We start from the raw sequence: 70,575 nt of genomic DNA, 5'->3' as shown, positions 1-70,575 counted from the left end.
AGATGAGGGCATGGTAGACATTTTGTTTTATTTTAGTTCACCATCAGCACCTCAAGTTCTTCTTACTTGGCGGAAATGCCCCATTCTATGCAGTATTTGCAGTACTGCTAAGACGAAGGAAGCTGAAGCAGGGAGAATATCAGTGGCTAGAACACGGCATATGATCCAGGCTTGGCCACCTGGCCACCCTCTCTGAACTTCGAATCTTCAGGGAATGACACGAGACCTACTGACAAGTTTAGAATTATTCAGAGCAACAGAGACAGTAGGTGTCCAACCACAGTGGGTCTCTCATAGGGGTTGGGAGTAGGGGGGTCCCTACCATAGTAATGGTGGCCATTCCAGATTGTTCCTGAGGCACGAACTTGGTTGTGGTGCCTGCTGCCTGGCCTTCCTAGGTTACAACCCATCTTCCATATCCAACTCTCCAGCCTTCCTGTCAACTCTGTATCCTTCCAGTAAATTCTCTTTTTTCTTGAACTTCTCACAATTTTTGGTGTTTGCATCACAGTACTCTGACAGAAATACTGGTTTGTTGTTTTTGAAGTCACCTGTTGTTTTTGTCACCTGAAAATGGTTGACAAGGAAAACGATCTAAGAAGCTTAGTCTGACCGCCTAGAGTAGAATGAGCCAGAGTTGCATGTGTTCTTGTTTCTAAGCCCCGACCTGGACCACGAGAACACCAAGGCAAGAGGGACTCACAGACTCACTTCGATGCAGTCATCAAAGATGCCAATTGGAACAAATAGCAGAGCCTCCAGACCAACGCTTCCTCTCCAGCTGCTTTTGCTCTGCCACTCCTACCATACTTTCTGGGGATTGCATTGCTGCCCAAATTCCCTGCTCTCCTCCTCATAGTGCGTCAACAGTTCCACGCCACCCTAGCCCTCCAGGACTCCTCATACACATCACTGCAAACCTCCCCTTTCCCCAGCAACCAGCTCCAGCTCCCTCCAGCTGGACTGAAAGACTCAGATGTGAAGCAAGGCCATTCAGCCTCATTCTGTGGGGACAGGCCGTTTCTCCATGCAGGCCCAACAACCCCTTCTTGCCAGCCCAGGTGCTGAGTCCATCCTGAGAGCTCACACATCTAGGAAGGAGAAGGATCAGACCATACCAATGCCACCTCTCCCATAACCTCCTCATCTCTTGGGGTGACATCATCTTCCTGTATTCTTCCCCCGTCAAGCCAGATTTCCCCTTGAGATTTGGCATCCTCCCTTTCGCTTTAAAGATTCTTGCTACATTCTTACTGTTAGTCATCTTCTGTTACTTCCCTTTTGTTTCAAAGGAAGAAGCCATTCTTTTTTGTAAAGCTAACTCTTCTGTCATCTTTCCCGCCTCCTCCAGACTCTTTGTAAACACTCTACAAATACAAATAAGCCTTGGTCCCTGTACTCCTGAGGTCACAGCCTAACAGAGAAGCAAAAGTATAAGTAAATAATTATAACAGAAAAAATTATAACAGAATTGCGTGCCCTGTAACTGAGACACATACAGGGTAATGAAGAAGCAGAAAGCAAGATGGAGTGGGATGCAGGTTTCACAGAAGAGAGGTACATTCGAGGTCTGTTCTGGAGGACAAGGAGAAGTTCACCAGGTAGACAGACAGCATGGCCTTCCTGGCATTCCTGTGTGGGACTGATAAAGAATTCAATGTGACTAGAACACTGGATTGGACATTAGGCTAGAAAATTAGAGAATAAAAGGACCTAGAATTTATTGAGCAACTACCATATGCTAGGAACATGCAAGGCTATGATATATCTATCTCATTTAGACCTAAAGTAACCCTGTGAGGTATGTATAGTATTATCTCCATTTTACAGAGAAACTCAGGATATTGGGGGACTATTGAAAGATTTAATGTTTGGACCAAAGGAGTACTATGGATTTGTATTTTATTAGAGTAACTCTAGGGATGCCTGGGTGGCTTAGTCAGTTTAGCGTCTGCCTTCAGCTCAGGTAATGATTCCAGGGTCCTGGGGATCGAGCCCCATGTCAGGCTCAGGGGAGTCTGTTTCTCCCTCTCCCTCAGCCCCTCTCCCTACTTGTGTTCTCTCTCTCTCTCTGAAAAATAAATAAAAAAATTTTTTTTAAAAAGGGTAACTCTCAATCCTATCATTATCAGTGAGGAATAAAAAATAATCTAAGCAGCCTTCCTCCTACCCCCGTGGAGTTGAGATATCACTGAGATATCATTGGACAGGGCAGGTACCATTCATTTATTCAACAAATCTCTTTTGAGCACCTGCTACATGGCAAGATAATATAGGTGCTGAGAATTCAGCTTGAACAAGGCAGGCAAGGTATGGATGCTGCACCTGTTTGGCAGGGCAGGCTTTAGGTACAGTATTTGGAATGTTCCAGATAATGTGGGATGAATGAACGTTATACCCTTAGTCATGCCTTTAATGTTTAGCAAGGTTCAAGGCACAGTGCATTGTCAGAAAAGAAAAAATTCTGTTTAGCAAACAAGCACATTTGTGGAAAAAAATAATTCTTTAGTTTCCTTACATTTCCTGTCTAGATACCTATAAATCCACCTGGGATTAGCAACTGTCCTCACTTTGTTTCTCTCTGCCCCTCCCTCCCTTCTTCTTGGTTTTTATTCCTCTCTTCCCTACCCTCAGAGTCCCTATTCTTTTTCTTCTTGGCTCTGGCCCAAGAGTCCAAGCAACCAATTCCATCTTTGATTTAGTTGCGGGTTTGTTTTTTGTTTTTTGTTATTTTTGAGGGAATAGAGGTGGCTCTAAGAAGTCCTTTAGGTTCAACATATAGAGAATAAGGAAATAAAGGGGCAAATGGCCCTCCCCAATCCCACTTTGAGTGAAACACCTAAAAGACAGCTCTTTCTCGGCTAGTGTTGATCACCTTTCACAATGTAAATCACATGTCTTATTCTAGCACAGCCTATCTCTTCCCCCCATCTCACCAAAGAAATTCTTCTACTACTTTCACTTTGGCTTATGGCTCTACTCCCGGAAAAGAGTGAGAGGGAGGAAAAAAACAAAACAAAACCATTTTGTCATAAATAAATGGATGGATAGTTATACTGACAGAATGAAGAATTTGCCTCAGAACAGAGCACTGTGATGGGAGCAGAAGAAAAAGTCAGGGGGACTACAAAGCAGCCTCCCAAAGACCGACTGGTTTGGAAAGAAACAGAAATGAAGTAGGTTTAGCTGGTGGCTGAGATCAGAGAGCATGATCTCCCAAGTTCCTCTATTCTGAAGAAGCAGAGGATTCTATACCCATCTACCAGTGACCAGTGAGAAACCTGATTGGTTCTCTTCTAGAATGATCATTGTTCTTTGTTTACAAGGCTTGAGCTCGGCCATCTCCGTCCCTGGGAAAAGCCTACAGCTGTCTCCCCGACTGTGATGTTGCAGAGAGACCACCAGGGGGCAAACCGAGACTACTGAGCTCTGGCCACATCTCTTCACCTAGTTTCCATGGAGCCAAACTCCGAACGTCAGAGCAGGAATCTGGCTTTAGAAATTATCCAAGGCTTCTGATCAAATAAATTCGTTTACAGAGAAGAAAACCAAAGTCTAAAGAAGAGAAATAATGGGGGCGCCTGGGTGGCTCAGTCGTTGAGCGTCTGCCTTCGGCTCAGGTCATGATCACGGGATCCTGGGATCGAGCCCCGCATCGGGTTCCCTGCTCGGCGGGAAGCCTGCTTCTCCCTCTCCCACTCCCCCTGCTTGTGTTCCCTCTCTCGCTGTGTCTCTCTCTGTCAAATAAATAAATAAAATCTTTAAAAAAAAAAAAAAAGAGAAGAGAAATAATGTGTCAAGGCCACATAGTGAGCTCATGGTAAAACAGGAACCAGAAACCAAGTCCGGTCCTATACGTGTTCTACCGCACAAAGCTTTCTCCTGTCTCATACTTAATTCTAGGATACACTGGTTTTTAATGATATTTTTTCCTATGAGAAGGACTTGTATCTCCAATTATATTGTAAGCACTCAGGGCCAGGGACTGTGTTTTGGACCAGCCTTGTACATCTCCTCCTCCAGCACCTAGCACATGGCTCTGCAGGTAGCCTACACCCGCAGATGGGTTTCAACAAATACTGTGAAGCTCCTATGTGACAGGCCCAGCAATGATTCCTGAGAATACAGAGAGGAAAATGTACTGTCCCTGCCCTCAAGGAGCTCTCTACCTAAGGGAGAAGGCAGCTATGTCAACACACAACAATAATTCAGGACACAAGTTTTTAACAGTGGTGCAGGCAAAGCGACAGGGAAGCACAGAAGAGAGACTGACTATCTGGATGGGATGCAAAATTGGGTCCTAAAGCAAGAAAGAGAACTCATCAAAAAAGGAATGGAAGTTCCAAATAGAAGGAACAGCAGAATAAGCCAACACATAGAGATGTGAAGACATGGCGTGCTAAGCAAAGATGATTGTTTCTGAGTAGCAGGAGCAGAATACGTGCAAGAAGTTAGAAGAAGAAGGAGGAATAGGAAATAAAACTAGAAAGGTAGTTTGAGGCTAGCTGTAACATTGATGTATTCATTCATTCATTTATTCATTCATTCATTCGATAAACAGAACCCCATGTGCCACGCAGCACTGTTGCTGATAATGATGGTGGTGGTATGATGATAATGAGGTAATAATAATGATGATAAAAATACTTATGTGGTTAAATTCCAAGGACTCAGAGTCTTAAATCTAGGGTTCACTCCTCACATGAATCAGATAATCGAGGTTAGTATTCTATCCTCCATTTATTTTCATTTATTTAAAAAAACATTCGGGGCAACTCACCTGGCTGGCTTGGTGGGTGGAGCATGTGACTCAATCTCGGGGTCATGAGTTCAAGCCCCACGTTGGGTGTAGAGCTTACTTTAAATAAATAAATAAATAAATAAATAAATAAATAAATAAATATTTTTAAAATTCAGTAAGACTCTACTATGTGTGGGCACTGTCCGAGGAGCTAGGAATTATAACAGTGATCAGGAATTAAAGTCCAGGCTATCACAGAGCTTTCATATGAGCTCATGGAGGAGGCAGACACACAAGTGAAGAAATACATTTCAGATAATGATAAACGACACAAAGGAAACAAAACAAGGCAGTAGAATAGAAAATGACTGGTAGGGGCCATCAGTAGATAGGCTGGACTGGGGAAACCTCACTGGTTTTTGAGCTGAATGAAGTGTCAGTCAGGGAAAAAGCTGAGGGAAGAGCATTCTGAGCAGGAGAAACTTCAAGGGGAAAGACCCTTCAGGGGTCCAGGCAGCCTGGTGCATCCCAGGAAGCAGAAGAAGGCCAGTGTGCTAGAGCATAGGATGCACGGGGGCAATGGCCTGAGGTCAGAGGGTAGGCAGAGGCCAGCTCATGGCAGGATTTACAAAATGTGAAGCGTTTGGGTTTTAATCTAAAAGCAATGGGGAGGTCTTAAGCAAGGAAATGACATTACTTGATTTACATGTTTAAAAGAGAACTCTGAAAAACTAATTAAAGAAAACTGTATATTGCTGGGGAAAAAACAGAGATAACTGGTGGTTCCTCATTCCCGTCTTTGGGCGGACACAAGGCCTGCCACCTTCTGGCTACGGGAGCCAAGTTAGATGGCGTCGTTCTCTGGCACTCTAGTTACATCATCACAGACCCAGGGAGAGAAGTCTCTGAGGACAGACTGCTTTGCAAATGTCCCCCCGAGCATGGAGGAGGCAGGAGCATAAGTCCCATTCTCCTTTGTGCTTGGTTACTGATGGCACATAACCAGAGAGGATGCTTCTGGTTGGCAGCAGAGCTTAGGATCTGGACGAAGGATGTTCCCCCTCCGTGGCTTCCAAAGACACTTGTCCGCACTCAGTTTCCCTCATGAGGGCCCTGTGAAATTAAGGGCTATGTCTTCCCCCCATCCTGCTTTCCCAATGCCTCTTGCCATCAGAATCTCTGTTTGCAGGAGGTTCTGGGAAGAGAGGGCCCACTGAGGTAAAAAAAAAAGACTTCAAAATGTTCACAAAACCACATTAAAAGCCCCTACAAATAAATACAGGTGAGCCTCACATTCATTCTACAAACATTTATTTAGGCCAACTATATGCACAATATCTGGAGATCCAAAGGAATGTGTCCTAAAGTAATAACAGGTCTTAAGTAAATATTTGTTATATGGATAAGTAACTCCAACCTTGCTGAAGAGTGGGAGTGGAGCGGGGATTGTTCAATTTACAAGTAAATTAACTTTGACAGTTCCTTTAAACAAGACTTTCCTCCCAATGTACCTAAACTGGACCGGGCTTCAAAGACTCAATCTGTTCACACCTTTCAGGGCATCATCAAGTAAAGGCAATGTCCTCCAGCTAGCTCTAAGGGCTCAGGGGAGCTGAGTGTTAAATTTTCAGGAATTTTGCAAGCTGGTTGTTAAACATGATCATTCTGAACATTAAATTAAATAAACTCACATATAAACTATATTCAAAACATTCGAACTCTTCAACTCCTAACTATATGACTACATTTTACTATCAATATTCTTGAAATTATTTACATCTATTGGACCTGGTAATGAAAATACTACATAATGGTCCCTATCGTCAACTCCACATTCAGTGATGTCACATCAATAGCTTGAAATGGGCCAAGATGGGAGTATCTACACCATGGAAATTGGCAACTGCTATAAACCAGGGCTTTTTTCCCCTGGAAAGCTGGTTATTACACATTTATGAGCACACCACTGATGTAGAGTCTCTATTATGTAGTCTTACATTCACTCTTGGATGAATCTGCTTTTAGAATCTTACTTACAGAATTAGTGTCTTTCCTTGACGCTAATCTCTCTAATCCTTATCACTATGCTAATTTTACATAATCAAGCAGCCGATGGCCCAGGAGGAGGCCTTAGCCCACAAATAACATGTCACAAGAGGACTATTTGAAGGAAAAAGGATGTTCTTCAACAAACCTTTATTTAGTAGCTACTATGTGCAAAGCTGTGTGAGGGCTAGGGAAGACAGTAGTCTGTGTTCTCGAGGAACTCACTTTAGAGGATGTGACCTGAAGCTGTTGACGACAATATGGTAAGTGGTAAGTGCTCTAATGGAGATACAGAAGCATGGAGGAGAGGGCTAACTCAGACACCACGGAAGAGACTTCAGTGAGAACTTGGCCCGCAAGCACCAGCATCTGTCTTGTTCTCCGCTGTGTCCCTAGCACCTAGCACAGTGCCTGGCACAGGGTTGGACATGAAGGAGGTAACGATTTTGATCCTGGGGAAAATAAGGCTGCCAGAGAAGAGTGGGTAGAGGGAGGGCATTAGTAAAGCACAGCACTGCAGAACATGGGGTGGGGCGGGGGGTGGGGTGCTGGCCAAAGAGCTCAGCACATTTGAAGAAAGAGAAAGTTTAATGTGGTGTGAAGTTCCCGGGGCTGGAACCAGTAAGGATACGAGTATGGAAGAGGGGTTCTCTGTCTCAAATCTCTGCAGAGCTCTCAAGAGATAAAAAGAGTTGGCTTGTTCTGCATAGCCCTGCGGGGGAGAGCTAGGAGCGATGTGGGGAGTCACAGGGAATCAGATATCAGTTAAAGAACTTTCTAACAGAGCTGTCCAATAATGCAATGGGCTGGCTGCCTTGGAAGGCAACAAGCAAGTACCCTAAGAGGGAAGAAACAGGTACCAAACTTGGTACAACAAATTGCTATGGGTAGATACCTTTTTTTTTTTTCTGATTAGATTTTGGAAGAATCTATCAAGTCTCCTTTCTTAAAGGACAACCATCTTAATGCACAACCATCTTCAACACAATTCTACAGAAGACGCAGAGATTTCCCTCAACGGCTTGTTTCTTATGTCAATCACTGACTAAAACCAATGGCAATAGGCATGCTGAAGGCTCCCCCATAAAAGAGTAATATCTTTTTAAATCACAGGTCTCCACTCATTCATGAAGCAATTATTTCTTTGTGTGTCAGGGCCTTGCTAAGTGCTGGAAGTACAGATATAAATGGTAAAAGGACCCTGCTTCCCACAGTACTGAGTAGAAACGCAAAGAAATATTTACTCCAAAATGCAAATACATATTTATGCTCCAGTAGCTATAATACAAAGTGCTCTAGGAAACACAAAGACAAAAAAATTGCTTTGATTGGGGGGGACTCGGGGAAGGCCTCAGAGAGGAAGTCACTCAGCGCTGACTTTTGAAAAGTTAAAAGGAATTCACTAGCTAGAGGAGGAAGAAGATAGTGCAGGCAGAAGGAAAACACATACAAACATATGAAGGTGTGAAAATGCACAGACGGTTTCGGGAAGTGAGTGGTGGAGTGTAGGGTAGATGGTATTGGTAGGTAGGAGTCAAAATGTGCATAGTCTTGAATCCAATGCTACCAATTTTGGATTTTATTCTGTAAATGATAGGAAGCCTATCATTTTTGTCCTGTTATTTATTTAATAAACTTTTCACTTTGGAAAGATTTTTTTTCCATTTTGGAAAGCTTTTAGATTGATAGAAAAGTAACAAAGAGAGTACAGAGTTCTTATCTAAGAAACATATATCCTCCACCCTGCTTTCCCCAATGCTAACATCTTACGTAGCCAAGGAACCTCTGTCCAGACGAAGAAACCAAGTTTGGTACATAACTATAAACTAAAGTATAGACTTGGTTCACCAGTTTTTCCACTAATGTCCTTTTACTGTCCCAGAATCTGGTCCAGGATACCACATTGCATTTAATGTTATTTATGTATTTATTTATTTATTTACTTCCAATAATGGATTTTTTTTAAAGATTTATTTATTTGAGAGAGAGATAGAGTACGTGCTTGCACACAAGAGCACGAGTAGGGGTGGGGGCAGAGGGAGAAGGAGAGAAGCAGCCTCCCCACTGAGCAGGGAGCCTGACATGGGGCTCAATCTCAAGACCCTGGGATCATGACCTGAGCCGGAACTAAGAGTCAATTGCCTAACTGACTGAGCCACCCAGGCGCCCCTCCAATAATGGATTTTAAGGAAAAAGTGATGTGATCAGATTTGTCAGTAGAAACAATAAGCAGAATTCTTAGGGCACATGTGAGGAAAATACATTGGAGGGGCCCAGATTAGGGGTGGAAGCCTTGCTGAGAAGCTGTTGGCAAAGTCCAGGTAAGGGATGACAATGGTCCCAACTCTGGGAGCAGTGAGGATGGAGAGGAGGATAGAGGTGTGTTTGGGTTTCATGGTACAGACCTTTCCTGAAGTAGAACGGGCAGGATATAGGACAGGCCAATCTTCATTCACCTCATCCATCTAAGACATGAATATATGTGTACAGCAGACTTTAAACAAAGATGGAAAAAGAAAATATCTCTGTCCCAGATCCTTGGGATGAGATTATTTCTGCAATTAAGCACTACATTTAATTCTGAGCTCCCTGAAAGCAAGGCAAAAAGGGAAGCATGATGACATACAAAGCTCTCATTATCTGTTAAAATCCAGTATACTCAAGGAAGAGAAAGAGACTGGCCAGATTGGAGTGGGAGATATTAAGTCTGAAGGGCACCTTGGGGTAGATTATGCTTGTCCCTGATTCTGAGAGCTCTGGGGAAGCTCCATCTCTGGGGATCACTGGTTCTTCCCAGTGCTCTCTGTTCTGGAGGGGATAGCCTGGCAGCACATGGGAATGGGGAGCCCAGCCTTATTGTAAGAAGGTATCTTTACAGTCGGCCAGCCAGAAGTGTGAGAAGCTGGAAATGATTCTCTACCAGAGTGGCATGTAGCTCAGTATCCCATCTTACCTCTTACCCTTCTCAGTCTTCTCCCCTCCCCTGCTCACTGGACTTCCCAGGAGTTCTGCAAGAGAAGCAGGGCAGGAAGTTGAGGTCCAAAGCCAGATGGATAAACTTGACCAAAATGGCCCAGCAAGTTAGGGAGAGAGCCATGGAGAAGGACCCTGCCCTTTTGATTTCAGAGCCTGGGTGTTTCTTGTCCAGAAAGCTCAGGGGTCCTACTAATTCATGCACTCATTCAACACAAGGTATGGGGCACTAACCATGGCTTTCCGGGCTGTACCCACAGGGAGTTCACCTTCTGGTGGGAAAGTTGAGACTTTGACAACCAGCTCTCACTGAAGAGGACTGAACTTGGCCATCACTCTCAGGGAGGTGCAGGCCTTACTTGCAGAGACCAAGGAGAGATCACGTCGTGCTTCAGGAGTGGGAGGGGGAAAAGCAGAGGAAGACTTCCAGAGGAAGGGCCAAGAATCCCGCTGGACTGGATTTCAACCTAGGCACGGAGCGTGTGGGTAGGAAGGGGAAGGTCATTCCAGCTGCCTGGAATTATGACCCCTTCTTTTTGAGATGTGAGTACTTTGACGTTCGTTATCCCATTTCATCTTCGGAAAAAATGTGGAACGTATTAGGATCCCCATTTTTAGATTTTGAGGAGGCGTGTCCAAGACCACAAACGGAATTAAGAATGGCAAGTGTCCTGATTTCATCCAGAGTGATGTGCACGCACCGCCCTAAGCGCCTTGCGGTTTCCCTCTCCCACCCCGACATCTCATCCTTCCCCACCCGAAAGTCCCACCTGAAGCCTAACTGGGTTGCGTCCTCCTGCGCTCTGGGCGCCGCGGAGAGTCAGGGGTTAAAGCCCGTGGTCCGGGTGGCCCCTTCCCCCTCCCCAGCCCTCTCGCCTCCTCTCGGCGCCGCGCCTGGAGCGTGCGTCCCGGAGACCCGCACGAGAGAGGAGGGGGAAAGTGGGCCTGTTTCTCGGGTGGCCAATCCACCGAGCCCGCGGTGCCCCAGAGGAGGCGCCAGCGCTAGGCCAGCGCCAGGCCGGGGCTGCCTGCTTCCCGCGGCAAAGTACAAATGCTCCCGAGCGCGGCGCCTGGCGCCCTTGGCGTGCACAGCCGGCCCGCGCTCAGCCAGCCCCCGCGGCCGCCGCGCCGCCGCCGCCGCCGCCGCCGCCGCCGCGGGTACCGCCGCTCCGCCGCGCCCCAGGACCCCGCAGCCCTACCCCGAGCCCACCGAGCAGGGGGCGCCGGCCGCTTCTAGCCCGCGCGCCCGGAACAGCCCGCCGGTCCCGGGCTCCTCGGCCAACGCTGCGCGCTCTGCAGACCCCTGTCCTCCCCGTCTTTCTCCTCCTCCCCTCCCTCTCACCTTCTCCTTTGCTTTTACTGCTTTCCCTTCCTGCCGCACCTTCTTCCATCTCTCCATCTCTCTCTCCTTTTCCCTTGTTCTCTTTCCACCTTCCGCTTATTCCCACCTTGGACCTCCCTTTCTGTCCTCACCACCTACTCCACCCTTCTCTGACTCTCCACTGTAGAGGCAGCCCTCCCTGGGTCTGCGGGTTGCTTTGTGCCCCTGTGCCTCAGTGTCCTCATCTCACTTTCTCCCGACGCCCCTCCCGGCTCAGCGCCCCGCGGCCTGGCCCTGGGAGAAGGAAGGATGTTTCCCGAGGTAAGGGTCCTCTCCTCCTTGCTGGGACTCGCGCTGCTCTGGTTCCCCTTGGACTCCCACGCTCGAGCCCGTAAGTAGGGGTGCTGGTGGGGCTGGGTAGGCAGAGGAGGGATTCATTCGAGCCCCTGGGATGTGCGGGTGGCGGGGAGCAGGGGCAAGTGCCAGGACTCGGGACCTCAAACTGTTCTGACAGCCATCGGGCAGCACCTGTGTAGGGAGAGTGGAGACTTCTCTGTGGACCAGTATGGGCTGATGAGTGTGGGATACTGCGGGAAACTTGGGGAAACTTGGTAAAACTCAGAGCCAAGGGGGCTGCTGCCACGGACCTGAGGATGCCGGGGACTGAGGGCGGTGGGAAAGAGGGCAGGACACTGTGCGTGTGTGTTGGCTGCTGGTGGTGCTTAACGTTCTCAGGAGAGAGCCGGGCATGTCTGGCTGCAAGGGTGTGATGAAAGTGATGAAGATGTAGACCACTGCATTCAAAGGGAGCCCATGGAAAGACAGAAGAGCTAACTAGACAAACCTCATTCTGTTACCCCTTGTGATCCTCACAACACTCCCATGAGGTGGGTATTGTCATTTGCATTTTACAGATGAGAAAACAGGTTGACAGAAGAAACTTGATTAAGTTTACAGAGCTAGTAAGCCATCCAAAGCCCGAGCCCTCCAATTCCAAATCCTATGCTTTTTCCCCCTGCCCCACGGCATCTGAAGGAACCCTGATTTGGAGTTGTAAGACTCTGGGAGGCAGCAAGGGCACAGGGAGATAGACCAGTCTTCACTATCCCAGATCTTTTGAATACCAGCAGGTGAGGGCACCGCTCTAAGCCTCAGTTCCCTAATCTATAAAATGGGAGTCAAAATCCCAGGGCTGTTGTGAGAATTAAATTGGAGAAAATATGTCAAGCAACTAGCACCAGCAACTAGCTGGTACATGGTAGCGTCAGTAAAAATATCAGTCTCCCAAGTCATCCTTCTCCACTTAGACGCAGTGTAACCTCAAACAGTTTATATAATCTCTTTGAACCTCAGTTTCCCCCTACCCCTGCAAGAGGCTGGTGGACCCCCTCCCCATCCCCAATCTCTTGGAATGCTGTGAGGATGGAAAACAAAACCAAAGATTCACTTAATGAGAAGGAAGGAGCTTAGTTCTAACCTTAAAATACCTGATAAAGGACCCGAGGACAAGGAGGAGCAGGGGTCTGCTCCACGTTACACAGCACAGGGACTGGGATGAAGACCCCAGTTTCCCAAGTCCCAGCCTAGCGCTCTGTCCTCTCCACAGCTCAGCTCCCCCTTTCTTTTGCTGCCTCTCTTTTGCACGTGACTTTCTGGAGCTGGTGGGGCTGGATTCTGTTTCATTCTTGTCTCTGCTTGTGAGGGCAGGCTGCATGTCTGGTCGTCTCTGGGCTGCCGGCAGCATGAGACTCACAGAAGTCCTTAGTAATAGGTAATGGAAAGACCTCAGCGTTGGGTTCAAGTCCTGCTTCTGGCCCTCAGCAGCTGTGTGACTTATCATACGTCACAACTTCTCTGAGCCTCAATTTCTTGATCTGAGACACAGACGCACCTGGAACCCAAAGGGTTCTTGGGAGGATTCAAGGAGGTGACTGTGTTAAATTAGCCAGCACAATGCCTAGTACTCAGTAAATGTCTCCTCCCCTTCCTTGGGCCCCGGAGGTTTCCTCCTAACACTCACCTGTTGTTTCTTAAAAGGGACTTACCACAGAATGCTCTCCATGCCTGCCTCCCTTCCTCTTGGCACAGCATTCTTAGCCCCCAAGGCTTTTCTCCAAGCATCACTGCCCTGGATACATCTCTGACAGATAAACCAGAATCAGATCATTGTGCAGGATTGCTGATGTCCTACCCACACCCCTCCTGTCAACCTCCTGTATCTTGCCAGCCCTTCATCACCTTGCTGGGTCACACTTCTTCCAGCAAACTTTCCTTGGCCACCCACGCCCCTTCCATCTCCTTCCTCTGCGCCTCCACTGGCCTTCAGGCCCCTACCTCTCACTGGGTCCTGCCAGAATTCTATCTCCCCTACAGCCTGGAGTTTAGCTCCACACATGCAAGAAAACTACTCAGAGCAGACTTGAATTAAGGTGAGGTGGACTGGCATTCAGAGGGGTATGTTCAGATTCTGGGATGTCAGAGCTGAAAGAGCCTTTGAAAATCATCTGCTTCTACCTGCAATTTTCCTATCCTTATAGTTAAACTGAAGCCCAGGAAGTGGGAGAGACTTGCCCAAGTTCACACCGCAGATTTATTAAAGAAAAGAATACACAGATGTGTCATTTATTGATTATGTGCATTGGGACAAATCACTTCCCTTCTCTGAGCTTCACTTCGTCTAGTGCTGACTATCTATGAATCTAGGAACAATCCTATTCTATAGGCATTTGCCAGGGTCCTATTTGGGGTCTCTTAGGAGGTCTTTGTCTTAGTTCAAGTAAGATTCACCAGGAGATGTCTTATGCACGACAGGCCTCAGGCGCTTTCAGAAGTGATGCCAACAGATGGGAATTCTCAGGTCTGCGTCATGTCAGACTCCTGAGGTGGCTCAGCCCTGCAGAATGCCAAAGGCCTGTGAGCACGCATGGCGGTTTGCTCCTCACGGTGCAAGACTATTCAAACAAAGGTTATTCTGTCCTTGGCTCTGCTTCCAGCCACAGATTGAGTTCAACCTGGACGGAGTCTCAACCCTGGCCAGGTGGAACCACAGACATGCATGATGTTAGTCAGTTTGGTCACCCATCCCTCTGTGGAATGAGAACCTGTGTAATGTCTTGACTCCCTCTCCAGTGCTCTGCCCCTAGGTCAGTGCCTCTCTATTGTGCTCTTCCCTTACTAATTGCTACCCCCACCCCCACCTCCCCTTAAGGTATCTGGCATGCTTCTGCTTTCTCTTCCCTCCCGCTGTCCAATCCTGCTTTCAGGAGACAGTTATCAAGTAAAAACATCAATCTCTCTATCCTCACTCCAAGGGTAATGCGTATGGTAGGAATTGGAGCTTCTGTCCCCAGGTGACAGGATCCCAGACTGCAGAAGTAGAGAGGGGGCAGAAAGGGAGCTCCCGTCGGATGACGTGGCTCGGAGGACAAATTGGAGTCAGAAGGTTCTGACTTCAGCCTGGCTCTGCTAATTCCAGCCGTGACACCAGACAAGTTGCCCTTCTCTGCCCCTCAGTTTTCCCAGCTATAAAGAGAGATGGTTGACCCAAACAGGTCATCACTGAGGACCATTCTGGCTTTAACATCCTGTGATTCTAAGACTCTAAGATCCAGAGACGCTTGATTCTGAGTCTGCTCTGGACTTTGGAAAAAGGAAGTTGGGGGAGTTTAGATCTACAGCCTGGTCGTCCTGCCCTCAGACACCAGGAGAGCGTACCTAGAAGGCCTAGAACAGTGGGTGTGGAGGGAGACCCACCAGTAGGGACCCTGCCCTGCTGTTCAGCTTAGCTGCATCCCCATCTACCCGTCCAGATGTACATGGGGGAAGGGGGCACCCGAGCGAAGGCTTGACAATCTGGCTCCAGGCAGGCCCCTCCCTGGGTGGGTTAGGCGGTTCTGCACCTCCTCCCTCCCACCAGTAGAGGTCTCTGTCTCACTCACTCGCCAGCAGGCGGAGCCCCGCGACAGCTGCACAGGGTTCCAGCTGTTGCACCTGTTCCAGGACTGGCCTCTCAAGTTCCCCCAGCCACTAGCCATGGCGCCGGTCTCTGGGGGAGGGATCCTGGGTCCCTTGGACTCCAAAAGAGAAGGACTGGTGTGAGTGCGGTGCCCCTGGGAGGTGCAGCGCCGAGATCATTTCAGGCAAGCCCTGGACAAGATTGCATCTCGAACCAGAGAAGGCCGTCCGTCCCAGTCTTCTTCTGATACCCGTTCTTATAGCCCGATTCTTCCTTATGGCTCACCTGGATCTTTCTGTTTGCACTTTAAAGCCTCTTCTTCTGGCCCTGCCCCCTTAGGGGAGGGATGAGCCTATAAGCAGCCCCCCAGATCCGAAGACTGCCACTGGAGTTTGTGCTGGCATATATCAATGATCTTAGGCGAGTCCTGATCCCTCTTCTAGGACTCAGTTTCCACATCTGTAAAATAAGGGATTGGATGTCATCTCTCAGGCCCTAACTTTCTAAGATACCGTGAATCTAAGTGTATGTGTCCAAGGCAGAAGAGAATGTAAATAGTCTCATCTCTGCCCCCCTGACGCTTGCCGGTAACAGAGCTGCCCTTCCTGGTTTGACAGTGCTCTCCTTTGAGGTCCTTCTGTGCCCCTGAACATCTGTCATGTGCCAGAGAAGAAGAGTCAGGTTCAGAGAAGTGAGGGCCTTTTCCCTAGGTCACCCAGCTTCGCCCCTGAGGACCTGAGGTTTTCACTTCTGATTCCCTCCCCCATTGGGTGCCAGCGCCCAGAGCAGAGCTTATGTCTGGGATGGAAGCAGGTTTGTTTTTGTGAGCGGGAACCATAAATAAATAAAGTATGGCTGTGTGGGCGCCAGGGAAAAGATGGGAACGTTCTCACATTCCCGCACAGCTGGCTCGCTCAGGTCCTTGCAGGCTGGGGACAGGCTAGCCACAGTCCCGGCCCTCTCTCCTCACACCCCACACCCTCTGGTCCCCTCCAGCTTCCCCTGCAGCCCAGAAGCTTCTTTCTGGTTGTCTTTTCTGCTTCCTCTTGGAAGAATTCCCAATCACATTACCCACTCCTAACTATCCCCTAGGAGGCCTTTATCATAGCATGAGAGTTTCAAGGCAGACTGTGGGATGGCCTTGGATGGGGCAGATTAGAAATTCTTACCTACATGTGAAGATCATGGAATTGTTCATCCTCTTACCTGCCCAGGCCCCTGACCTTTTTGTACATGGTGGTGTGTGGTTTGGGAGTTCAGATGGCAGATGGTGAGAGCTGGAAAGGGGAGGTCAAAGGTTAATTCCTGGTAGGTGGCAAGGCCAAAGTGCTAAGAGGGATTTGGCTACCTTATCACATGATGAAGTATTCTTTTTGTGAAAGAGGTTTCCAGGATTAAGGACCATCAATCACCTCCTCTTCCAGAACCTCCCCTCTCCATTGACTCCGTTCTTTCATGGTGCATTCATTAATCCAGCGCCCAACTCTGTGTAGGATCCGGGCAGAGCACTCGGAGATACACAGATTAATGAAATATGGTCTCTGCTCTCAAGAAGCTCACAGTTTAGTAAGGAAGAAGAATGCACTTAATCAGTACTTCTAATCCAGTGACGGGAGTTGTCGGAGAGGGCTGAACCCAGTTCTGCGGGAGCGCCAAGGAAGGACTGGCCGCTGGCCTGGGAGGGTGGGGCGGCTTCACGGAAAGAGTGGCCTCTGGACAAGCTTTTGAAGAACCAGGCTGAGCGGCCAAACACGAGACGGAGAACTACATTCCAAGTGGAGGAAACAGCACAGGAAGGCGCGCAAGTGTGAAAGAGCCCGGTGGGGTGGTGGAAGAGAGATATTCAGCAAGAGGAGGGGAGGGCCACCGCTGCGAGCACGGCTGGAAAAGCAGGCAAGAGCCGGCTCACGACAGGCTGGGGTGACGTGCCCTCAGTTCAAATTAGATCAACTAAGTCCAGTCACTTTCAGTCAGTATCAAGCTAGGGAAGCGCTTTGGCTGCGGCCTATCCAAGTGGACGCTTCAGGCAAGCAGGGGAGCTAGCCCCCAGCCCGTGCCAGCCACCTGCAGTGAGTGGCCTCACACGAACCACGGTCACCGCCACCCCTGTGCCTTTGCGGGTAGCTCCCGCTGGCTGCCTGACAGGCCCTTCCCCTCTGTCTGCACCTTGTTAACTCCTTCAACGGCCAGGTCCTGCATCTTCTCGGGGAAGCCTTCCCTAAAGCTTCTGTGCTTCCACTACCATAAAACTTGTCACACTGTATGCACAGCTGACCCTTAAGGTTAGGGGCACCAACCCCCGCACAGTCAAAAATCTGCATAGAACTTTTGACTCCCCCCAAAACTTAACGGATAGCCCACTGTTGACTTGAAGCCTTACTGGTAACATACACAGCCGATGAATCCATCTCTTGTATGTTATATGTATTATACAGTATAATCTTGCAATCAAGGAAGCAAGAGAAAACGTTATTAAGAAAATCATAAGGAAGAGAAAATACACATAGAGTACTGTACTGTAAAAAATCCACTAATAAGTGGACCTGCACCGTTCAGGCCGACGTTGTTCAAGGTCAGCTGTATTTTATCTATCCATCTTCTGCATTAGGCTGGGAGCTCCTCAAAGATGGGGACTGTGTCTTGCTTAGTCACGGCCCAGGCCCACCAATGTGCGTAAGACCTGATACACGAAAGCTCAATAGCTGAGTGAACAGCAGGAGGTAATATTGCTATTCCTAATGATACTAAGAAATCATAAGTAATGATAATAACAGTCCCTGCTTGGCGGGTCAGGTGCCCCACGTCCACCTGTGGTTTAGGCCTAAAGCCGCAATCCCATCCTGGACTGCTTCTTTTCCCTCCCCACCCATATCCAGCCTGCCCTACAGCCCACAGCCCACCCACCGTATTTCCCAAGTATTCCCCAAATCTGCACTTGAGCCCGTGGGCACTGCTTCTATCTTGGTCCGGGCTGGCAAGCTCTCAAAACCAGCCAATACAACAGCCTCCCCTGGCCTCTCTGCCTCCAGTTTTGCCCTCCAACCCCTCCGATCAGTGATGGTGGTAAAATGCAAACCTGACCACAGGCATGCCCCAGTTTAAAGGTTTAAAACTTTTCCATGGCTTTCTTTTGCCCTCTGGGCTCTCGAGGCCCCTCATGAGCCTCTTCCTCGCTCTCTGGCCTGATCTCCAGCCTCTCGCCCATCCTGACCAGTTTGATCTCTGTATCCCAGCCTTGAGGTCTGTGTAAGCAGAGAGGGTGTTGGGGAGTCTGGCTTGTGAGTGTGGCTAGGAGAGTGTGGGGAGCCACAGGAAACAGGGTTGGTAAGGTTGTAAATGAGGGAGGTTTGACCTCAGTGGCAGGTACCATGAAGTTCATGCCCTAATGGGTGCCTGGGGGCTGTGCATAGAATTATGGGAGTAAAAGGAATACCATGAGAAACAGACTGTTAGGGAAGTTTGGGGTCAGCACCCAGATCTGCTTTTTGTTTTATAGCCAACTATTTAATTGAGCATCTAATATGTGCCAGGCACTGGGCATATTACATATATTATCTGATTTAATTCTACAATAACCCCGAGAGGTAGAGATTATTACTAATCCCATTTAACAGCTATGGAAACTGAGGCCTAGAGTGATTAAGTAACTTGTCTAAACTCAGGCTGCCGATAAAAGCCAAATCCGGGGCACCTGGGTGGTCAGTTGGTTAAGTGTCTTACTCTTGATTTCGACTTGGGTCATGATCTCCGGGTTGTGCTCTCAGGGCTGTGAGACAGAGCCCGTTGTTGGGCTCCCCACTGGGCAGGGAGCTCTGTCTCCCTCTCCCTCTGCCCCTCCCCCCGCAAAAAAGCCAAATCCAATTTGAGCCCCCACCTATCTGATTCCAAAGCCAGGGTCTTTGGACTATGTACACACCACCACTGAGTGAGGGGTTTTGAGGGGTATGAGACCTGTCCAACTTTAATTTTTCTCTATCTCAAGCCTGGAAGAGGGCCAATTATCCTTTTCAAATGAAAACTTCCTCCACTACTGTCTTTTTCCTGGATTTAATATCACTGCTAGGGGCCATTAACTCCTAAAGATCCCTGAGAGAAGGCCCAGTGCCCCCCTGAGTTGGGCAGAGGGAGGATGGGATGATGCATGGTGGTGGGTGGAGAGGGAAACAGGGCAGGACCAAGGCTAGGACAGGTATGGGAAGGCCACAGAAGACCAAAAGGAATAGATGGGAAAGGAGGGGATGTGAGAGACAGACTTTGCCTCCTTCTTCGTGCCACCCAGGATCAGCCCCACTGGCTCCCTGAACCTTATCCTAGCCCACGTCGGAGCCCCTGAGAACCTGGGTGTATGAGACCATCAATACATCCTAAATCATGGAGGCTTGAAATGATCAGATCTTAGAGCCACAAAATTGTACAGTTCTAGAAGCTTTCATGTTCTCATGAAATGTAGGCTCTTGGAAGCACAGAATTCTCAAATCTTGAATCTTAGAAACTTAGAGTCTTGGAGTCTTAGAATTGTGAAATCATGGATTCATAAGCACTATCTGTGCAGAAACCTTTGGAGATCAAAGTTCACCTTCGCCCTTATTTTGCAGAGGAGAAACTGAGGCTCAGAGAAGGAAGAGTCTTCCTCATTGTCACACAGTGAATTCGTGGCATAAGGAGCTACAGCTCCTTCCACCAGCCATTAGCAAGGATAGGGGCTGATGCCAGGACTGCAGGGATGGAGGCGGCTGCGGCCTGGCCCTTCCTCCCTCTGCCTGGCGTTGGCATGGCCTTGGACCCTCACTTCCCTGGTGTAAGGGGGAGCCCCAGGCAATGCCACCCTTCCTTGTGCCTCTCACCTTGGAGGGCGTGGTAGGCTGGGGTTGTGGCCGCAGGAGGCCTCCTGGGGTCGCGGGACCAGCCTGCCAGGCCCCCATGTTCTCAGCGGCTGCCAGGTCTGTTGGTGGGGCGGCCTGGGCATGGGCTGAGACATTTTCTCTGTCTCCATGCTCTGAGCAGGCAGTGAGGGGGAGGGGTGCCAACTGGCACGGGAGCCAGGCTGCGGGGCCGCCCCAAGGAAGGTGGGAGAGGGTTTCTTCAGCAACAAGGCAGAGACCTAAGGCCGCCCGGTAGTGTCGCAATCGACCCTTCCCTGGTGGGGGGAGGGGACTGAGGAAGAAAGACATTATTCAGTCCTTAGAGAGTTGGGCTGGCTCTGACAAGCACCCCAGCTGGGGCTGTGTCCCGCCCTCTCAGCCAGCAGAGGCCGAGAGATAAACACAGCTCATTTGATACGGGCCAGCCAGGGGGCCTTGCTGGGAAAGGGATCTGCTGTCCGATTCCCCCGCCTCTACTTTGGGGAGCTGGGGAGGGGGCGGGGAGGGAGCTCAGCCGTGTGCTCCTAGGGTCCCCAGGAAGCACAGACTCTGGAGGCCCGAGAGGCTGAGCAGGAGCAGTGCAAAGAGCCAGGGGCAGGCCAGTTTCAGCTTCTTACAGGGGAAAGTTTCTAAAGGTTAGGACTGGCCCTGAGCTCCTCTCCTTTGGAGGCGTGTGTCGGACGGTACCCCAGCCCACCCCCCAACACTGAGAGGGAATTCCTGCCCTGCTGTCCTGCTAGTGTGCTGCTTTCAATTCTCTGCGATTCTATGAGTTCAAACGTCAAAGAGAAAGACCTAGAAAGCAGGCAGGAGGAAGTGTGAAAGGCGACCTCTAGATTCTAGAGGTCTAGGGGACTAGGAGAGAAAATAGGGAATAGGGTATGGTGGCCGCTGAGGCAGAGAGTGGAGCCCCTAGGCCCTGGGATCGGGCACAAAGCCATGGAGAAGGGAGGTGAACTGCAAGGAGCTATGCCCGGGAGTGGAGTCCTGGGTTCCACTCGCTAGGTGGATGGCCTAGGCAAGTCACTCAGGCGCTGGATCCTCGGTTTTTCCATCTCCTTTTCTCTTAATGATGGTAACGATCCCAATAACCCAGCTTAGAGGGACTGGATCACCTATTCAAGATGACCCATCCTGCAGGGTCATTGTTACCACAATTATCATAATAATAGCATTCAACAAGTGTCGGGAACTGGGCTAAGTAAGTAAGCATTTGACAAGCATTATCCAATTTAATGCTCAAAACAATAATGTCAATGGGGTAATTAAGTAATTTATGTAAAGAGAAGATAGTAAATGTTGGCTCCGTTTTCCATAGCTCAATCTCATTTAATTCCATAAACCTTTGTGGACACTTAGCTTGTGCTGGGCACCTCATTTCCACCCTAGAAGAGCTCAGCTTGTTCTTTAGGTAATGTAGAGTTTTCCTGTAAGAATGACAGCATCCCTTCTGGCTTGTAAAAATCACCCACTACCTGTGAGGAGCAAGGGTGGCAGGGATAGGGCCAGAGGCGGGAGGATGGGGCGCGGGGCTGGAAGCCCGACCCGGAGCCCTGAGCCAGGGCTAGGTGGTGGTCCAGTAAGAGGGGAGGGGGAGAGCAGGCTGGGTGGCTGATGGGGTGTGAGAAGTGAGAGAGAGGTGGTTTCAGGAAAGCAGGCTTGCAGGAGAGGTATCTAACCTAATGAAACAAACTTTCCTCATTCTTGAAGCATTCCTTTGCATATTGACAACTGAAACGCAGGTCACAAAAATAGCCAATTGACCTGCAGTCATAGTAGTAGCATTGACTATATTAAGGATATTTAAAAGTCAGCTTTCTAAGAACCTTTCCCTAGGCAGCCCTTGTTTTCCCAATTTAAACCCTTTCATCACAGCTCCCTGAGAAAGTAGGCTGTGAAAAGCAGGGGAGGAGCTCTGAGTGGCTTTATTGAAAAGGTGGGTCACAGGATCCAGAGAGAAGGTGTGCGTGTGTGCGTGCGTGCGTGTGCGTGTGCGTGTGCGTGTGTGTGTGGAGAGAGAGAGAGGGTCAGCAGTGGGAAGGATGTGTGTGTGTGTGTGTGTGTGTGTGTGTTTGCAGAGATGTAGGAAATAAATAAGCAACATGTGACCAAAAGAGAGGAAGCCGGTGTGATTATGAGGGTAGAAGGAGCACTGAACTGAGAGTCAGGAGACGTGGGCTACCATCCCTGCTGGGTGACAGACTTCCTATGTGACCTAAAGGTGTAATTTATCCTCCGGGGCCTCAGATTGTTCATCTAATAACATTTATACCACAATTTCAATCTGTAAGCACTTTCACTGTTTGATCTTCCTAACTGTCCTATGAGAGAAGTGTTAAGGTTCAGAAAGGGGCAGTGACATGCCCAATGTCACACAGCAAGTGTGTAGTCAAGCTGACGGACTCAGATATTCCGGGCCCCTGCCTGGGAGAGCACATCTGGTGGGTTCTCTTTCGCCTATCTGGTCCAGATGACATCCTTCCTAGAGCCAGAGAGAAGGAGGCACGAAGCAGGATCTTTGGGCTGGAGCCTCCTGGGACTGACAAAGCGCTGGTTGGTCTGCCAGGTCCAGACTTGTTCTGCCTTTTCCATGGGAAGAGATATGCGCCCGGTGAAAGCTGGCATCCCTACCTGGAACCACAGGGCCTGATGTACTGCCTGCGCTGTACCTGCTCAGAAGTAAGTTCCTCTGGCCCCTTGGCCACCTGTGACAGGTAGGGCACCCCAGAGGGAGGGTGGGGCCGCGCCTCTTCACCAGTGAGTACTCAATGCGCGGGGGCTCCTGTGCACCTGCCAGAGATAAGGCACACCGCGGGGCAGTGGCTGGACCGGGCTGGGGAGCTGGGCCCTCCATCTTTCAGCCGGCCTTCCTTCCACCTTTGCTGCTGCTGGCCTCGCCTATGTCCCAGGACAAGAGCCTCTCTGTCCTGACCTCCCATTCCTTCCTTTCCTTGGGCCCTTTCCTCCAGCCACCTCTCTTGCCGCCCGGCCTTAGGATGTGTTCTCCCAACGCCACTGGCTCAAATATTGGTTCTTTAAGGCTTCACCCGAATGCAACCCCCTACCCCCAATAGCCTTATTTGATGCCTCACCTGCAAGGGTGTCTTCTTCTGGGATGCCACATAAGTTTCTCTGTCCCTTCCTCCTGATCACTGTTGGCCAAGGATGACAGTTTTCTGTGCCTGTCCATTACTGCCCCTCCTAGATGGAGCCCCTGAGAGCAGATCTTCCTGGGCGCTCACTCAGGCCCAGTTTGGTGTCCTGCCAGAGGCTGACCTACCAGAGGGGCAGAGACCAGATCTTCTTCTTCTTTTTTTTTTTTTTTTTAAAGATTTTATTTATTTGGGCGCCTGGGTGGCTCAGTCGTTAAGCGTCTGCCTTCGGCTCAGGTCATGATCCCAGGGTACTGGGATCGAGTCCCGCATCGGGCTCCCTGCTCGGCGGGAAGCCTGCTTCTCCCTCTCCCACTCCCCCTGCTTGTGTTCCCTCTCTCGCTGTCTCTCTCTCTCTCTGTTGAAAAATAGGTGAAATCTTTAAAAAAAAAAAGATTTTATTTATTTATTTGACAGAGATAGAGACAATGAGAGAGGGAACACAAGCAGGGGGAGTGGGAGAGGGAGAAGCAGGCTCCCTGCTGAGCCAGGAGCCCAATGTGGGGCTTGATCCCAGGACCCTGGGATCATGACCAGAGCCAAAGGCAGACGCTTAACTGACTGAGCCACCCAGGCACCCCAGACCAGATCTTCTTGTTCACCTCTGTCTCCCCCAATCCCACCCCAGCACCCTCCACAGAGCCTTGTACTACCAACTAGGTGGAATAAATAAGACCCCCATGTGGTCCAGAATTCTCAGGCCAGGTATGAGGGTGGAGGGGTGAGGATGGAGGGGGAGTGATTTGGGAGGCTTGCAACACCCTTAGCTCTACTTCAGCTGCCTGGGGCCCAGCCTGGTTGGTGTGAGATCCTTGGCTCTTTCTGTCTGGGTGCTGGTGCTGGGGTGGGGTGGAGGGGAGGGGAGCGGAGACAGGGTACCTACCTGGAACCAGCCCCTTGGTGCCTGTCTTTCCCTGCACAAAGCCAAGAGAGGAATGCGGGAGGCCTGTAAGAGTCTCCCTCGTTAAGACAATACTCAAAGTGGGAGCAGAGAAGAGCTTCTGAAAGACACTGGGAAGTTGGGGGTGGGTGACCAGTCCCCCTCCTGACTCTGGTCACTGGAGTCTCATTCCTCCTGGGAAGTTTCCCTCTGATTCCCCACTCCTTCTCCCATGTTGGCCCGAGGCAGAACACTGGTTCCAGCGTGGACACAGCCCCCCACAACCGCCTCCCCTTGGTTCTCCTTAGCACATATGAGGCCAGTCAGCCTTTACAAAAAGAACTTTATGAAATATAGCCAGACAGCAGAAAGAAAACCATAACAGAAAATTCCAGACATATCATGTGGTCCAGTTGACAAAGTCCCAGTTTTGTGATCCACTGGAGTTAATTCATTTCTCCCTCCCCAGAGTTCACACATGCAGCATTTCCCCAACCCAAGCGACTGTGCGGGTATCTCCAAAACATACCCGGAATCCCTCCACTTCTCTCCACCATCACCGCTCCCCTAATGAAAGCCACCTTCATCTCTCCCTGGGCTGCTACATCAGCCTCCCAACGGGTCTCCCTGTTCCCTCTCTAAGTCCGTCTTCCACACAGCAGCTAGAATGATCTTTTCTGCACATAAAACTGATGGCGTTATTCTACTCTTAAAACCTTCTAATAGTTTTTCGTTGCACCTAAAGTAAAATTCAAATTTCCTGCGTTGGGCTCTGCAGGACCTACCTTCTGCCTTTTTCTCAGACCTCGTCTCCTACCTGCACCAACACTTCAGCCTCAGTCCTACCTGGTTGTTCCTCCATCTGGATGTTTTCCCCCACGAGATCTTCTCACAGATGGTCCCTCCTACTTGCAGTTCATCACATACTTGTGACCCCTTATGAGGTTTCTTTGACAGCTGTTATTAAAATAGTCTTTGATAACTCAATCACATCACCCTGCTTTATTATTATCATAAATTTAACATTTGAAATGATCTTGTTCCTACTTGTTTATTGTTTATCGTCTGTCTCCTGCTCCTAGGATGCACGTTCTGTGAGGGCAGAAACCGCGTTGGTCTCACTGCTATGTCCCTAGAGCTTAGAAGAGGGCCTGGCACCCAGCAGTCACGCAAGAGATACTGAGTGAATGAAGGAGTCCCCACCCCAGCCACCAGAGGTGGCTCAGCATCACGGAAAGTACCCAGATCCAGGAGACAGTGCTCATCAGTTGTGTGATCTTAGGCAACTCAACTTCTAGGACAGAGGCTCTTTCCTCATTGTGGAAGTGTGGATAGCTGTACCTACCCCGAGGATTGCTGAGAAGATGAAGGGACGTCATATATTTATATATAAGATAAAGCCCCTACCTAGTAGCCACTCAGCACATGGTAGTTATGACTTCCCTGGCTGCAAGGCCTGGTCACCTGCCCATCCAACCCTTTGCCTGTCTCCACCTTATTTCTGGCTATAGGTTGCTGATCGTCTCCATCCCTTGGCTCCTCCAAGGCCAGAATCAAGAAAGAGATCCTAACTCTTCAGGTCACACAGTTCCTTGAACTCCACCCTAGTTACTCATCTGAGGGGCTCAGTTCACCCTCTAGACATTCTAAGTACCCAGGAGCGCCAGGCCTCTAGAAGGCCCCAGTTCTGTGGACTCTGGGATGCCCCTTAGTGTTGATGAGTCCTTGAGAGCTGGCCATCTTGTGGAGCAGTGACCCCAGAGGGGCTGGGGGCTCGTCCAGGGTTTTCCGTGGGGCAAGAGGTGCTGTGGGGAAACTCAGTGGGCAGGGGGGCTGGAAGCAAACCTGCCAACTTCCCAGTTGGACAAAGCTGGCTCCATTCATCTAACCAAGAGGCCCTCTAGCACTCCTCTCCTGGCTCTCATTCATTCACTCCCTCCTTCATCCAGACCAGAACAGGCACTGGCTTGGAGCAGGGCCCTGAGCTGAAGATTCAGAGATGAACAGACCAGGCCTGGCCCTTGTTCTTGGGAATCCATGGCTGAAAAGACAAGACCGATGTAAATGGTTCATTACAACACGGAGGGGAGAGTAAGGTGTGGGATGCCTAGGTCGGGCTGACAGACCAAGGGGCAGTGGCCTCTCTCTCTTCAGCTCCTCTGTTTCTGCTCATCCCCTTCTCTCTCTCTCTCTCTCTGTTTCTCTGCCCCATTCTCTTCCATTTGCTGTACATGGAAAAGCGTAAGAACTCTGGGCCCCTCCTTTGCTGGTGCCAGCTCCAAAGCTTCATGTAAGGTTACCCAAACCTCCCAGAGATTCAGGGAGTGGATCATGAAGCCCTGAGTCTTCTCCACATCAGGTTTCTAGTCGTGTCCCCATCCCTGTCACTTGCCCTCTCTTAACCATGAAGCTCAGGCCCAGAGGGAAAAGAAGGAAATCCCCGAGTTAAAACAACAACAGTGAAGATCAACATCAAAATAACTCCAGCCTTTTACTCATATTTCTCAAACACCAGGAAGGGGACACAGGTCTGTGCAAACCCATGCACACTGCACCCTCCTCCGTACTGGGGTGTGCGAGCAGGGGAAGGGGAGGGACTGGGCAAATTGAGTTGATCGCTTTTCTCCCGCCACAGGCATAAAACGAGTGTAGTGTCCCACAGCCTGGATGGGGTTTGGGGAGAGGACGGGTTCAGGTAGGAGGCAATGGTTCTTTGGAATCAGGACCCCCCGCCCCGTGTCCCCTGCAGAGTGCCCATGTGAGTTGTTACCGCCTCCACTGCCCTCCTGTCCACTGTCCCCAGCCTGTGACAGAGCCACAGCAGTGCTGTCCCCGGTGTGTGGGTAAGTAGCCTCCTTCCTCTCCCTTGCCCACTGACCCTCATCCCCATCCCAGTGTGGGCTTCTGGCTGAGGGGGGCCCCTGGAATGAGAGGGGGCAGACTCTAGCCATCAGAGGTTTGGAGGCGGCAAAGGTACTCAGGGGAAGAAACATCGTGGGTCCCCCAGGAGGGCTGGGGTAGCAGCAAATGTCTCATTCCGAAGTAGCTGGACTTGGCAGGAGGAGGGAGAAAATGTGGAAAGTGGCTGAAGGAAACAGGGGTGTGGTTGACCCGTGGATGGCACACTTGGGCCCCAATCCCTCTCTGGCTGGCCAGAGCTAGAGGGAGTGGACATGCCGTGTGTCACTGGATGAGTGAGCAGGGGCTGGGAGGCCTTGTAGGGAGAGGCCAGGACCACCGCCCTGGGGCTGGGAAATGACCAAAGGAGTTAAAGTACGTGGACTCGGAGATTTCTGGTGGTGCTGAGGTTCAGGCATTCTCTGTGTCTCGACGTTAAATGCCTATGATTCTATGATTTTAAGATTCTAAGAGGCTCTGAGACTGGGATTCTAGGAAGTAAAGGTAAAAGAGAGGAGAGGAGAGGCGGGCGGTCTGAGAAGGAATTGGCATAACCAAGTGTATATGTAACCAAATGGCCGAGGGGCAGCCAGTGGGGAGACCAACCCAAGAGGCGAGGAGATGTTGAGAGGAGAATCAATGCTTAGAAGCATCGGGAAGGTGATAAAACGGGGCTCCACACTGTGGTCTCCAGGCTCTGCAACCAGGGCTCTGCTGGTGAGCTGGGGACCTGTGTGTGGAGTATGTGTGTAAAGGGGCTCATTTTCCATGGGGGACCCCAGCAGGGATCCCACCATGGCTCTGACCTGGGTCATAGATATTCTTGGCTCTGGGTCCCCTTGGGGAGCAGAGGCTCTGAGCTTCATCCTGCCCGGTGAGGGGGGCATCATGTCTCCTCCTTGGCAGAGGCTCACTCCAGGAGGTCTTACCTCCCCTTGCTTTGTGCCTTGGCCCCTTCCTCTTTACATGTTCCTCTCTCCTTCTCCCTGCCCCTGCCCTGCCCCTTTGCGCGCCTGGCTCAACGGTTCTTCAGGACTCAGCTCAGCCATCAGCTCCTTCGGGAAGCCTTCCCTGCACAACCCCCAGCTCCCACCCCCGGCTGAGTTAAGGGCTCCTTATCTGTGCCCCCATCCGCCCTGGCCTTACCATACCAGTGTCACTGCTTGTAGAGAATCCTTCTACCCAATTACATTGTGAGTTTCTTGGTGGGAGGGGCTGGGTCTTCCTGGGCATTCCCTTCCCAATGCCTAGCTTGTCGCCTGCTACAGAGAAGGTGCTTAGTAAAGGTGTCTTGAGAGAACGAGTGGGTTCTCTCAGGACCGGAGACTTATACCCCACTACCTGGCAGGATGAGGACTGGCTACTTGGCAGGTGCTGAGGAGTAGGGCTGCGGTGGCCAGTGAATGATGGAGCTTACACCAAGCACAGGGACAGTCTAGATCATTCCAGCTGACATCACTAGGATCTAACTCTGCGTGGGACCTTGTTTTGTTCACTGCTGTCTCCCCACCACCTAGAACAGGCCTGGCACTAGAGGGGATTCATGGATATGCTCACTGAATGGGGAATGAACTAACGCAGGTCCCCACCAAATGGGGCTCAGTGGAGCTGAGGCTTCTGGCCTTGCCTTCTTGCTCTTGTGAGGGCCAGCTCAGACACTGAGGGGCTGAAAGGCCATGATGGGGACCCATGAGAGGGAGTGACATGGTCAGATGTAGGTATCAGCGAGACCTCTCGATTAGCTTATATGGAGACTGGCTGGGAAGGCTGAGGCCAGAACTTGGTTTAAATGCCTAGACAGGATAAGATGCAGAATCTTCAGGAAAGTGGCCCAGTGAATTTTGACAAACTTTTGGAGCAATATGAAACTTCATTTTCTTCTTCCTCTTGCCCCGCCCTCCCCCCCGCGCCCCCCCCCTCGCAGAACCTCACACCCCCTCTGGGCTCCGGGCCCCCGCAAAGGACTGCCAGCACAATGGGACCATGTACCAACACGGAGAGATCTTCAGTGCCCACGAGCTGCTCCCGTCCCGCCTGCCCAACCAGTGTGTCCTCTGCAGCTGTACCGTAAGACCTTCCCCCTCCCTTTAGCCCAGGCCAGCACAGACAGGCCTGCAAAGCACAGCGGTGTGGTCTGGGGGGACAGTGTTCCTCCTGGTCAAAGCAAAGTGAGAGTGAATGGGCTCCGGGGGAAGGGAACATCTGGGGTTTGGAATGTCCTGCCCGTCTCTGGCCTTCCTCGTCCCCCTGAGCTGCCTGTTACAACATGCTTACCTCGTGTACTCACATTTGCCCATTTCTGGGTTCTCCAGTAGACTCTGCACTCCTCAAATGGAGGGAACATGCCCAATTCATTTTTGTATCTTTTGCTGCTCCTGGCCCAGGGCCTGGCACACAGATGTCTATAATGATTGTTGAATGAATAAGAGAATGAGTGAATGATCAGTCCTGGGGTTCAGAGACAGGGTCAGACGGCTCGTTGCAAATGGATTTAATCTGAAGTCGCTTAAACTCCTCCTGCTGTGGTCAGAGTTGGACCTAGGCACAGGCAGAACTGACCCTGCAGTGTTACCAGGGGACAGAGACTGAAGCCAAGCAGGGCCTGATCTAGAAAGTCTTCACCCTCCTCCTCAGTGGGCTCCAGTGTGGCCCTGCTTGAGGCTGACAGGTGGCTTTCAGCCTGTCATTCTTACCCTGGGGCTTAGCTCATCTGTGCATTGGCAGGAGAAACTCCTGCTCTCCTGATCTCCACACCACCTGCTCATCAAACTTCTCCGGGCCTCCGTTCCTCTCTGCTAATCTGAGTTAGCAGTGACATCGGGGTAAGAGGCCTAGATTAGATGCCAGACACCCATGTTTGAGCCATGCTTCCCCGTGTGACCTCGATCAAGTCACTTCTCTGGGGCCTGCATCCCCATCTTTTCAGCGAGAAGATCCTCTCCGTCTGAGATTCTGAATCTTCAAGTATCTGTGCTGCAGAGCGAATAATTTACAAATAATAAAGAGTGACCACTTAGAAATCAACATAGCAATTATTTTTTACAGAGCTTGAGCCTCTTCCGGCAGTCTAATCATATTGTACCTGCCGGTTCACAGAGATGCCTTGTATTTATATACAGCACTCCAAAGGCCCTAAGAGCAGGAAATCACTGTTCTTATTTTTCAGATGAGGAAACTGAGGCTCCGATCAGTTAAGCAACTTGCCTAAGGTCACACAGCTAGTTAAATGGCCAAGCCAGAATTCAGAGGCAGGACCACATGACTCCAAAATTCATGTTTCCTTCTTCCCTGTATTGCACTACTTCCTGTAAAGGGACAAGGGCCCGGATGAGGAGGAGTCTGTGGGAGGGGACAGAAGTGATGGCGTGGCGGTAGGGTGGTGAGAACATTCTTGTGATTCCTTGTCCCGTCTCCTTGGATCCCGGGGTCTCCCCTTCTTTCTCCTCCTCCTTGTTTAAATGGGACTGGCTTGACTCCTGGCCCACTTCTGAGGCTCATGGGAAAAGGCAGAGGGAAAGGACTCGAGGTGATACCACTGTCTGCCAGGTACATCATGCCTTCCAGTTTAAAAAGGGTTTTCCCAACCACTCCCTCATCTGCTCTTCACAACCCAGATGGGAGTGCTCCCATTTCACAGAGGAGGAAAGTGAGGCGCAGAGAAGAGAAGTGACTCCCCAGAGGTCATCTGGCTTCTGATTCCCAGAAGGCCCTTCCCTCTGCAGTGTTGCCTCTCCAGGCTGGTCCTGAAGCTGGGGACCTAGGGTTTTCAGTAAGAGCACGATGAGCCCAACATGTGTCCCACTGATCCCCGTCCTCTCTCTGGGCCCCCTGTCCCAGGCCAGGGGAGGAGGGCGTTCTTCAGCAGGAAAAGCCTGCAGGCTGGGCTCTAGTCCACTCTGCTGGGCTGCGTTTCTGATTTCAGGCAGTTCAGGCCCCCTTCAGGTCCTCCTCATCTGTAGGATGGAAGAACCCCACCTCACCGGTTTGCTGTGAGAGCCTAGGGAGAGACAGGGTCTGAAAACGCTTTAGAAGCTCCAGGATGAATGTTACCTCAGGGCCTGGGGAGGGAGTGGCAAGGGTACAGGGGACTCCTCCTCTGAGCTGGCTGGGCCTTGCCCAGGATGCTCTGCTGCTCCCTTCTTCTCCCACCTCAAGGCCATTTGCCCCCAGGGCAGGGGGCTCTCCTAACCCCAAGGCTGCTCCTCATCGGAGCTCATCTCCCGTTTGCTCTGTCAGGAAGGCCAGATCTACTGTGGTCTCATGACCTGCCCAGAACCAGGCTGCCCCACACCTCTCCCACTGCCTGCATCCTGCTGCCAGGCCTGCAAAGGTGAGTCTGTCCCTAGATCTGGCAGTGCCCACTCACCCCACCCCAGGGACCTAGCCAGGGACTATTAGAGGTGGGGGAACCTCAGCCAGTGAAGGGCAAATGGCTTGAGCAGAATCAAGTGCACAGATGGTCAGACTGTACCCTGTGGGTTGGGGTAGTTCAGGAAAGCTTCCTGGAGGAGGCAGGACTGGGGAAGGGAGTGCTTCATAGTAGAATGCTTCTCTAGACGTTGGCATTGTGGAAGGGCACTGGACCGGGGGCCAGGTGACTCCAGTTTAATCTTGGTTCGTCCAGCTAATTCCTGCAGATTCCTTCCCCTCTTTGGGCCTCAGCTGTGTTTTGTGTGCACTGAGAGGCTGGCCTCGGACTGTCTGATTCCAGCGTCCTTGGTCTTTGAACCAAGAATGCTCGGAGGGAGCCAGACTGTATGTGAGGTGAGGGCTGGAGAGAGAGAATCCCCCTCAGGGCCTTGTGTGCTGGCACCCCACGGGGTGGAAGACAGAGTCCTAGGGTCTTCCAACTGGAAGGACCGAGGTGCCTGAGTGGATAGTATAGACCAAGGCCTGGTGACCTCAAGTGTGGCTGGACAGGGTGGCTCCCCAGGGGGCTGCAACTAAGCAAGGCTGCAGGGATGGGATGCTGGGCCTTTGGGCATCCATGATGGGCACCGAATAAGATGCTCCAGCCCAGCCAAGAAGTTCAGTCCTAACGGTGGCCATGAGGTCAGTGTGGGGAAACTGAGGCAGCAGCCCAGCTGTAGGGAATTTGTCAACCCAAGGGTAAGGACGGGTTGTAATGGGAAGTGGGAATAAGGCACCACTGGGGCAGAGGGACCTGCTGGTGTGCAGGGACTAGGCCTGGGAGGCTGAAGGCCTGCAGGGCTCCAGTCAGCAAGGCTGAGGAGATGGAGGCTGACCCAACTTCCCTTTGGGTTTCCAGATGGGTCAAGTGAGAGATCAGCCGAAGAGGACACCACGCAGCCACAGCCTGGGCTGGTGAGTGCACAGCTTTACTGACAGGGTGCGGAGAGGTGGTGAGGGCAGCTGGTAGCCACGGCCTCGAGCCCCAGTCTCTGGGGCAGTCAGTACCAGTTACTGTCCTCACTCCTCATTTGTCCCCTAGGTCGGCAACACGAGCTCCACCCTGTTCCAGCCCCTTTCTTTCCCTAGCCTCGTGGCTGCTAGGTCCACAGGGGCCTGGGAAAAAGTACCATGCCATACAAGAGCAGGCCCCAAACTTCCGCATTTCCCTCCTGAGAAACACTGTCACGCTGTTCTCTCCAAAGCCTGTGTCTGTCCTTAGTTCCGGCTGCCTCTGGGCAGCACATTCCCCTCCGAGGGAATGGCCTCTGTCTTGGCCCAGCCGTCCCCACCCAGCCCCTGAGGTACTGGTTCTTTGTTTGGGGGCTACCTCTCTGTCCTCCCCTCTGTCTTGGCCCCTCTCCATCTTAGTCTGGACTTAGGATGAGCTAAACTGCCCAGCTTTCTCTGGTCAGAGAGGAAAGAGGTAGGAGGATGGGCTTACACACTGACTCAAGTCCCCATCCCCACTCTGTGCTATGTCTACAATGGGAACAACTCCACCTCCTCTTTCAGCCTGGGTCACCTGGGCCCCGGGGGACTGGAGGCTGGCTGGCCTGCCATGCTCAGGGACTCCCCAGGGGTCTGAACTAGCAAGCTCCCCCTTTTCCTCTGCCATTCCATCCTCTCCCTAGGAGGCAGTGTGCTAAGCAAAGCTCACCCAGGCTCAGTTCCAGGCCCTGAGCAGCTACTTACTGGATGACGTGAGCAAGTCCCATTAAAGGGTTGGGCTCCTCGATTCCATCTTGCCGCTATTCCACTTGACAGGCATTTCCTGGGAGCCTCCTATGTACCTGGGCCTCTTCTGGGGCCTGAGATAGTTTCCTGGGTGCTCTTGTGGGGTCAGTCTGGCCAGTCTCTGACTCAGACACTATCTGAGCAGGAAGGGGCTGTAGGAGAAGGAATATGAGTGACTCGGTATCAGCGAGGGGGGTAATAAGCCCACTTGTTCCTCTGCCATGGCCTGGAGCTGCCCAGTCCTCTAACTATAAGCTATCATGCCCCTGCCCCATTACACCACCCTCACCACAGACCCTTTTCTATCACTGCCAGTCTGCCCAAGGCCTGGTCTAGAGGGGCAGGGTCTCAGGATCTTGGATTCCAGGGGCTCAAGAAAGGGGGCTCTGGAGACCCAGGGTGTCCAGATGGGGCCTGCTCTTAGTCTTCCGCCCTGTGAAGATTCTGGGGCCTGGTGAGACCTTCAGAGGCCCATCCTCTTCTCCCATCACCTAAATCTCCTGACTCTCATCCTCACCACGGCCTCACCTTCCATTTCTTAAATAGGAAGTTTCCTAGGTCCCTGATCGCTGTGTCTCCCAGATCAAGACCTCAGTACCTTTGTTCACTCCAGCCCCGAGGCCCTGGCTCTGACGGGCCTGAGAAGGGCTTGGTGGAGGCAGGATTTCCAAACCACCGTTCTGAGAGTTTTCAAAGATCCATTGTCTGAGAACGTCTTAGGCCGCATCCAGATCTTTCCATCCCTGACATGTGCCTCTCTTTACTGGGAAGTCCTGGTGGTGTCTAGCTGCAGGCCTCACTGCAGCCCCTGTCTTGCGGCTCCCCTGCTGGTACTGGCCCATCAGTGATCCCCATCCTTCCTGCCATTTGCAGAGACGTTCCCAGGATCTGTGTTCAGGGGACAGTGGGAGAAAGAGAGGCCTGGGCACCCCAGCCCCCACTGGCCTCAGCTCTCCTCTGGGCTTCATCCCTCGCCACTTCCGACCGAAGGGGGCAGGCAGCACGACAGTCAAGATTGTCCTGAAGGAGAAACATAAGAAAGGTGGGGATGGGAAACCCCTCTGATCCCTGAGGTGGGAAAAGGGGGCCCCCAACTGCCCCCGCCTCCCATCCCTGTACCCACCGCTCAGTGCCCTGACCTCAACTTGGCCAGGAGCTTGTAGATTCATAAAGCATCAAAACTGAAGGTGTCCTGAAAGGGCACCGAGGTTCGATGTACCGAGTGAGACAGAACCAGCCCTCGAACCAAGACCATGGGGCAGCATGACAATATTGTCTGAGCCTCTGCCATGTCTTTGCTGGGAATCGAGGGGCACAGAACAGAAAGATGAAAAATGGTCCCTGTCCTCTAGGGGCTCCAGACATGTAAATAAATACTATGATAGAAGGAAGGGTGAGAGAAAGTTGTGGACAAAGGAAGGAGGGAGCAGAGGAGGCTGCGGGCAGGTGGTCAGGATGCAGCAGGGAAGGAGCAGGGGAAGGGGAGGAAAGCAGGCTCCGTGCAGGACTCCCACTGGTGTGGCAGGCACAGCTGGGGAGGTACCTGCTGCGGCCCCTTTGGGACCGATGGGACACTGAGGCTAAGAAAGGGGAAGGGACCTGCCCGAGCTCACACCGCCAGAGGTATGAACTGGGTCTCAGTGCTCCCCCTGCCAGAGGTGCCTGTGAAGGGCAGGGGGAGGACTCTCCATCTTCAGCAAGAACGTATTGGGCCCGGGTCAGCCCTGAGTGCTGAAACGGGAGAAGTCAGGGACAGGGGACCAGTTTTATACCCGGCCTCCACTTTGCAGGCCGTGAGGCTGGGCCAGACCGCTGGAGCAGGGCCTCCCTGAGTTCCCGCCCCCTCCCATTCCTGGACTCTGGCCCAGGTCTGCAGCACTGACCCTCCTCCCTTCCCGCCCTCCTTGGCCCAGCCTGCGTGCACAGTGGGAAGACGTACTCCCATGGAGAGGTGTGGCACCCAGCCTTCCGCTCCTTTGGACCCCTGCCCTGCATCTTGTGCACCTGTCAGGACGGCCGCCAGGACTGCCAGCGGGTGACCTGCCCCACTGAGTACCCCTGCCATCGCCCTGAGAAAGTGGCCGGGAAGTGCTGCAAGATTTGCCCAGGTACGAAGAGGATGCCGGGGGCTGGGAGGGCACTGGCCACAGTGGGCCCAGGGTCCCTCTCCCCAGGGCACAGGTACTTGGAACATCTCCGACACGGATGGGGCACGGACTCAGAGCCACAGGCTGCAGGAGTTTTAGATGCACTGGAGTGGAAAACGCCCGGCTCACAAAATATTTGCCTTAGAGAACATCTAAGGCTCTAGTGGGTCGATTCAGAGACTCTCGCACATATACACAGAATTAATCAAATAATGTTCCGGATTCTATGAAATCATAAGATCGTGGGATATTAGGACTTTGCGGAGGGGGGAAGAGCCAATATTTATTGAGCACTTACCATGTGCCACGTAGGTATTTTGCATGCATGAATTCACGGACTCCTCACAACACACAGACAGGGCAGGACTATTTTTCTCCATTTCACAGACCAAGAGAAGATAAGTACCTTGTCCAAGGTCACAGAGCTCGAATGGCAGCTGGAGTCTGAGCCCCGGACTGTCTTGCTCCACAGACAGTGCTCTTGACCACTGCTGTCGTCCTTCAACCCTCACGTACCTGTGGGAAAAGAGAAGGGATTTTCCGAAGTCCCACAGCAAAGTGGCGGGGGATCTGGAGTTAGAACGCAGGCTTCCAGACTAGCCAGCTGAGTTCTTCCAGCACTGTTGTGTGAGCCTAGGATTAGTGAGCATGCAGAAGCAAACATCAGAGTATCTCGTGGGAAGAACAGCCTGTGGTTGTCAGCAGGAGCTGTCGTGAGGAGCAGGCCCCTTCCCTCAAGGCTGAGCAGGTGGGGTAGAAGGCGCGGGCTGATTAGCCAGCCGGGTCGGCAAAACCAAAGGGAGAGGAATAAGGAAGACAAAAGGGGAAGGAAACATGCACCGAGAACCTTCTAGTGCCAGGTATTTTACTGTGATTTCACATAGTTCACGTACTCCTCACCTCTCAGATAGCTTACAAATGAAATGACAGAGTGGCTGCAATCATCCTAAGTCTCCACCTACCTCAGGCTTTAACGTCAGGAAGGGTGCATCCACTTTAGCTCGCTTACCAACTGACTTCCTAACTTATTCTTGTGAGCTTAGACAAGTGATTTTCCTTTCTCGAGCCTCAGACAGAGTTGAGGGAAAATGTTTCATAAATTGCAAATCAAAATCCAAACATAAGGGATAGCGTCGGAGTAATATGCTACTGGGAAAGGGTCAGAGAGGGAGCATGACGGGGTGGTACCGGAAACACATGAGCGGTAGGGGTTCACCTTGAAGTCTCTGGAGCCTGGCTGTAGCTCACTACTGGGCTCCTTCACAAACACAGACCTCCGTCCATTTTCCCTTAAAAATATTGAGACTGTAGCCTTACCACTCTTAGCGGGACATCTCAAAGGGCTTCATAACTAGGAAGAGTTTCGAAGGAAGTGTGTATGTGTAGGGACTTAGTCCTTCAGTCCCTGAAAAATAGGGAATGTTGGTACGTGGAAAATTCTGGAGAATGTCCTTGGAATTCCAGCATGTTGAGGCTTTAGGACTGGATCCAATTTGGGACCAAAACCCATCACCACTATCACCAGCATCCCCCCACACAACCCAGCGCGCTACTACAGTGGGATCATCATCCCCTCCACCACCTCTCCCACCATCAACAACCGTGATCTTCATTGTCGCCCTGATCACCTCACTCCTCCCACAACTTTCATTCTGTGTATGTTCGTGAGAGCCTGTGCTTGGTGGTGTGGATGACTCAAAAGACAGCCTGTCCTTCACCCGTAGGTCGCTTGTAAGAGGAAAACATACCCGAGGGAGACAATTACAAGGCAATGCAAGGTAGTGAGACCAAGGGCACGAGTGGGAGGCATAAGCAAGAAGGGTTTTAAAGGCTGTGAGTGGGAAGAAGCAGGGTAAGCTACACTGTTCCAAGTGGGCTGCCTGGAGGAGGTGGAAGAGGAGTGGGGTGCAAAAGGATGAGAAGTTTTCTGATATGCTGATCAATGGGAGGTGAATGGGAGAGGCGGCCCCTCTCTCTGGTACCAGGGCACCAGAACTTTCCCAAGGACCTTAAAGACCTGAGGGGGAAGTCAGACTAGCGGCCTGGCTCCCTGGGCCTACCAGGCAGGGGTGGGGGTGGGGGTCAGAGTGTTCACGAGCTCCTTGTCTTCCCCAGAGGACAAGGCAGACCCTGGCCCCAGTGACATCAGGGCCACCAGGTGTCCGAAGGTGCCAGGCCGGGTCCTCGTCCACACGTCAGTAGCTCCAAGCCCAGACAACCTACATCGCTTTGCCCTGGAGCATGAGGCCTCTGAGCAGGTGGAGGTCTACCTCTGGAAGCTGGTAAAAGGTGAGCATTGGCCTACTCCCAGCCGGGCTTACCTCTGGCCTGTCCCCCTTACCAGGGGCCTTAGGGGCATTTTGTGGATCAAAGGCCTCTAGCCCAGGAAGACCTGCCTCTGGCTACCCTTCTAGATTTAAGTCTCCAATTCCAAGGTAGAGGGAGACAGAAATTCTGTCTGTGATTCTCTGACAGTTCTGATAAGCTCATCCACGGGGTGACGCCAGGGCCTCGAAGTGCTCCCTCTCCTGGGAGGAAGGGGTTGTTGCACTTGCGAGGAGCCAGGAAGGGTAATGCCTGTGCAAAAGCGTATTTTGAAGCAAAAGGCATTTTGAGGCAAAAGGCATGTCTACTGGTAGAACGTCAGCACCCTATGAGGGGAGAGCTTCCCAGGCAGAAGGGCCTTCACGGCATCCTCAAAGCAGGAGGGCCTGGAGACTAGTCTCATTCAGCCTTTTCTGTGTGGTGGATTCTATCCCTCCAATAAGTGGACGTCAGAACATAGTTCTCATTCTGTGCGAAACTCACCAGATGCAACAGGATGCTCAGATCACCAGCTGAAGGTCAAGAGGAGTTGTCATTGAGAAGGGAATTGCTGAGAGTTGGGCTTTTTGGCTCTTCTTGCCTAACATAGATCCCCGGGGTAGAGTAAAACAAACTAAACCCTTTAAGTGTGAATTAGCTGTGAGGTCACTGTTCTCTCCCGATGGGTCTGGCTGGAGTGGGCAGGGGTGGAAGAGGGGATGGTCATGATAATGATAACCAGCGTGTGGAGCACTTTAGAGTTTACAAAGTGCTTCACACTCATTATCTCATTTGATTCTCAACGATCCTGAGAGTTAGGTATTATTATCCCCATTTTACAGATGAGGAAACTGAGGCTCAGAGAGGTGAAGTACCTGGCCCAAGGCCACACAGCCAGTAAGTGGAGGACGGGAGCTAGAGCCCATGTCTTGTGACGTCAGATGCGGCTCTTTCCCTGCTCTACTCTGCCTCCTGTCCTAGGAGGAATGGACGAAGAAAGCGGAGCCGTTCAGCCTGGAGAAGAGAAGACTCAGGGGGACAGGACCATTGGCTTCCTGGCTCTGAAGGACGGCCCCAGGCAGGGGGAGCGGTTGTGTTCTGAGTGACTACAAGGGTCAAAACGACAAGCAGGGGCTTTGAGAATCAGACAGACCTGAGTTTGAATCCCGGCTCTGCTCTTTCTTAGCTGTGTGGCCTTGGGCAATCACTTGACCTCTCTGGGCCTCAATTTTGTCTTCTGTTAATTGGGAAGGAGGGTTTTGGGAGGATTAAATGAAATAACATGGGTACAGCCCTGACCTACAGTAGGTGCTAACATTAGTATCTTCATCCCACCTCCTCAGTTAGAATTACAGAGAAGCATGCTTCCACCAACGAGAGAAAGCACTTTCTCATACCTAGACCCTTTCTGTCAAAGAAGCAGGGAGGAAGCTCAGTTCACAGGGATGTGCAAGCAGCGACTGGGCGGGGGCTCTGCCACAGCCGAGGAGTTAGATTCAGCAGCCCTCATCATTGTTTTGTGCCGGGACAGGTGCTGGTTTCCTCCAGACCCCCCACCAACCCCACCAGGTACTGGGACCACAGAGAGTAACAGGTCCCAGTCTCTGTCCGTGGGAGCCCAGGACTTAGTGACTTGGATGCAGTAGGAGCTCCCGGGGAGCTGAGCTGGTCAGGCTGGAAGGCTTCGTGGAGGAGGGGCCTGCGGCTGGACAGGCGTTAGGAAGGCAAGAGGAGCGCTTTGCAGGCAAGGAAGGGTGGCAGCGACAGCCTCAGACCGGCCCCGGAGCCTCTGCTTCCATGCCCTGTGCTCCGCCCCGTGACTGGTGTGTAGTAGCCCCTGCTAAAGTGTTTCATTTCATCCGTAGAAGAAACCTGAGGGATATGCATTAATGCACCATCTTGCAGATAAAACTGAGTCTGAGGGGTAAAACGACTTGCTCAAAGTCACACAGTTCAAGCACTCAAGCAAAGATTCAAACCCAGGTCTGAGTCTCCCCAGAGCTGCTTCCACGGAGGCGACCTAATGCTTTCAGAGAGGTGCCTGAGCAAGGCCAAGGTGTGCCCAGGATGGCGCAGACTGGAGCGCTGTAGCTCAAGGCCAATCTCAATACCACCAGGCCCAGCAGAAAAGGAGCAGGTGGTGGGGACTCCTCAACTTCACGGTGCCAGGCCCTACCTTCCTGTCACTGGCAAAAACCCCCTCCCCATCTCCTGCCCCGCTGGGCTGCCTAAGTGCCTCCCTGCCCCACACCGTGGGGGTCAAACCAAACACTCCCGAGCTCGGACTGTCAGTGGGAAACCCTCTTTCTTCATCCAGAGGAGCAGAATCAGCGGGCCTCAGGGGCAGGGAGAGGAAGGGGAGAACTGGCCTGGAGACACCGACACCCGGACTCGGGCCCCAGAAGCTGGCTTACTGTTAAGAGCCTTTTCGATTCTGGAGTTTCAGAGTGGAAGGGACCTCAGGGGTCCTGATTCCAGCCCCTGTCTAGGAAGGAAACCCCTTACGGCCTCCCGGATGGTCTCCTGGATGGCCTCCAGCCCCTGACTCCGCATGCCCCCACCCCGCCTCCACTGTGGATGGCTCCACCTAGAAAGGGTTTGTTTTCGCATTGAGCTGAGCCTCACCTGCTGGTACTGTCTCTGCCCTGGGGGTTCACAGAGCCCAGCTGCCCTCAGACCTGGCACACCCTCCAAAGGCATGGCCATGCTCCTCAGGCTGGCTCTTGATTCCAGGTCCAAGAGCTCAGTTCTTAGGATCATGCTTTACAGGCTACAGTGGGAAGACCCTCCCTCGTCCCTGTCACCTCCTCTCCATTTGCGTTCTGGGGTGTGTGCAGTGGCAGGCCTGGGCAGAAGGACTTATCGCCATCTCAGGCTTGTGATGTAGCCTGGGCCTTTGGAGCGAGTCTCTCCCATATCCTGGTCCTTGGCATCTGGACTGGGGGTCCTGAGAACGATGCTGGACATTCCCAGCCTCCTGGATCTTAGTGCTGACCGTTCTCCTCAGTGGCCTCCTACTCAGATTTCCATAAGCAAGGCCAATTCTTCGTCTTCTTGGGAGCTGTGCTGGGTGGCAGAGGCCTTGCCGTCACACCTGTTCTTTCTGGCTACAGACCCGGGCGGTCACAGCTGGTGCAACTTCACAGCCCGTGTGCTCGGGGTTTCAGTGCCTTGTGTGGTACCCGGGGCCAGCTCCCCATGGGACGCAAACATCAGGAGATCCAGCTAATGCCTCATTCCCTTTAGGGCCCGGGCTAGATTGGGTACACATATGTTTCCTTACCCATCCATTCATCGAGGGATCATTCACTCGTTTGTTCATTCGTTCACTTATCCTAAATGACTAATGTGGGCCAGGCGCAGGGGAACCAGAGAGGAAAAGCCCTGCAGAAGTAACCAGGGGAGGCAAGAACAGACACAATGATAGCACAATGGAAATAGGTATAATCATCAACAGCAGCTAAGAGCTTCTGGGTGCCCCAAGGAGGGGAGATCAAGGAAGACTTCCCAGCCAAAGCCTGGAGGATGAGTAGGAGTCTCTGGAGGCAACAGGAGAAACAGAAGTCAGTAGGAGAAGGAGTTGCAGCAGAGGGGTGCCCTATGTAAAGGCTTGGGCCCCTCGGGGGACTTTAAAGTAGTCGGTTAGGGCTGGAGCACAGGAAGGCCGCCCAGGGGCTGGGTGAACAGAGCCTCGCACTGAAAAGGGGCCTACCACTCTGACACTTGATGTTCTTGGGAGTCCGATAAGCACGCCTATTGATTTTTATCACACGTCCTATGCCCAGAAAAAAGCATGACCAGTCCATATGGGCTTCCCCCCTCCCCCCGACCCCACACTGTGGACAGGTGAGTAGTGTGAGAGCAGGATGCTGAGGGTGACAGCTGGAGGGTCAGCAGAGAGGTGATGAGAGGTCAGGGAAAGGGAAGGACAGCTGAGGTATGGTTTCGAATGACTGCAGTTAGGATCACAGATTGCAGGGGGAGTATGAGGGGTCAGAAGTCTAGTGTAGTGACCCAGGCAAGATGTGATGGGGCCTGAATGGGGAGATTGGCTGTGGAGATGGGAGGGTAGGCTCAAAATACTGAGGAAATCTAGTCCACAGGGTTTGGTGTCTGGTCGGAACAGGGGAGGGGAGGGGTGACTGGGTCCGGGCTGTGTCTAAGTTACCCAGTTCCACTGACTGCATGGCCCCACCTTTTCCTGCTCATGCCCTTGCCTCTGCCCTCAGGAATCTTCCACTTGATTCAGATCAAGAAAGTCAGGAAGCAAGACTTCCAGAAAGAGGCACAGAACTTCCGGCTCCTCACCGGCACCCATGAAGGTGGGATGTTAGGCCGAGCAGGGGGGCCTGGGAAGAGAGCCAGGCCAGAGGCCAGGGGCCTCTTGGGGAGCTCCCGGCCGCTGGTGCTGGGAGGGGGGCGGGGTGGTTGTCAGCCACAGACGGGCAGTTCCCGGCACAGGAATCCAGTGGGCGTCGGGGCCAGAGATTTCTCAACTCAGGGCGCCTGGGAGCGGGAAGGTGAAGCAGAACCATCTGGATTTGGTCCTGGGAGTGGAGGAGGGAAGCCTGAGCCCCCAAACCCTGACATTGCCTACCCCCTCTCTATGGGAATATTTCCTACTGAAAACTTCCTAAGCACTTTCCTTCTGATGCCCCTTGATTTTCCCTACACTATACTGAGGAAGATGGACCCAGGTGGGGCTTGGGGTAGGGGGGTGGGAGGGGGAGAGGAAGTCACAGATGGGCGTGTCACCAAGAGGTGACACCTCCAAATGCTGGTTGGTTGAAGGTGGGGGTCACGGGCCAAGAACTGATCGGGATAGGGTTTTGTGATGGAAATACCCATCTCCTTCCTCCTGGGGACTCCAAACCCAGGCTCTCACCACCCTTCTTGTCCTAAGTTTTTCCCACCCCAGTCACTCTGCCTCTCTTGGGCACATGCATGCACACACGCACACCCCACAGCCGGCCCCCACCCCCACACCCCTCTTCTGCTTTCCTCTATCCAGGTCACTGGAACGTTTTCCTAGCCCAGACCCCAGAGCTGAAGGTCACAGCCAGTCCAGACAAAGCAACCAAGACCTTATAACAAAGACCTAAACAGTTGCAGATACGAGCTTTATTGTTTTTGTTGTTATATATTAATAAATGATAAGTTGCATTACCCCTCAACCCTGCCTGCTGAGTTCATGTCCAGTCTGCGTGTGTTCCCACAGGGACTGCAAGGCAGGCCTGGTTATGTCCATTTTACGGGGTTAGAGACAGATGCGGCAGGGGTAGAAGCTGGCCCCTGTCCTCGGGGCAAATTGTCCCCCCAGCCTCTCTGCCCAGGCCTTGTCTGCCTCCGGGGCCTCTCCCGGCTCTGCACTGCCTCCGTCCCTGGCCCCTAGCTATGGTTCCTCCTGCTGTTATGGGCGCCCCCCTTTCTGGAGCTCACTGGCCCTGAGCCTAGGAAAGGGACTGACTCCAGTTAGCCAGTGGAGGGGGAAAGGGAGCCTCGAGGCACTTTCCCCAGCGAATCTTCCAGGGATCCTTAGAGTTGTCAGCCACGCTCCGCGATGAGGAAACTGAATTTCAGGAGGAGCGGTAATTTTCACGGAGCCTCGGGGCAGGGCAGTAGCAAAGGCCGAGCCAGTGCCCGGTCTCCTGCTCCAGGCTCGCACTCCTGCCCCCGTCTGCGTCACGGACGGTATAAGCACCACAGTCTGGGAAGAGAGCCTAACAGTTATAATTCAAGACAACATCAATAATTTCTCCTGCCTACACGTACGATTACTTGCAATTTCAAAGATGTTTTAAATGCTCGCAATTCCACTTAAGATGAACAGCGTAGGAATTACCCCGCTTTTAGAGAAGAGGAAACAGAGGATCAGGATGGGCCAATGTCTTCCCCAAAGCCTCACAGCGACAGCCAGGGAGGCCAGGACTAGAACTCAGGCCCGTCGCCTCCCAGACCCGTGCTACCCCTCCAGCACAGCACTGCCCTCCACCCCAAGCTGGACTGGAAGCTGTGGAGGGGCGGTGTAAGATGGCCTAAGGGCTGGAGTTCTGCCACCTGCAGCCACTTAGAGGGCTCTGACTATTCTCCCCTGAGCCTCGGTCTCTGTACCCGGGTGTCTGACGTCTGGGAAGTCTGCGAAGCTGCCTATCAGTGCTGCCCTCCCTGGGCAGGGACGAATGCCACTAACTCCCTCCGCCAGCTCCCAGGGGCCTGGTTTGAGAGGCTGGGGTTTGAGAAACATGGCTGGAATCTCCCCCTCCTCCCCTGCGACAGCAGGGCCGTGGGGAGCACAGGCCTGCCCAGACGGAGGACACTTTAGCTGGCTCTGAAGGATGAGGAGGATTAGAGGAAAAGGCGGAGGGACGGGGGGAAGGGGGTCGGAGATGCCACAAGAAGAGATGGTACATGGGAGATGGAAAAGAGCATGTTCTAGGGGGAGTCACACACGGCTCACTGTTGCTGGACAGTATAATTTGAGGCAAAGAGCGAAGGGAGGTGAGGCTGAACGCCCAGCTGAGAAGCTCTGGCCTCATCCTGAGGGCAGCCGGGAGCCCTGGAAGGGTTTCAGTGCTTTGGTCAGATCTGCAGGTTAGCAAGCCGGCTCTGCCTGCTGGGTGAAGAACGGCATGGCCGCGTGTGACAATGGCCGGGGCAGGGGAGAGGCGATGGGCCCAGAAGGGAAGGCAGCACCGACGACGGACTGGACACAGGGCCGAGAGAAAGCGAGGAGGGTAGTGCGCGGTGTCTCATGTGCTGACTGCGGAGAGAACCCAGAAGTTTCAACTGAGCACACGTTGAGTCTCAGGAGATACCCCTGGCTCTTGGGGTACATTATGGGTCTGGGGAGAAGGTCGGGCCAAAGACAGGGGAGTCTGGGGGGGGCTGTTGGCCTACAGGTGGTAACTGAAGCCAGGAGTTGGGTGGCACTGGCCTGGAAGAGTCTGTAGAGTGAACCCCAGAGCCTCAGCAAAGGAATCCCCGCGGAGGCAAGAGAGAAGCCAGGAGGGTGTCGTGGCTGAGAGTCCAGTAACACAGGGTCTGGGAAGGGTCCCCCCCAGGGACCAGGAGGCTTCTGGTGCCTGTGGCAAAGGTCACTGTCAGGAGAATGAGGAGGCGGGAAGAGGTTTTGGGGGGCTGAGGCGGTGTCAGGGAGGTGAGGAAACAGACAAGTCTTTGAAGAACTTTGGTGGTAAAGGAGAGGGGAGAGGCAGGCAGTGGCTGGCGGTGGACATGCATGGAAGAAGAGGGTTTTTCAGACGGGAGAGATGTAAGCAAGTCTTGGTGATGAGGAGACCTCACAGGACAGGGAAAGTAGAAGAAGAGGAGTGAGGATGGAAGAGGGGAGGTTTAAGGACAAGTTAAAATCCATTCTTCTTCAGCCACCCTGCTGGTCTCCCCATGAGTGTGATGAGGGAGAAGGAGGGGGTGGTCTCCCAGGGCTGCCCAGCTCTTCCACTCCCAGGGCTCCCCGAGACTCCAGCAGGGAGTCCTACTTGGTGACCAGGAGGCACAGGCTGGGCTCTGGAAGAAACAGGGCATCCCCTCCCACAAGCCGGCCATTAGTTAACAAGGCACGTATCTGATCCCTAGGATAACATGTGAGGTGTGAGGTGGGGATTGGCAACCACATTAAGAAATGAGGAAACTGAGACACGGGGAGAGGAAGTGACCTAATCAAGATCACACACTGGTAATTGGAGGGGTTAGATTCTAGCTAAGGTCTGCGATTCTCTACCCCGATGGGTCCTAGAACACTGAAGGGGCCAGGTCCTGCGGTGGGGCAGGTGCAACCAACCTAGGCTCAGAGCCTCCACCTTCCCATGTAGCTTCCTGGCACCCAAACCTGATCTTCCTATTATGACGCCAAGCCTGCCCTCCAGGTTTCCTGGGGAGGCTTCTTCCTCCCCCAGTAGCTCTGAAGCCACCTCCCCCTGTCCCTCCACGAACCCTGGGCTCTGGGAAATTCAGTATTTCTGAGAAACAGGACGTGGCCTGTGGTTTGGGGCTGTCCTGGGGGTAAGGGAAGGCCTGGGGCCCCACCAGGCACAATGGCATCTCTCTGCAGGGCAGGCCCAGCCACCCCCTTCCCCGCACCCTGGTCCCTGGAAGACAGCCTGCCTGCCTTCCCCTGCTGCAATGCCAGTTCATGGAAGAGGAACGGGAGGTGCTGCAGGAAGCTGACTGATGTTGGAAGGGGGTGGGGTGGCATGCGTTTCTGTGGACAGGGAGCTATCTCAGACCTTCTAGAGTGGGAATTAGGACCTGGATCTCTGCCCCAGCTCAAGGCTGCTTGAATGACCATAGTACATCTGATGTCTCTCCCCAGTCCTACCTTTTCATCTCTGACACAAAACAGAGCCACAAGATTTGCCCAAGGTCCAATGTGGCCTAGAGTTGGCCCTTACAGAGCCCGCAGGGTCTGACTTCCATGTCCACACCCTCTCTTGCCCTCTGATGTCGGGGCTGGAGGTGAGATCAGCCTTCTCACCAGCTCCTCTGCTGCCACCCCTGCCCCCTGCCACTCCCTTCCCAGCAAGTCTTGCCTGCTGTCCCAGAGTGATCTTCCAGAAATGCAAATCTTACCCTGTTTCCCCTCATTAAGGCCCTTCTTCGATGCCTTCCCTCCTGGCCCCTCAGGATCTGCTGCCTCTTTGGCCCCAACTCCCCATCGTCTCTCCCAGCAGCACTCTGGGATCCAGTTTGCTGCTCTACCTGACCAAGCTGGGATGGACCTGAGCTCCAGGAAGACCTGGACCACAGGCTCTGACCCCATCAGGACATTCTCTGTTGCGCCCTGCACGCCAGTCTGTTCTTCCCAATCAACTCTTTCAGTTCTCAACTGCTCGGGCTCCTAACAGCTCTCAATCAGACAGGGGAAAAAGGAGCTGCCCTTCCAATGCCCATAGAAAGATTCTGGGGAATGAATCTGGTTGGTCTCTCTTGGATACATAATCCAGCTTAGGTGATCAGGGATGAGGTATTAGAATCATGATTGGAGTGGGAGGCAGTTTCCTCAGATAAGGAGGTGGGCAGCACACAAACGGTCAGTAAAGGGATCCCCATTCCTAGCTACAATCACTACAACTTCAGACCACTCCTGAAACCAGTGTCCTCTCCTCCACACCTTAAAGATGCTGTTCCCTCTTTCTGGAATATCTTTCCCTGGTCTCTTCCTGTAGTACTCCAGCTTATGCTCCAAGTCCTCCTCAGAAAAAGCCCTCCCAGGGCCTCCCTCCTGCCCCAGCATTATATGATCTTCTGTAACCAAACACATGCTTTTGGATTGCAATGATCTGTTCCTGAGCCTTTCTCCCACTGGTCGGTAAGCTTCTTGGGCCAGAGACCATATAGCGGTCATCTTTGCATTCTCAGCCCCTCATCCACAGGAGGCATTCAATGCATGCTTGTTGAAGAAGGACATGAGGGAAGGAGGAACGACATTGATGGTGAAGACAACAGTGTGAGACATGGTTGACTGCCGACACAGAGTAGATGTTCAGTAAGTGGTTACTGAGCCTTGAATGATCACTGCTACTCCTCTCCCCACCATTACCACTACCATTCTCCACTACTGGGACCACCCCTCATATTGCAGGGCCCCGGATGGAAAACAAATGGAGACTGCACATCATATCCTAAATATTTAAGTTTTAAATCCAACTAACAAACTATTAAATAAATATGTTCTATCTTCCTACCTTGGAAATATACCTTCTTTTTTTTTTTATTCTTATGTTAATCCCCATACATTACATCATTAGTTTTAGATGTAGTGTTCCATGATTCATTGTTTGTGCATAACACCCAGCGCTCCATGCAGAATGTGCCCTCCTCAATACCCACCACCAGGCTAACCCATCCTCCCACTCCCCTCCCCTCTAGAACCCGCAGTTTGTTTTTCAGAGTCCATCGTCTCTCATGGTTCGTCTACCCCTCCGATTTCCCCCGCTTCATTCTTCGCCTCCCGCTACCTTCTTCTTCTTTTTTTTTTCTTAACATATATTGCATTATTTGTTTCAGAGGTACAGTTCTGAGATTCAACAGTCTTGCACAATTCACAGCGCTTACCAGAGCACATACCCTCCCCAGTGTCTATCACCCAGTCACCCCATCCCTCCCACCCCACCCCCGGAAATATACCTTCTTAATGACTTAGAAGGCTAAGTTCAAACTTAAAATTTTCTGACTTCTTCTTTGCCAGAACATGGAAACACACAGAGAACTAACCTCTGGCGCCTGACTTCCTGCTCTCAATCCACCTCCCTTCTCATTTCAGCTCTGTCCTAGAGTGTGAAAGGCCTCGTACACACATAAGTAGACACCCCAGTTTGCATGTCTTTGGTGGTTTTAGAACACGTCCAGAATGGCGACGCCTGGGTGGCTCAGTTGGTTAAGCATCTGCCTTTGGCTCAGGTCATGATCCCAGGGTCCAGGGATCAAGCCCCACATTGGGCTCCTTGCTCAGCAGGGAGCCTGCTTCTCCCTCTGCCTGCCGCTCCCCCCTGTTTAATGAGATACTTGCCCTTGGCATCTGGAACCAGTATGTAAGAAGGCTAAGTAACTCTGAGGTCGCCATGCTGTAAGGAAGCCCAAGCACCTAGAAAGGCCACACAGAGATACTCCAGGGGACAGCCCCAGCTGAGCTCCCAGCCAGCTACCAGCATCATCCGTCTGATCACTCCTCCCAATGATTCCAGCCCCCAGCCCCTGAGTCTTCCCAGTGGAGGCCCAGACATGGTGGAACAGAGAAAGACCATTCCCATTGTGCCCTGCCCAAGTTCCTGACGCACAGAATTCATGAGCACTAAAAAAATAGCTGTCGTAAGCTGCTCAGTTTGGCGGTCATTTGTTACCTAGTGATAATAGCTGAAACAATGTCCAAGCTGCATCCAAACCCACCTCCCACCTCCCCACTCCCTGGGCAAACTATCCTTTCTGGCTTAAAGGACAGACCTGGGGAAGAGGACTACATGGTCCTGGACACAGACTTGGGCTACTGAGGCAGAGAATTCCAGGATCCTGGGTTCGCAGAGTGTGGGGAAGGAGGGTGGGGGCACACATCCTCTTGAACCCGTGGACTCCTTGTACTATGGGTCGGGTTGCAGCTGAAAGAAGGTCAGAGTGGGGCCTGGGTCTGAGAGTTGTCCTGCCCTCCACCCTCACCACCATCACTATCACCACCTGCTACTACCAGCACGGGGGATGCAGCTGTCCTGTGTGTCCCACTGGGCCCTCAGAAAGATCCCCGTCTGGTGAGGGAGAAAGGGACATCCACAATGATGACTGAGCGACAAGTGCTCTGCCAGAAGAAAGCACAGGGGCCGTGAGAGACCATGACGGGGGAGAGGAGTGCCAGAGAAAGTGACCTGGAAGAGGGGGCCCCAAATGGAGGCTTTAAAGAAGAAGCCAGGAGACGTGGAGAAATCATGTTCCAGTCCCGGGAAACAGCATGTCCAGGAGCCTGGAGACAAGTGGTACATTTGGAGAAGGGCAAGCAAATCAGGCCGGCAGGAGAGTTGTGTTGGCCCAGTGCAGGCAGGGAGTGGGGGGTGGGAAAGACAGTCTCTAGAGAGAAGCCAAGAGAGGTAGGCAGAGGCCAGGTCTCCTAGGGGCTCTTAAAACAGGGCTGATGCTCAGGGCAGATGTGCCGACATGGCTGTCAATGTTGGTGCCTATTCTGATTGCCCAGGGCCTACTCCAAGCCAGTATTTACGCTGAATATCACTACCGGCCTGCACCCCGCCATTCTTCTTGAGCCTGGAAGGATTTTCAGCAGGGATATAACTCAATCGGATTTGTGTTTTACAAAGATCCATCAGGCTTCTGTGGGAGAAAGACCTAGAGGGAGCCAAGAATGGAAGCTGAGCGGTCCATGAGTAAGCTGTCCCAGCTACCAGTGAGAGAGGTGGTGGCAGTCTGGACTAGGGTGTGGCAACACAGGGAGAGAAACAGATAGGGTTACTATTTAGAGGGTTGAATCAACAGAAGCAAGGGTGAGCCAGACATGGCCCCTGCCTTCAGCGAGCTCAGTGCAACAGAGAAAAAACAGTGTGGATGAACACAGCAATTAAAATCAGCTCATTTCATCCTCACCACAAATCTCAGAGGCAGGTACCAATATCCCCCTTTTGCAAATGAGGAAAAGTGATGACTTGTGGCAGACACTCTTGGGTGCCCTCCCAGCCGTCATTCCCCTACCTCCTCCTTACTCACAGAACCCCATCTGGATGGGGTCTCAGCAGCTGGGGTGAACCCCTGATAGAGCTAAGACAGCCTTAGCAACTCAACTCTCCTCTGCCGGTGACTGACTGATCTAGGGCTGGGTACATGATCCAATTCTGATGAGGTATCAAAGGAGAGGATTTTCCTCCTCAAAGGAGAAAGTCACATGAGGAGAAAGCCTTTAAGCTCGCCCTCTTTTGCTTCCTACTTCAGATGCTATCAGCTAAGCACATGAGATATGGGGCTGCAGCAGCCATCTTGTGACCATGAGGCTGAGGATATGAAAGCCAGCAGTGCTGAGGAAGGCTGTAAGGAGCTGAGTCCTCCATGACATCAATGACTCACACTGAGCCAATCTGGGGACCACCTACGTTTCTTGTTAAGCAAACAACAGATGTCCTTATAGTTTATGCCACCGTGGCAGCGCTGCCAATGACCCTCTCATCCCTTTAACATTTTCATACACACCGGCTCCCACTGTGCTTTCCCTCCCAACATGCAGCACCTGCTTCGCCTTGTCAGAGGATGGCCTTCAGGCTGCTGGAGCCCACTCTATGAGCATGGAAAGCCAGAAGAGCCTGGGAATTTACACCCCTGCCCTACCCGAAAGGAGGCCCTTAACCAATGACAGTTGGGTATGGAGGTGTCAGTCCTCCAGCTGCCTTGTACTCACTGATCTGGCCAGCTCTGAGGAGTGATCTGCATTGTCCCCAGAGCTCCTCGGCAAGATGGAGCCAAGGTTGTGGGACTTGGCTTGATATCACATTCCCCCTCCAGTCCCACTTCTCTACCTCCCTACTAGTGGTTTGTCTTGGAAACACTTCCTAATACATTATTTTCACAGGATTCCTTGCCTTAAGTTCTGCTTCTAAGAATCCCAACCCAAGACAGCCACTATTAGTCAGGTTTTCAGTACTTACAGCCTAGAGCATCCTAACAGACGTAACCCAGCAAGGGGAAGGTCTCCTAGCAAGTTTGCTCAAATGTAGTAGTTTTCTGGCTTGCAAATCCTATGGTTTTTGTAAACACATTAATAAGCTGATTAAAATTTATTTTTGTAAAGTACTGTATTGTAAATATAATAACAATGGCAGCTAATGACTACTGAGTCTCTCCTATGAGCAAGTACCAAGCCGTTAGCTTTGCCTCAGTGACCTCATTTAATCTTTACCAGAACCCTATAAGGTGGATACTATCTGTATTTGTTTTCTATGCTGGGTAACAAACTACCACAAATATAGCCGCTTAAAGCACATTTATTATCTCACAGTTTATATAGGTCGGAAGTCCGGGCACAGCTTAGCTGGTTCTCCGCTAGGGTCTCAACAGTCCATCTGAGACTCAACTGGGGTAAAGACCCACTTCCAAGCTTCCTCAGGTTATTGGCAAAATTCATCTCCTTGTGGTTACAGGACTAAAGTCCCTGTTTTCTTGCTGGCTGCCAGGCCAGGGGCCACTCTCAGTTCCTAGAGACCACCAGCTGGTCTTACAACAGAAGCTTCCTTCTTCAAAGTTAGGAACAGGGTCTCTGACTCCAGGGAGGGTCCAATTCCTCTTTTAAGGGCTTTTACCTGTTTAAATCAGGCCCGCCCAACATCATCTCCCTTTTGAGCGACTCAAAATCAACTGATTTGGGACCTTAATTCTGCAAAATCCCCTCACCTTTGCCATATTCCACTGGCCAGAAGCAAATCACAGGTTCCACCCACACTCCAAGAGAGGGATTATACAAGGTGTGAACATCACGGGGACCCTAGGACTGTCTGCTACACTATTATTACCATCCAAATGGTAGAGTTAGGGAAACTGAGGCAAAGAGTTTAGTAATCCTACCCAGAGTCATACTGCCAATGAGTAGAGGTAGAATGTGGTTCCAAACCTATATACTCCAGTTCAGAGCCTGTACTCTTCACCATGACCTTGCACTGACTAGTAGTACTTTCCCTTTCCTTATGTCCCACTTCAGTCGTGGTGCTGGGGAGATGGGAAGGATTGCATTTTTCTTACAGAATATGGCTCCTTCATCCTTTGCAAATCCCACATTCATGCACCAGAATCAACATAGAGATTGTTCAAAATGTGGATTTTGAGGCTCCAAGCCCAAAGGTTCTGATTCATCAGGTGTGGAGTGGGGCCAGGTTTTGGCATTTTCAAGAAGCACCCCAGGCGGACCGGAAGGTCCGTCCGGACTACCCCTTTAAGAAGCCCTGAAGAGCCTAAGGGTCAAAAATTCGGACTTGGAGCACTATACACGACGCAGCCTCCTCCCTCAAGCCTTCTCCCCCTCCCCATGCCTCTGGTGGCTGCTCGGCCGAGTCAGACCTGAGCAACCCTCCCAACAACATTTTAGGGGCCGGCTGCCGGAGCCGAGTGCTATTATTACGGGGGAAACTGAGGCTCGGGGCGGCGATAACATGCGCTGTGAAAGGCGCGATTCGAACTCGAGGTGGCGGCTCCGGGAGGGCTCCACTTCTCGAGGCTGCCAGCAGGGGTACGCGGAGCCTGGGGATCCGCAGGCAGGAGGCGGGGGTCGGGGCTGGGGCGCTGGAAGAACGGGGGCTTTGATTTCCATCTCCCGGCGCAGACCCAGACACTAATTAAAATCGCCTGGGCCGCGGGGGCGGCGGGGCGGGCACAAAGCCGGCTTTGACCGGGCGGCGGCGGCGCTGGCGGGCGCGGGGCCGCGCCGCACAGGGGCCGCTTGTGGGACGTGTTTGTTTTTGCTCGTAAAGCGCGGCAGCCGAGCGGTGCCCGGGCGGCGAGGGGGGCCGGAGCCGGGAGAGGGCCCCTAAGGCCACGGCCGTCCGCCCCCGCTCGGCCCGGCTGCGCGCTGCTCCCCGCTCGGCTGCCCTCGCCCCCCCGGGGGGGGGCTACCCCTGCCCACCGGTTCCTTCCCGCTCCAGGCCTCAGTTTCCCCGTGGATCACGTGGTCATGATGGTAACCTAGTAGCATTCCTGAGACTTAATGTTTATTGAGCGCTTACTGTGTTCCAAGCCCCCCCCCCCGGCTGAGGCTTTCCCCACCCGACTTCGTTTTATTTAGTCCTCCCGACTTCATTAATATCCCCATTTTGCAGATGAAGCCTGGAGAGATTGAGCGCCTTGCCCAAGGTCACAAAGCTCTAAATGTGAAAGCCAAATATTCCAAGCCTGTGATTCCAGGAGTTATAGGAGGCTGTCTTCCAGCAGAGCAAGGCTAGGGCCAGCTGGGAACTCAAAGGTTTCAGCTGGAGGAATTTTCCTAGTCAGAGCTTGCTAACTCCCTTATCAAGGTGTCCATGAGAATGAGCTCCCCAGCACGGGGGTATTCAAGCAACGTCCTAACACAACCAGTGGTGGCTCTCTGAGGTCCCTTCCAGCCCTGATCTTTAGGATCCCTGGCTATGCACAGTGGCACTGCCCTCCAGAGGATGCACCTTCCATCCTGGGCTGTCTTGGGCATTGGGGGTGGGGTGGGGTGGAGGTCTGTGTGGATGGGTGGGGACCAGGAAAAGATGGGAGCCTCCTCCTTGGAAGCCCCTGTGGTTGGAGGGATCCCCTGCATCCATGGTCACAGAATCACTGAACCTTGGGCTCCGGCTCTGGGCCTGTACATTCCAGCCTCCCGTGTTCGGAATCTGCTCCAGCCATATGGATCTCACTTTTTACCTAATTGCTGCTCACACTTTAGTTGTCAGCGCAGAGCAAGTTCTACTTTCTCAGCGCCCACTATTTGTCCTTTGGAATACCCATCACAGTGGTAATAATGTGCTCAATGTCCTTGCCATCCGGTCAGATCAGATCACCCCTCAAGGGTGGGGCTATATGGGCCTTGCTTACCTCTCTGCCACCTGCCAGTCAGTCGCCTCCCTTGATGGACTGGGCCAGGAAGATGCACTGGGATCAGAGCTCAGCCTAGGTCAGAACAGGCTCAGTTAAGTCCTGTCGGGGGAACTTGGGGTGAGGGTGGGTGTCGCCAGAGAGATACCCTGGTGGGGGCTCAAGTTCACTGCTTAAGGTGGTGACAGACCGGGCAACTGACAGTGCCCATCCAATGACATGGGCACTGACAGAGGTGACCTGCGGCTGGGGGTCCTGCCGCCCCTCTGAGACTGGACTCTAGCAACCTGAGCTCTAAGCCTCTGCACCTTCCTCCACCCCTACCCCTTCCCTACCCACCATGTGCATGGGTCTGCCCACAGATGGCTGTCCCCCGCTAATCCCAGCCACCTGTGGGGAGGAGAGCGCGAACGAGGGGGAGGTGAACAAGGAGGGAGGGTTTCTCTAAGACTCTCTCCCTCTCTAAGTCCTGGGAGCCAGGGCTTGGACAGAGACACTATTAACACAAAATTTGCAAACATGGCTTCTAAAAATAGCTCCGGCTGGCAAGGCCCACCTGGCACCAGCTGCACCTTTGCGGCTGCTGGCCTGCTCCCCTCGGAACACCGCCTCAGTGTGTCAGCAAGCATGTCACTCTGCCCTCCCCCACCCGTCGTGAGGGCGGTCACGGCTCTGGGTCCAATCCTGGGGAGAGAGACCCAGTGAGATGAGGCCTGTCCCATTCTGAAGGGGGTGGGGATGGGCAGGCAGAGGGAGAAGACAGTCTTGCCTATAAGAGGGGCGGGGGAGACAGTGCTGCCCATAGGGAGATCCCCCAATTGGGGAGGTGGGTGGTAGGGTACATATGTACAGAAGGCCAAAGCAGCATTTAAACTCCTGCAAGTGAAGATAGACGAATCAGAGTAAAAAATACCAAGAAGAAAGAAAACACAAGGGGAGAAGGGCAGGGCCAGGAGAGTGGTCCCATGGTCACCATGAACCCAGATGGGGTGAGCACATGGTCACCCCCAGCAAATCCTCAGGACCAGAGCACCAAGAAGCTACCTGAGAACTCCTCTTGTCCAACCCTTTCATCGAACAAATGAAGAGGCTGAGGCTCGGCCTGGTGATGTGACTTGCCCCAGATTCCTCAGCAAGTCAGTGGCAAGACTGGGCTAAAACTCAGGTCTACTGACCTGATGCCCTTTTCAGAGGCCTGCCTCTTTGCTGGCTGATGGAATGACTGTCATTAATAATGAGTCTCAAAATGCCCCTTTTCCATTTTTGGCATATTTAGAAAAGATTTACTGAGCAACCTATTGTGTGCCCGACACTGGGTACACAATGGTAAACTGGACAGGTAGGCCCTGATTTCTAGTAAATTCTATTCCAGTCTAATGGCAAGAACCGTTCAGGTATGAACAGAAGTCTGCATTTAAGGTGCTTTCATGTAAACTCACAAAACAGAAAACATATTGTGTTCTCCAGGTTGTAGCTGAGCAAACTGAGGCTCAGGCAGTTAATAACTTGCCTGAGGTCACCCAGTAGAGTTGAGACTGGAGCTTCCCTATGTTGCCTCAGGAGGCCGTGGGTTCCTTCTAAATCAGTGGGGATAACTTGAAGGAGGCCAGTTGCTCACTCCTGGAAGCCTCCTGTTCTGAACACCCCCACGGATGAGAGCTAAGAGGGCACTGGGAGGCCCATGACGAGAAACACCAGATTCCCCTGTCGTGTTTGGCTTTTGATTGGATTCAGTGGCATCCCCTGGACACATGACATAGGTAGATCCTGGCCCTCACAGAGGTATGGGAAGCCTGGCTGCTCCCTACTGGGTAGCTTCTACCCTGATCTCCCTAGCCCTCCCCATGGACCCATCCAACCGCATACGGATGCTCACTCCTGCAATGGGAAAGTAAAGCAAGAGCTGTAATTTTCCTGGCCTTCACACAGGCCCCATTCAGGGTTCATAGCAGGGAGGGGTCACCTCCTTCCAAGGAGTCCTGGCTGTGCTGGGTCCCTCACAACAGCCCCTGGGCATTGCCCCCCTGTAGCCTCTAGATCCCCACGCTCACCCGGGGCATGGACCTGGCTACCATTTCTTCCTCTTTTGATGACACAGTGAATTCTACTCTGTGATGGGCTCATTCCAGGTGAGTTTATCTGGGGCCCGCACGTTCACTCCAGCCATTTCCCCCATACCCACGGGGGTGCCTCATCACATCTACATCTTTCCACTTGCTGCCCAGAACTTTCCATGATGCAATGCTTGCCTTGAGTCCCCATTTATCACACACCTTGTGGGCTGACAGGGCTCTGACCGTGGGCCCAGGGAATAAACTGGCTGTTCTACTCTGCCCGCAGACTCTGAGATCCATCTGGAATAGAGAGGCATCCCCTGCCTCAGCCAGCCTGCTACCCGCACAGTGCCTTCTGATGAGAACGGCCACTTTGGACCCATAAATTGCCAGCTTTGAATTAAATGCCCCTTCCACCCTAGCCACACTTGAGGTAAAGGCGCCCATCTCTAGAATAGATCTAAGGGAGACTAAGTGCTCTAAGAGGTGGCCTGGCTCAGGTATACTGCCCCCAAGGGGGACTCCAGGGTAAGTAGAGGCAAATCCAGTCTGAAGGCACTAAGGATATTCGCAGCCCTGCCTTCCCTGCCCAACATTTTCTTGTGGTGAAACAACTATGCTACCCCCACCCCCTTTCAAAGAAGCAATGTGGGCAAGTGTTTGCACTGGGGAGGCCACCGATGAGACCAGAGGTAGGGAGAGCACCAGCTCACAGCTTCCCTGGAGCCCCAAGGTGGTCTCTGGGAAGAGTCTGTCTAGTGAGGTGATCAGCTCACCGGTGGTGAATAGCTCAGTCTGTCTGAATGCTCCCTCCAGGGGTCTGGCCTGGGACCTGCCATGGCAATGGGTGGATGAGAGTGGAGGAGGATGGAGTGTTGGAGCTGCGTTGGTGTCTGAGCCCTCCCCAGTTCCGGGCCATGTAGTTCCCCGCCCCCCACCGCCGACCCACCCCCACACCCCCAGAGAAGGAATCCTAAAATGGCCTTAGAGAGCCTGTGGTCCTTGCAACCAAAATGCTTATCTCGGTAATAGATTCTGTTTCTTAGGGGGCTTACATGGGAGGCCTAGAGGGTGGGCAGAAAAGAGTACAGACGAGTGGGAGGCTGAGTCATGGGACCAGGAGGGCCTAAGTTGGGAGCTGGGGCTGCCAGGCCAGCAGAACTGCAGGTTAGACCCTGATATCAAAAAGGCTGTGTCGCCTGAGAAGTCCTCTTGCCATCCCCCATCTCCCCACAGTACCTCAATGGGTCTCTATTCCTTGCAACCCGAGCAGCCCAGACTTACCGCTGGACTCCTGCAAAAACCCTTAGGCTGGAAGGGCGAAGCCCCAACCATGCCATCGATTTCCAGGTGACCCAGATAAGTCACTTGGCCTCTCCCAAACTCAATTTTCCCATCTGGAAATTGGGGAGACCAATTCCAGTTTCTCCAAATCCTCCCACAAGACACGAAGTTGGCAGGGGGCAGGGGTTGTGTGAATAAAATGAGATCACAAATTGGAAACCACACCGAGACTCAGCATCCAATTACACGTGATTCATCATTTATGACCTCACCCGCATGAAAACACCAAATGGCAAATCCTCGCCTTCTTCCCTCACTCAGGTTAGCAGATGATCCAGTCATTTGGTCAATGGATACAGATAAAGCCCCAGTTGGGAGCCTGGCACAATTTGGGTCTTGAGAGGCAAAAACAAACAAACAAACAAACAAAAACCACCCCACATAGCCCTCTGAGGGCTCACAGTCTTTCTGGAAGGTGAGATTCACACAAACCCTAATCACCACCATTTTGGGGAGCCCCTCTGCCCGCATTGAGCAGTGTGCTCTGTACATGATGTCTCATTGAACAGATCACCCGGTCAGGTGGGTGATATTAACCACCGTCCACAAAAGGGGAACCTGAGATTCAGGGCGGCTGCTGGGGAGGCTGGTCCAATACCATATCATTAATGGAAGTGAAGCATCCACACCGTGGTCCTTGCAGTTTCCCTGGCTGCCTGTGGATGCTGTTTTAGAGGGGTCTGCGTGCAGCGGGAGGTGTTGCCCATCGTCACCCCCTGAAGCCTGCTCTGGCCTGGCCCAGTGCTGGGTACTGGCATCCACAGCAGAACTTTGAGCTTTTACTGAAAAACACGTGGTCTGGCCAGAACTGCATGTCAACCCCACATCTCCTGGTGCTCCCTCCCAGTATACCCACCCCTACCCTGGCACACGTGACCCCTCGCTAGTAAGAACTGCAGCTCCTGGGTGTGTATGCAGCTAGCTCCTCAGAAAGACTGGGTGCTCTATGTTTGACAGGGTACAGAGAACGAATCCCCCTCACCTTTGACCCTCCATGGGGTCAAGCCCCGGGTCTAAGAGATTGGGTCTTAGCAACAGGGGCCCCGTGTGAGGCCAGGATGTCTGCAGGAGTCACACAGCTGCCATTTACCGTGGTTAAATGTGTGTGCCAAACGCTGTGCTGGGTCGTTGCCCTGCATTGTCTTATTTAATCTGCACATGAAATGTTATCGCCATCCAGTTTTACAGATGAGGATATGGAGGCTTAGAGAAGTTTAGTGACTTGCCCAAGATCACACAACTAGTAAATGATGGAGCCAGGCCTCGATCTTGTCCCCTGACTCTGTACATCCAACAGCAGCCTTTTGGGTAAAGATCAAATTTTCCCTCTGGCATTTAAAACTTTTAGCAGGATGACCTCAAAACCATCAACAAGAAGGGTCACCCGCCCCACTGTCCCCACGCAGGCCTGCTCCTTCCCGAAACACCTGTTCATACCCATCACCACCTGGAGCCCTCCTCTTTCCAAGGAACTCTAGCACATAAAGGATGGGGGGGAATGGAGGCTGAGGAGAGTTAGGAGGGGAGGGAAGGGAGCAAGGGGTCTCCGAAAACAAGAAAGGTGGGACACTCGGACACAGGAAGAGAGGCCGGCATCTCCTCAGGCCCCGCGGGTTTCTTTCTCCCCTTCTGCATGCCGCTTGGGCAGACAGACACTCGGTGCAGTCGGTTGACCGAGAGCCACAGACTGTGAATGTTACCCTGGGCAAAGCGCAGTCCCGCGGAGCCCCGCCCCGCCCCACCCCTCCCGAGAAGGAGTGGGCTCCGGAGGCCTCGCCAGTTCCCACGCTCTGCCCCTCCTGAATGGCAGCTGCCGGGCCGTCACCCACCCTGCTCGTGCTCCTGCCACGGGTGCTCCCTCGCTCCGAACAGGACAGTGGCACTGACCGACACCCCCGTCACCCACACAACACACCAGTTCTCTGGAAGCAGGGAGGGGTCCAGCCTGGTGGGTGCTACGCCCGTGGGAAGGGTCTCAAGAGCAGCGGAATGAGGGGCGGGACCCCTGGGTTCTGGTTCCACTCTGCCTAGTGATGCCAGGCAGACTGGTTCTCTTCTCTCAGCCTGTCTCCCCAGCTGCGAAGTGGGGGTGGGGGTGGGGGGGTAGTCTCTAAGCGCGCTTCCGCTTCCGGTCCTGACAAGGAAGGAGTTAGCGGCCGCAGAGGAATCCCAGGCTTGGACGGGGGTGGCTGGGGGGCAGGCGTCACAGCCCTTGGGCAGCAGGACCTCGGGCACCCGCTGCTCTTTCTGCCGGGGCGGCTGCTGGGACTGGCTGAGCACCATGGAGAGGAGGGAAGGCCAGGGCCTCGATGCCGGGGCCGAGGGGATGGGGATGGCAAGGGAAGAGACTGACAGGAGAAGGCTGAGCGGGAGAAAAGGGAGAGGTGGAGGCAGAGCGGGAGGATGGAGAACACGCTGGTCAGACAGGTGGGTTAGGAGGTGGGACAGGGGCCGCATCAGGTCCCCAGCTGCACACAGGGAGAGGAGGCACCAAGGGTGGAGTGCAGGTGGAGCCAGGGCTTGCTGTTGTTCATAAGAAAAAATGGGGGAGCCACCAAGTGTGGGAGCGTTAGGGACCTCCTGATGTCTCTCCTGAACTCTTCTGCTACAAAACTGTAAAATCACACTGACATCGACCAAGTAAAAGCGATACGCATAGAGGAAAGCCTGGAAGGACCTCTTGTCAGGGAGGGAGGGAACACAATGGGGAGAAGTTACACCAGACACCAATTTTATATGGAACCACATGTTCTTAAGCGGGAGAGCAGGTACACAGGTGTTGACATTATTCCTATACTGTTTCCTACGTTGACATGTTTTATTAAGAAAAAGTCCCCGTAGGGGAACTTGCCGAGGTCTCAACAGTGGTTCTGTGGGAGAATGGGATTATCCCAATTGTTACTATCTTCTTTTCACTTCTGGTATTTTCCAAATGTTCTACATGGAGCAGATATGGAAAAAATAACTAAACCCTTTAAAATAAACTCTTCCTGCTAGGACCATAGTTTTTGTCTTCAGTGCAAATTAAACACAACTGTCTGAGCCACCTCATCCTCAAACCCTTTCCCTCATCAGTTCACAGGCTCAATAAGCCAGCAGCACCCCTCCACATTCTCCCTCCCCACCCTTCAGTCCATGCCTCTCCAAGGCTCGGCTTCCAGCCCTCTTAGTTCCTGGAGCCCAGTAACGCTCTAGGTAGAGAGGAAAAATTATTAGGTTTATAATAAGAAAAGGGCTTGAGACTTTACTGGTGTGGGCACTTGACCACTCTAAATCTTAGTTTCCCTATTTGTAAAATGACCCAAGATTTTTGTGAGGACCCAATGAGATAATACCTATAAAGCATTCAGCATTAATTAACAGTGCCTGGAGCATAGGAAGTATTTAATAAATTCATTTTCATCATCATTGATGACTGCCTACCGCTTCCTCTAGGAAGCCTTCTTGACTTGACGAAAGAAATATTTCAGTTTGAAGGGGGCACCAAGCTGGCCTTTTCCTCCTGGCAAAAAATCTGGATCCTAGTCCCAGCTCTGTCAGTAGCTATGTGACAATGGGCAAGTTCTTCCCTTTCTGGATGCCTTAGTTTCCTCATCTGCAAAATGGTAGGCTTAGACTTCCTGTTCCAATAGTCTATGCCTAGGGTTACCATATAAACTAGGATGTTTTTGAGAGAGAAAAGGGCAATATCAATAATCATTTCAGGATGACAGCTTTAAGGCAGAACAATCCCTGGCACACTGGGAAGTCCGGTCATTCCACCCTTAACAGATCCACTATCTCCTTGCCCACCAGTATGGTAGGCAAAATAATGCTCCCCCTCCCAAAGATGGCCACTTCCAAATCCCTGGGAACCTGAGGATATGTTAGATCACAGGGCAAAAGGAATTAAGGTTGTAGATCAACTGACCTTGAGATGGGTCACCTGGATGATCTGGGTGAGCCCAATGTAATCTCAAGGATCCTAATAAATTAAAGAGGGAAAGAAAAGAGGGAGTGCCAGAGTGACAGAATGTAAGAAAGGCTTGACCAGTCATTGTTAGCGTTGAAGATGGATCCAAGGAATGCGGGCAGCCTCGAGATGCTAGAAAAGGTAAGAAAATGGATTTTCCTCTAGAGCCTCCAGAAAGGGATACAGACCTGCTGATGCCTTGATTTTAGCCCAGTGAGACCCATTTTGAACTTCTGACATCCAGAACTGTGAGACAATAAATGTGGTGTTCTCAGCCACTAAGTTTGTGGTGATTTGTTATAGCAGTAATACACCTAGTGTGGCTCAGTGGGTCCCTTTGGCTGGCTATTCCGTGAATGCTGTCCTTGGAGCATAAGAGAAGTAATCTAAGCACCAGCAGAGCTGCATTCTAGTCCCTGCTCTGATATTAACTCACCCTGGGCCCTTGAACAGGTCAGGTAACTCCTCTTGGGCCTCGGTTTTCTCTGTAAAGTGGGGGATCACAATCCCTGCCTCATCTGTCTTGGTGGGGGGGGGAGGTTGTCCCACATTCAGTGACTTATTCTATGCTCAGCTCTATGCTGTAGGCTACAGCACAAAGATGAACTAGACCTAGTCCAAACCCCATCCCTGCTCTTGGGATGGGTAAAGAGACAGACGTGTAAGCAGGTAATCAAAATACAATGTGATGAACATTGTGAACAATGCGATGAAGAGAGATTATTATGAGTGCACACTGAGAAATATATAGGCCCACCTGCTGGGATGGGGGTGGGAGGACGGTCAGGGCAGGCTTCCTAGAAAAGATGATGCCAGAGCTGGGTCTTAAAGGACGAGGAGGAGAAACCAGGCAAAGCAGACAAGGACAGGGAAAAAGGAAGAAAGAACAATCTGGACAGAGAAAACAGCAGAGAAGCAAGCCCCCAGAGATGTGAGTCAGCACGGCACGGGGGACAGAGGTACGAGCAGCTTGGTGGTGTTGACTTGGAAAGCCTGAGTGTAAATGGGATGCTATGAGGGAGGATTAAGTGGAATGACGGGTGAAGGCGTGACGTGAGCACAAGGTTGCATTATCAGTCTGTGTGTCCTCCAGACCGGTGCTGGGTCAGGAGACCATCTGTAACAAACAATTCCTCTTGACCTGGCTTGAGTGATCTCTTCTGGTTGTCTCATCCTCACATTCCCCCCAGACATGTGCCAAAGGCCTGGGAGCTGCCCCAGCCTACTCGGGCGTGGGGTGGGGGACGGGGCCGTGCAAAATTACAGCCACTGAAAGAGGCCGGCGTGACCTCAGGAGCTGGGTTTCATCATTCTGAAATCATGCTCTGGGCCTTAGTCAGAGGCAAAGAGGTGGGGAGGAAGGGTGGGAAAGCAGAGCGGGTGGCAGCAGGTTTGGGCAAGGTGCCGGGGCTGAAGGAGAAAGCAGCGGGAACCAGCAGGGGGTGAGACTCTTGGATTATCTCCATCATGCTGTGTGACCTCAGGCCAGATCCTTGCCCACGCTGGGTCTCTCTGGGCAGGATGGGTCCTTGGTGCTCTTCCCAAGGCCTGTCCCCACTGGAGCCTCCCGTGGCACTGTGGATGTGGCTCTTTGTGGATGAGTTGGAGCCTGTCCCAGGCCTGTTGGGGTTTGGGGCAGGGCTCCAGCAGGAGGCTGCTCAGTAGCATCCACATTTCCAGCAGAGCCATGCCTTTGTGAAACACAGGGAGCTAACTGGCTTCCATCAGGGCCAAACCTATAGAGATGTCTCTAAGCTTTGGGTTACCTAGCTCACACTACCCAGATGTGCTTCTCATTTGCATTCCGCATCCTTGTCCAGTTCTTTAAGCAGTAGCTTCTGGCCAAGGCGGAGTATCTTAATTTGCTAGGGCTACTGTTACTAAGTACGGCAGACTGAATAGCTCAAACAACAGAAATGTCTTTTCTCACAATTCTGGAGGCTAGAAGTCCAAGATCAAAGTGTTGGCTGGGTTGGTTTCTTTTGAGGCATCTCTTTGGTTTGTATGTACGTGGCCACCCTCTCGCTGTGGCTTCTCAGTCTCTCCTCTCTCTGTCTGTGTCCTAATCTCCTCATAGAAGACCACCAGTCATATTGGATTAGGCCTACCCTGTGATTTCATTGAACTCAATTACCTCTTTAAAGACCCTATCTCCAAATACAATCACATTCTGAGGTACTGAGGGGTAGGACTTCAACATACGAATTTTGAGGGGGACACAATTCAGCCCATAACACTGGGCTTTGGAATTGCTAGTGGAGCTTTTCTAAATACAGATGTCTGGGCCCGTCTCCCGAGACTCTGAGTGTAAACGCCATGAAGGCGGGCCAGAGGCTTTGCCCCTTGCTGTATGCCGACTGCCTAGAACTGTGTCCAGCGCGTGGCATATACGCAAAAATATTTGTGGAATGAAAGGATGATTTAATAAGCTTGGGATGGGGCCCACATGTTCGTCATATACAAAGTTCCATAGTTGATCCTGATTCATCTAGGGGTGAAAGCCCCTGAGAGATGATTGGGTTTCATCTTCCCTGTTGCTGAAGGGGAAGCCTAAGGTTCAGTCAGAAGTGATCGCTTCGGCAGCACATATACTAAGGTTGGAACAATACAGAGATTAGCATGGCCCCTGCCCAAGGTTGACATGCTAAGGTTCAGTAAGGAAAAGAAATACCAGGCCCCGCACTCCACAAAGAATGTGGGCTCGCTGGGTCTGCCCCAGCGCCTCTCCAGGACGCCCAGGACTAAAGGGAAAAGGGAAGGATGGACCTGATACTGCCTTTTGTACCTCTTTATCCAGCTATTCGTCTATATTCTTTATACTATCCTTTATACTAAACTGGTAAACAGAAGTAAATGCTCCTCTGACTTCTGTGAGCTGCTCTACCAAATAATTGAACCCGAGGAAGAGGTTGTGGGAACCTCCAATTTATAACCAATTGGTTAGAAGCACAGGTGGGGGCCGGCTTGTAGGACGGCCCCCTAACCCATGGCATCTGATACTATCTCCAGGTAGGCAGCATCAGAACTGACTTAATGGCTTGGTGGTGTTGGAAAATACACATTGGACCTGCCTTCAGCACCCTTCACATATGGCCCCTGCCAATCCCCAGCCTCACCCACACTCACCCCTGCCCAGCCTAGGTTTTAAGCCACATGAAATCCAGCGCCATTCCCTGATCCTGTCATGCCGCTTATCCTCCCATCTTAGTGTGGGCTTCCCGGAATGCCTTTCCCCACCTTCTTGCCTAGGAAATGTCTCCTTGAGCTGCACTGGAGCTCGAGGCCTTCTCTGACTGCCCAGGCTTGGGGTAGAGGGGGCATCTCCTGGGCTTCTAGAGTCCTCCGTGCTGCCCTCATATCCTATGCTGATCACCCTGGGGGCAAATGCCCATTCTGGTGCGACCTCCACCAGACTGGGAGCACCTGAGTGCAGGGCCGAGTTGGTAAGTAGTATCTGTGCCCTGATGCCTTGCACAAGCAAGGCCCTGAGTTCAAGTTCTCAGCGAGGTTTCAGGGACTGAAGAGTGTTTGCTGAGGGGAAGAACAAAGGTAGCCAAAGGAGGGATATGAGAAGCTCCAAAACAGGGTCTCAGTGCTCGCACATAACCATTAGTAGCTGAACTGGACCTGCTTTTGCAGCTCCTGACCTCACCTTGCCCCCTCCCCCGGCCCTCATGCCCCAGCTCCACTGCCCAGGGAGCATCTCTGAGCAGCCAGTGAGCTCTTCGAGCTGGCCAGTGCAGAGCAGAGGCGGGGAAGCAGAATCTTAGCCTCAGGTGGAGAACTCAGGCCGGCAGGGCTGGCCAGGAAGTTCAGAGAGGTGAGAGGGCAGTGGTCCCAAGGAGAAGAGACTGGAAAATACGAGTAATGGGAAAAGAAGGAGAGGAGGTGGGGAGGAAGACAGCTGAGAGGCCAGAGACTCGATTTCTGTTCTCAGCACTGTTGTTCGGCCTCAGAGAAGCTCCCCTGATCTGACCTTTCAGCAAGTTCCTGCCTCTCTGGGCCTCAGGTTCTTCAACTGAAAACGGGGGCAGGCAGGCTGGACTAGATGGTCATTAATGTCTTCTCTAGCCTTGGCCAAGAAAATCTGAGAAAAGCGTGGCTGCCTTAAAGGTACTATTTGAGAGGACTGTCTCTAGGCTGGCATATAAACCTCGGGGGCTCACCTCTAGCCAGGCATTGGGGGAACGTGTCTCTGGGCCTGAAAAGAACTGGAAGCAGCCTCTCCACGCCTCCTGCGCTGGACTTGGCCCGCAGTTCTGGCAGGCCCAGTGCGGCCCTGAGCTCTAATGAGGCTGGCCACCTGGGGAGCCATAGAAACTCAGCCTGGCCTATTTTGTGGTGAAGCCATGGTCACTTCTCTGCCTAACCCTGAGGTGATGCTTCTGAATGTGGCCTGGGGGCTGGCAGCACCCTTCATGGGCCACCTGGGACTCTAAGGAGTACATCTGGTTGGGCGGGGACTGAAGGAAGCTCCAAGCTGCTGGGGCCCAGGGACCAGGTCTCAGGCCATGTGGACAACCTTTGTTGGCCCCACAACCCCTGGGTACCGCCCCCAGGACAGGGCCTGCTGTCCTGGGCCCTTGCCTGCAACTATTCCCTGAGCCGTGATTTCTGATTCAATTGGTGAAGACAGGCCTCCTGGGATGAGCCAGTTGGCCCCTCTCTGTTATTTGCTTCTCAAAGTTGGAAAAACTACGTTGTGCACCTGGCAGTACTTGCTGCTGCTGGTTTTTCTTTTTTTAAGAAACAGAAAGTAACCCCTGTACTTACTGCAACCAAATCCATTTTATTGGCCTTCTGCATCTCCCACTGCAATAATAATAACCCGTTATATTTGATGAGTCTTTTACGGTTTACAAAGCACTTTCTTATGCATTCTCCCTTTTGGCCCATGCAACAGTTTTGGGAAAGAGGGCTGGGATTATTATCCCTGATTACAGGTGAAGAAAGAGCCTCAGACAGGAAGATCAGCTGCCCGAGGTTACACAGCAAGATGGAGCTAAAGCAAAGAACCTGGGTCCTCTGACTCAAGTCTTCGATTCTTTCCCCAGCACCACATACCCCTCATGCCACTTGAATGCCCAGGGTCTCAGACACCCTCTTCCAGAAACAAGGGCAAAGGGCTTAGCTGTCCCCACCCTGCTCTTATTTCTGAACTTCTTCCCTTGTGAAATTAACCATTACTCACCTCCCCCAACTTGTCACCTCCAAGTCAAGGACTCTCACATCTGTGCTCTCCTCTGGGACTTGAGTTTCAGATCCTACCCTGCCTCTCCCGGTCTCTTTAATGTTCCCACCTGCCCCTCACTCACCCAGCTTAGAAAACTCAGCTTTACCGTAGTTTCATGTCTCTTTCACCTTCTAAATCCAATTGGCATGGGTATTTTACTTAATTATTAATTCATTCATGCATCCAGGAAGTACTAATATATGCTAAACTTTATAGTCTATTCTGCATCTCGTTGTTACATTATACTTAGTCTTGTGTGTCTGGCTTCTATCCCTTAGTATAATGTTTATTGGGTTCATCCATGTCGTAGCATATATCAATACTTTGTCCTTTTTATTGCTGAATAATATTCCATTGTACAGATATACCACTTTTATTTAACTGTTCATCAGTTGACGGATACTTGAGTTGTTTCTACTTTTTGGCTGTTATGAATAATGCTGCTATTACAATTTGTGTACACGTTTTTATGTGGATGTATGCTTTATTTCCTTGGGGTATATACCTAGGAGTAGAATTTCTGGATCATATGGTAACTGTAAACTGCCAAACAGGCTTCCAAAATGGTTGCGCCGTTTTACATTCCCACCAGCAAGATATGAGGGTTCCAATTTATCCATGTCCTCACTGACACATGGTATTGTCGATCTTCTTTATTATAGCCATTCCAGTGGGCATAAAGTGGTTTCTCATTGTAATTTTCATTTGAATTTCTCTAATGACTAATGATGCTGAATATTTTTTCATATGTTTTTTTGGACATTTGTACATTCTCTCTGGAGAAATGTCTGTTCCAATCCTCCGCCTGTTTTTCAGTTGGATTATTGTCTTTTTACTATTGAGTTGTAAAAGTTCTTTATGTTGTCTGGATCCGATTCCCTTATCAATCACATAAACGATTTGCAAATATTTTCTCCCATTTGGTAGGAGGTCTTTTCATTTCCTGAGGGTGTCCTTTAAAGTCCAATTTACCTACCTTTCCTTTTGTCACTTATGCTTTTGGTGTTTAAGAAGGCCTGGTCTAATCCACGATCACAAAGATTTACCCCTGTCTTCTTTTAAAGAGTTTTATAGCTTTAGTTATTACATTTAGGTCTATGGTCCATTTTGAGTTAAACATTTTTATTAAAAAAATTTTTTTTGATTGTGGTAAAATATCTGTAACATAAAATGTACCATCCTAACCATTTTAAAGTGTACCGTTCAGTAGTGTTAAGTACATTCATGTTGTGCAACCAATCTCCAGAACTTTTCATCTTGTGAAACTGAAACTCTATACTCACTAAAGAATTCCCCTTTCCCCCTACCTCTAGCCCCTGTTGAGTTAATTTTTATGTGCAATGTAAGAAAGAGGCCTACCTTCATTCCTTTGCATGTGGATATCGTTGTTCCAACATCATTTGTGGAAAAGATTATTCTTTTCCCATGAATTGTCTTGGCACCCTTGCAAACATCAATTGACCACAAATATAAGGGTTTAGTTCTGGACTATCAATTCTGTTCCACTGATCTATATGTCTGTCCTTATGCCAGTATCAGACTGTCCTGATTACTCTATCTTTGTAGTAAGTTTTTTTAAAAGATTTATTTATTTGAGAGAGAGAGAGAGACAGCACATGCACGTGGGGGTGGGGGAGGGGCAGAGGGAGAGGGAGAGAAAGAATCTCAAGCAGACTCCCTGGTGAGCATGGAGCTCGACACGGGGCTGGATCCCACAACCCTGAAATCATGACCTGAGCTGAAATCAAGAGCTGGACGCTCAACCAACTGAGTCACTCAGGTGTCCCTCTTTGTAGTTTAAAAAAAAAAAAAAAGCCAGCTTGGATATTTTTTTTTCAATAAATTTTTTTAAAGACTTTTTTTTTTAAAGAGAGCACACAAGCAGGGGGAGCAGCAGAGGGAGAGGGAGAAGCAGACTCCCCACCAAGCAGGGAGCCCAACATGGGGCTCAATCCCAGCACCCCAGGATCATGACCTGAGCTGAAGGCAGATGCTTGACTGACTGAGCCACCCAGGCGCCCCCCAGCTTGGATTTTGATAGAGATTGCATTAAATCTGTAGATCAATGTAGGGAGTATTGCCATCTTAACAATATTAAGTTTTTTGATTCATGAACATGGAACATCTATTTATTTAGGTCTTCTTTCTTTCAACAATATCTTGTGGGTTTCAGAATATAAGTTTTGCGTGTCTTTTCTTAAATTTATTCCTGTTCTTTGTGATACTATTCCAAATGAAATTTTCTAATTTCTTTTTTTTTTTAAAGATTTTATTTATTTGAGAGAGAGAGAGCAAGAGCATAAGCATGGTGGAGGGGCAGAGGGAGAAGCAGATTCCCTGCTGAGCCGGGAGCCCAATGTGGGGCTTGATCCCAGAACCCTGGGATCATGACCTGATCTGAAGGCAGACACTTAACCAACTGAGCCACGCAGGCACCCCTAATGTCCTTTTTAGATTGTTCATTGCCAATCTGTGGAATAGAATTGGTTTTTGTATATCGATCTTTATCCTGAAATCTTGCTAAACTTGTTTATTAGGTCTATTTTATTATTATTTATTATTATTATTTATTAGGTTTTTTAGTGGATTCCTTAGGATTTTGTACATAGGAGATCATGTTACATGAATATAAAGCTTATTTTACTTCTTCCTTTCCTTGCGTCTCTTTTATTGCTTTTTCTTGCCTAATTGCCTTAGCTAGAACTTCCAGCACAATGTTAAGCGGAAGTGGTGAGAGGAAGACAGCCTTGTATAGGAAAAGCTTTCAGTCTTTCACCATTAAGTGTGATGTTAGCTGTGGGTTTTCATAGATATCTTTTATCAAGTTGAGGAAGTTCCCTTCTATTCTTTTTTTAGTTTTTTAAATCAAGAAACAGTGTTGGACTTTGTCAAATGCTTTTTCTGACTCTGTGAGATGATCATGTGGTTTATGTCTCTTATCGATAAGGTATGTTACATTAACTGATTTTCAGATGTTAAACGAATCTTACATTCTCACTTGGTCAGAGTGAATAATCCTTTTTATATGTTGCTGGATTCAGTTTGGTAGTATTTTGTTGAGGAATTTTGCATCTGTATTCATGAGAGATATTTGTAGTTTTCTTGTGATGTCTGTCTGGTTTCTAGTGTCAGAGTAACAATGACCTCACAGAATGAGTTGAGAAGTGTTTTCTCCTAATTTTTGAAAGAGTTTGTGAAGCATTCGTATTAAATCTTCCTTAAATGTTTGGTAGAGTTCATTCCTTTTTATTGCTGAATTGTATTCTATTATATGGATATCAGTTTGTTTATCCATTACCTCTTGATATCTGGGTTGTTTCCAGTTTTGAAATAAAGCTGCCATGGACATTAGTGTATAAATCTTTCTATGGACATGTGTTTTCATTTTCTTGGGTAAATATTTACAAGTGGAATTGCTGGGTCATTTGGTAGATGCATGTTAACTTCATGAGAAAATTCCAGAATAATTTTCAAAGTGGTTGCATCACTACACTTTACACTCCCACCAGCAATGTATTTTGCTTACTCCACTATCCTTACCACATTAGATGTGACCAGTCTTTTTGATTTTAGCCATGCTAGTGGGCATGTTGCGACATCTCAATATTTTAATTTACATTTTGCTGATGAATAATGATTTTAACATATGTTCATATCTTTTGCCCATTTTTTTAAATTGCATTTTAATTGGGTCTTCTTACTATTGAGCTGTAGGTGTTATGTACATATTCTAGATAGAAGTCCTTTGCCAAACATACAGACATAGATAAAGAATATTTACTTTCCTACTCATTTTCTTAATGGTGTCTTCTGAGACGCAGAAGCTTTAAACTTTAAGTTTTGGTGAATTCCGTTTTATTGATTTTTCTTTTATGATTATTGCCTTCTGGGTTCTAAGAAATCTTTGCCTATCCAAAGATCATGAAAATAATCTTCCAGAAAAAATTTTCATAGCCAATTCTTTTTAGCACTGTGTGTTGAACACACTTTTCTTTCCACATTAAATTGTTTTTGCTTTTTGGATAAAATCAGTTAAACACTATTTCTAGACTTACCATTCTGTCCCATTGACTTATCTTTCCTATCTTGTGCCAGTACCACAATGTCTTAATTACTGTAGCATTTTTGTAAGCCTAGAAATCAGGTAATGTAAATTCTTCACCTGTTTTATTTCAAGACTGCTTATTCTAGATCTTTTATATTTCCATATAAATTTTAGAACCAACTTGTCAGTTTCTAAAAAAAAAAGTATGACTAGAAACTTGGTACTGCTTTGAATCTATTGATCAATTTGAGGAAAACCGACAAGTTAACAATACTGTGTTCTCCCAACCCATGAGCATGGTATATTTTTCCATTAATTTTGAGTTTCTTTAATTTCTCTCTTCAGTATTTTGTAGTTTTTAGTGTAGAGGTCCTGCACATAGTCTGTTATCTTTATGTTTTCAATGCTATTTTTTTTAAAGATTTTATTTATTTGACAGAGAGAGACAGCAAGAGAGGGAACACAAGCAGGGGGAGT

General features: G+C 51.2%; 1 protein-coding gene and 1 non-coding gene across 2 annotated transcripts; both read left to right on the top strand.

Moving 5' to 3' along the window:
- The first annotated feature begins 11,390 nt into the window (after window positions 1-11,390).
- Window positions 11,391-42,501, top strand: CHRDL2 (chordin like 2). The gene is made up of 12 exons (XM_044919489.1): window positions 11,391-11,472; window positions 22,465-22,577; window positions 26,680-26,773; window positions 28,753-28,895; window positions 31,065-31,158; window positions 32,098-32,153; window positions 33,849-34,017; window positions 34,889-35,083; window positions 37,238-37,411; window positions 38,269-38,323; window positions 41,656-41,748; window positions 42,438-42,501. The coding sequence occupies exons 1-11, from the start codon at window positions 11,391-11,393 to the stop codon at window positions 41,744-41,746; spliced, it is 1,266 nt and encodes a 421-aa protein (XP_044775424.1). The 3' UTR covers window positions 41,747-41,748; window positions 42,438-42,501.
- Window positions 42,502-63,387: 20,886 nt separating this feature from the next.
- Window positions 63,388-63,492, top strand: LOC123326281. Its single transcript, XR_006540986.1, has one exon. It is a non-coding gene; the product is annotated as a U6 spliceosomal RNA (small nuclear RNA).
- The last annotated feature ends 7,083 nt before the right edge of the window (window positions 63,493-70,575 follow it).

The sequence above is a fragment of the Neomonachus schauinslandi genome, chromosome 11 (assembly GCF_002201575.2).
Source record: "Neomonachus schauinslandi chromosome 11, ASM220157v2, whole genome shotgun sequence".
In the NCBI taxonomy this organism is placed as follows: domain Eukaryota; kingdom Metazoa; phylum Chordata; class Mammalia; order Carnivora; family Phocidae; genus Neomonachus; species Neomonachus schauinslandi.
This window is presented reverse-complemented; position numbering and strand designations above follow the sequence as displayed.

Bases quoted from the DNA above. Each gene is read 5' to 3' on its own strand.
- CHRDL2 (XM_044919489.1), top strand. From the start codon at position 11,391: ATGTTTCCCGAGGTAAGGGTCCTCTCCTCCTTGCTGGGACTCGCGCTG. The intron at 11,473-22,464 runs GTAAGTAGGGGT...TTGGTCTGCCAG, and splicing joins GGACTCCCACGCTCGAGCCC to GTCCAGACTTGTTCTGCCTT. The intron at 32,154-33,848 runs GTGAGTGCACAG...TGCCATTTGCAG, and splicing joins CGCAGCCACAGCCTGGGCTG to AGACGTTCCCAGGATCTGTG.